Source organism: Paramisgurnus dabryanus, chromosome 5, assembly GCF_030506205.2.
Source record: "Paramisgurnus dabryanus chromosome 5, PD_genome_1.1, whole genome shotgun sequence".
NCBI lineage: Eukaryota > Metazoa > Chordata > Actinopteri > Cypriniformes > Cobitidae > Paramisgurnus > Paramisgurnus dabryanus.
The window spans coordinates 39,538,102-39,610,190 of NC_133341.1; the positions used below are offsets into that span (position 1 = coordinate 39,538,102).

At 36.4% G+C, this 72,089-nt stretch overlaps 2 protein-coding genes across 2 annotated transcripts; one reads left to right on the plus strand and one right to left on the minus strand.

The window, feature by feature from the left end:
* The first annotated feature begins 24,505 nt into the window (after nt 1–24,505).
* On the plus strand, nt 24,506–32,544 carry LOC135774175 (uncharacterized). The gene is made up of 18 exons (XM_065284094.2): nt 24,506–24,573; nt 24,802–24,903; nt 25,630–25,753; nt 25,960–25,989; nt 26,250–26,312; nt 26,403–26,813; nt 27,247–27,347; nt 27,441–27,674; nt 27,838–28,016; nt 28,099–28,192; nt 28,428–28,784; nt 28,867–28,984; nt 29,102–29,193; nt 29,317–29,434; nt 29,513–29,617; nt 30,211–30,387; nt 30,495–30,662; nt 31,523–32,544. The coding sequence occupies exons 2-18, from the start codon at nt 24,835–24,837 to the stop codon at nt 31,738–31,740; spliced, it is 2,658 nt and encodes an 885-aa protein (XP_065140166.1). The 5' UTR covers nt 24,506–24,573; nt 24,802–24,834; the 3' UTR covers nt 31,741–32,544.
* A 2,841-nt stretch (nt 32,545–35,385) lies between these two features.
* On the minus strand, nt 35,386–43,870 carry LOC135774519 (uncharacterized). Its single transcript, XM_065284648.1, has 8 exons — nt 43,745–43,870; nt 42,370–42,576; nt 40,855–41,020; nt 39,867–40,769; nt 39,689–39,754; nt 39,020–39,090; nt 38,103–38,146; nt 35,386–35,683 (listed from the first exon to the last, which is right to left on the minus strand). The coding sequence occupies exons 1-8, from the start codon at nt 43,745–43,747 to the stop codon at nt 35,629–35,631; spliced, it is 1,515 nt and encodes a 504-aa protein (XP_065140720.1). The 5' UTR covers nt 43,748–43,870; the 3' UTR covers nt 35,386–35,628.
* Nucleotides 43,871–72,089: the final 28,219 nt, after the last annotated feature.

The following is a 72,089-nucleotide window of genomic DNA, read 5'->3' on the forward strand; positions in this document are numbered from 1 at the left end:
TCCACATCTTTAAAATTCATACGATTGCGAGGAACAGATCCAAATTCAGCCCTTTCTTAATCCCTGTTCTCGACAACCATAAACGTCAAATCTTGAATTCGTAATGAATTTGAATTTGTTATATTGCGCCTCAAGAAACTTTACGACAATTTGCTTTACGGCAGTAATATCAAAGGCTTATTGGCTTTTGTGTGCTACGTCACAGATTTGCAACTTTGTCGTCTTTCAGTCGATGAACTTTTGAAATTTGAAATGTGCGCCTTGACAGAGAGAAGCTGGATTAACCTTCTCCTGGATTATCAACTTCATAAACTTGAGAGAGGACCACGGCCGCAGCACATCTGTATGTGTTAGGTCACACTGTAAAAAAAATCCGTAGAAACTGCAGCTGGGTTGCCGGTAACTTACCGTAGATTTAAATTTATGTTATTACTGGTAACATTTTGTTCAAAGTTAAATGAACATTTAACATTTACAAGTCTTTGTCTATACAGAATAAAACTAGAAAAACAGCATCAAGCAAAACATTCTGGGAAACAAAATCTGAAGCAAAAAACAGAAAAAGTTTGATGATGATTTCTGCTTCCCAGAATGCTTTGCATGAGGCTGTTATTGTATAGTTTTATTCTGTAAAGATAAAGACTTGTTAATATTTAAAATGTATTCAACTTTGAACAAACTCTTGCCAGTAAATAACATAAGTGTTAATCTACGGTAATTTACCGGCAACCCAGCTGCAATACCATTGTAATTTCTACGGATTTTTTTACAGTGCACTCAATAACCTCCAGATTGATCAGTACTGTAACACATCGAACCAGAAACACAACGCGTTATAAGAAAAAAATTACAGGTTAAGGAATTTACTTTTTCTTCATGTTTGAAAATAGCTTTCTGGACCTGCACGTGCAAAACGGTGACAAAATAACGCGATATTTGTCAGCTCTGTCAAGGGCTGGGTGCTAAAGAGACTGTCACCGTTTGGAATGCAAATATTATCAGGGATCAGAGAAAATCACTTAAATACTTTCGTCCCATGTTACTTTCGTCCGGGACTTCCTTACCATTAGGTATAGACCAAAGGTGCACTTTTTGAAAGGATCAGTCCAAGTGACAGCCTTTAGATTGATACCTTAAAAAGAAAGTTGCCCCTTTTAAAAGCAGTAATCTAATATTGAACTAATTCAGCACACGAACCATTAAGTTATATTGGGATCCAGGATTTGGGTTTATGAGAAACCTTTAGTCCATGATTCCCACGCATTTTTCTGATCATTCGTAGCAATGAGTGGGGTTGTTCTTGAGTAAATTTAATTCACACAGTAGTTAAACGAGTCATTCTTCTGTCTTAATGCACCATGTGTTGCTGCTCCAGGGAACGCATTCCAGCCTGGGATTGGTATAAGATGCCATTGTTTAAGTACATTAAGCCTAAAGCAAAAAGGACACTTTTTACTCAAAGAACATGTCATACAGCCATATTAGCCCAATTTATTCAAACCACAGACACTTGCTCGAGTAAACATGTAATTACATATGAACTTCCCTTTGTTGGGTTCTCCTGAAAAGTGGAGGTTCAAGTGGAGTTCATAGGTCAGAGGGTCAAAGCATTTGGGTGTCTGGTAAGCTTGGGTGGGGGTGTCTATGAGTAGGCAATAACAGACGGGGTGAACGAGAGAGAGAGAGAGAGAGAGAGAGAGTGAGAGAGATTACATGCAGAAGCCAATGATAACAGTAGATGAAAACTCAAGTTGGCTGTTGCCAGGATCTGGTTGTAAAACTTAAATAAAGATGTGAAATAGACGCTAAAATATGTCTGGAATGGAACACTTATACTACACAGTAAACTGTGCTGAATATATAGCTACAATGACAACATTTTCAAAAGCCCCAAAGCTCAAAATTTATCACATGACTAGACAGAGCGGACATTCCCATTTACAAAGATACCTGGATTGTACAAATCAGTTGAGGATTGAGAAAGTTATGATATTTTTAATTTTAGAAATCAGATGAAAAGTTATATGTCTATGGAAGCTGTTTGACTGAAAATGCTGCTTGATCACATGCTTTTGCTTGTAACTTTGTCATTTTATCAGATATTCAAATGAAATTTAACTGAAGGTAGAATTTTGTTAGCTCTTTCAATTTAAATCATGAATATTTACTGTTTTAGTTCAAATGGGTATCAGACTTTAGTTGGAATGGGCATCAGACCCATGCAACCATGGTTTGTAGAACGATGCAGTTCTGATGTTCTGACATGACGTTCGCTAATCAACCACCACAAACGTGACTACCAAATTTCCGCGATGTATTTAAATACCTTCTCCTACATAGGTTTTGATGAAATATCATCAGTACCAAGATAAAAGATATATATATATATATGAAGAGTTTGGTTCCAAAACGCAATAAATCTATTTTGACAAATTTCGGTAAAAACGTGTTTTCTATACCAAGAAAGTGTCAAGATGAAAACCACTATTTTCTGTAACAAACTTTCACATAGCATCTTTAGGTTATAAAAACATAAAAAATTCAAATCCATAACTTGATTTTCAAAGATTTATTATAAAAACGGATAATTTTTTCCACAAAATGCCATAAAAAAAAAGTTTTTATTCAAAATGCTATAAATCTATTGAATCAATAGCCTATATAAATGTGCATTCATCTTCGCCATGTTATATTCATTTAGTTGACTAGTGTTATACACTAATTAAAAATATAAACATTAATGGCATTAATCAAAACACTTACTTTGTGATATTAAGAACACTGTCATTGCTGCGGTTATACTTGACGTCGTTTTTCACAGCGATCAGCTGTAAAATGTTTTGGTCCTGCTCGATTTTCGTTGACTTTTGAGTAAAATTATGGAAAGTTTTTCATAAGATCCCCTGGGGTCAATGTGTTATCGTGACAGAAACTTGATGCTGTTGGCCCAGGCAAACAAGCACCCGTCTCCCGAGTGCCTCTTGCGTAAATTATTAGATGTTGAAGACATCATACGTTTCTTTCCCGTCACAGAAAACCATCACAGGTTTATCAATGCTATTAAAGTATTATTTTGTTTTTGTTTGTTTGTTGATCACGAAGTACAAAGTAGATGAGGAAAACTAGGACTCCGTGTACTCCATGGTGTGCTGTAATTTCTTGAATGGATTTATTGCGTTCTGTAAAAAGGAGGAGTGGCGTTTATTGCGTTTTGGGAAAAAAGAGAGAAAAGATGACAGAATAACATGGCGGAGATTGGATTTTGCGTAAAATTAAGAATTTACTTTTTAATACTGACCTGATATAATACTGATTCTGGCAGTAACTCATTTTTTTTCAAAAATGGCGTTTATTGCGTTTTGGAACCAAACTCTTCATATATTGGTCCACCTACCTTTCATTAGAATCCAAAGTTTAGTAGAAGCACACCGACTGGTTGAAAGTGACACAAATTTTCAAACAGTTGCACTAAAAACACCTCCAGGTTGAACATTTAAAATATCAAATGCTTCCGGTGGTCGGACTTGACATATTTACTGTCGTATTTAGTAAAACATACAACCATGCGGCGAGGAGTGGATATTGCATGACACACATTGTAAAACTACGTCGGGGGTGGAAACAGATTTTATGCCCCAGAATTTCGACATGCATGCCCGCGATGTCAGCATTGCTGATATATACTTCCTACATTTTAAAAATGGCAACAAAGCCATTATTCACATACTTACTATGTTACATTTGATTTTAGGACATAAATGTATCAAATAAATATGGCTATTATTAATTTCTAATCCAAAAAAATCTAATCCAAAGAAAATCAAACAGCAAAAGTGTCTTTTTTGCTACCAGTTAATTTGTCACATTGCATTGCAACCCTGTATCACGAAATTATGTACCTATAGTCTTTTCCATGACATGTCACGCATTTCTGTTTGCTTGTCATTGTCACGTATTTGTTACTCAACTGTTTTGTCCTATTTTCAAACCACTGACGCTTCAGTTTAGGGTTAGATTTGGTGTTTACAATAGGATTTTACTTTAAGTATTGGTTTATACCTTTTTTATGATTTTTTTTTATATTTTATGATTTTTAAACCATTGTCGCCTGGCATTAGGGTTAGAGTTGGTTTTGGGTAAGGATGTCATTTTACCTAAATCTAACTCTAAACCAAAGCAACAATGTAAAGTAGGACAAAAGAGTTAAGCAACAAATACGTGACAGTGACACGTAAACAGAAATACGTGACATGCTCACGCAAAAGGCGGAAAAACGTGTCAGTGTCACGGAAAAGACTAGGAAATTTACATGACTATAGGTACATAATTTCGTGATACTGGGTTGTGCATGGCATTCAATATGTAGTGCACTGTGATCCACTTATACAGTTTACCACACGTGTTTTTGTTGCATTTCCAGTGGTGGGTTCAATCCCACACTGTAAAAAAAACAAAAAAACAGAAAAAGGTTGATGATGATTTCTGGTTTCCAGAATGCTTTGCATGAGGCTGTTATTGTATGGTTTTATTCTGTAAAGATAAAGACTTGTTAATATTTAACATTTATTTAACTTTGAACAAACTCTTGACAGTAAATAACATAAATTTAAATCTACGGTAAATTACCGGCAACCCAGCTGCAATAACATAGTAATTTCTGCGGATTTTTTTTTACAGTGCAGGGAACACACATAATGATCAAATGTATACCTTTTAATGCACTGTAAGTCAATTTGGATAAAAGCATCTCAAAATGCATAAATTTAAATGTTTTAGCCGCAAAAGTGATATTATTAAACCTTCTAGTAAAGTTAGTATTTTACTACAGTTTTACCATTTTGGAATATAGTTTTCTTGTTATTAGTTTATTGGTTGCAGGAAATGTTTACAGAACATTTCTTTGTTATGATATAGGCAAAATATGCATCCATATAAGGCATGAAATGCACCAAGGAGAAGTTATGTGCCATTTACAGTATAAATCCTATTTCAAATGACCAAAACCAATACAGCATGCATACAAGAAGCGTTCGTGGTCGCCAAGTAGAAGGTTAAGAGAGGACAGAGTTGGAATTGTGTTCAAATGCTCACTTCGATTTAGCTTTCACAAGTGTTGGTTTTGCAATCGTTGCATCTGTTTTCAGACACATTTGACATTGCCCAAGATAAATGCTGGAGGATCTTTTTCACAACAACACAATGTAAGGCAAAGTTTAACAAGATCTATCTGGGACTTGTTCAACAAGCAAACATCCTTCACAATAAATACAAGCAGGTTTCAAATGCAAAGGTCAGAACGAATGAATCTGGTGGGTATAAAGTTAGCTCACATCGGGAACATTTCATAACTCCACAACACAGGAAGGATATAAAACCAGTTACAATCAGAATCAGCCTGATGATGATTATTAATAGAGAGGAGGGAATTTGCCACACATAGATCGTGTTGCCATCTGACTCATTCACACAACACATGCTTTTCATAAGCAACTCGAGTCAGCATTCAACATCATTCGCAAAACGCTCGACTTCCGCAACGTGACATATTTTGGAATTAAACAGGATATTCAACGAAAAGGTTGTGGGCAGGATGTGATTTTATTTTTCAGTAACCGATGGAAAATAGAAAAATTAAAGGTTTTCGTATTAGCTTAAAAAAGTTTTGATGTGAGGCAAAGTACAATGTTTAGATGAAAGGGTTCAGATTATTTTAGTCCTGTTTTACATTTTCACCTGTGCTTGTTTGTGTGCGCAGAAGAAGTAATATTACATCCATGAGAAGTAAATCTCAGAGAGATGACACTCATTTCCTCTATGGAAGAGGTTGAAAGGGGGATAAGGGACAGAAAAAATTGACAGTGCCAAGCAGCGGAGTTCGTGAGAGTTTGAACTTTCGGCTCTCGGTCGCCCCTCTGATTGCTTTCTCACCAATCACTGCTGATAGATTTGCTTAAAGCCTCCGCTGCCTAAACTGAAGCTAATCGGTCCCATCCGGTGACTCCTCATTTAATAAAAGTCGCTGTTTGAAAAACCTGCATGTGACTGTGATTGAGAGATAAAACAGCAGCATGAATGTGTAATAAGGCCGGTTATGTCTTTAGTGCATGTTATTTTGTTTCTGGACTGTGAGAGAGTGTCTAAAGCTGTTGGATGAAAGGAAACAGAAAATCCACTCGCAGGCTTTATGGACAGCATCTCCCTCAGTTTGTAAAATGAAAGAAAAATACAGTAATGCAACTGCAATGCAAGTCACGTGGGGCATCTGGATAATAGGGCTTAACAGCAGAAATGTGAAATGTACAAAGCATTTTTATAACACATGTTTAGTTTTCATATAGTGAACTGTAGCTCAAGTCGTCATGGGTTTTACTAATGCAAAATGTGTTGATGAAAAGAATGCCATGTAAGTCAATTTGGATAAAAGTATCTGCCAAATAATAGAAAATCCCTTTTTTTGACTATGGCACATACTGTGTCTAGAACCGTGAATGCCATTTGACCTGTACATGATAATAATTTCTGTCCAGTCTACTCGTTTAATTTATAAACCACTACTATTGATGGTTTTTGCCTGCCAGTTCCAGCAGGTACATGATAAAATTTAAAATTGAAGCCCGTACTAATACAACAACATGACATTTACGTTCCTTTGGTAGCAGACTCTATGCTGATTTGTATTGTCTGCCTACAGTTTTCCCTTTGTTTTGTCTCCAGCCTGCTCCGGATGTAATTGTGACGTAAGCGGGTGATTCTCACGAAATCCAGATTTAGAAGGTGTCCAGCATCAGATTTTTTTTATAAAGCCATTGAAGCCTTTTTTTTTGCACATATAAAATTAAGATCTGAACTTACTATAACCATTACTTTTAGAGGATTTAAAAAATATTTCCTATAGAATTATTAACATTTTTTAGATTATCATTATCAAAAATGATCATTACCACAACATGATATTACATTAAATATATGCATTTACAAACTCATGTTTCGGTAATGAGAACTAAAAAGTTGTCTAGGTTCTATGACAAACACAATTAAACTTTTATCTGGAGAGAAAAAATAAGAACTGCTTACCTGGTAGCCATCTTGAGTGTCACAGTCAATTATGTCCCTTACAACAAAGTTTTTTTAAATGTTAGATCCTTGAGGGCTTAAACAATGATTGAAAATTGTTGCGGAGGATGAGAAAATTGGTCTTGGACACATTTATATTCCTTATTATTGTCTCTACATTTATCATTGATCATCAAATACCACGTGTTTCTTTACTGTAAATGTTTATAGTATAACATGCACTGAAGCTTTTAATTTTTTAGATTTTTTAATTATGAATATTTCCATGTCAAAGAACCAAAATCCTGTCATGGACACGTTACGGTAATGAACGTTTCCCCCTTAAATGCGGAAAATACAACAAAATTGGATTGTATGATGTCATTTGAAATCATGTGCAAAATAGTACATGAATAGTACAAGATGTTTGTAACTGTATGCTTCTTATTTTCAAAATGTTTCATGACACCTCATAAGTCTAATTTCACGAGAATCTGCGCTAAAAGGGTCTATATTACGAAGTGGCTAATTCATATGTTTTTCTACGGTCTGCTTTTACCCCTGTAACATTGGGGTTTGGGGTAGTGTTTCATCATTGTTTTATTTCTAATAATTGTACGTTTTGGTACAATTTACTTTGTACAAATTAGCCACCTCATAAAAAGGCACAAATTCTTGTTGAGATCAGGCTGGATTTACATTGCAATGTTTTTTCACATGCATAGATTCGAAAACCTAATCTCAGAGCAGTCTAATACAAGCACAATCTGTATATGGGTAACACTTTTATAATCATGACTTGACACGTGCCATAAACATGAAGAGATTTTATGCACATTTATTACAATGGTCATTAAGTGTCATTTGATCAATGATGTCATTTTTTTAATGTTATAAAGTGTTAATACTCTTTCATATAGTTTTATAGCACAGTCATGAATATTTTTCTTGACCTCAACTACATTGGCACAAATATAAGTTGTCATTATAATGTCATTAAGTGTTACTACGCTATGAAATAATTTTATAACAACGTCATGAATATTCTTCAGTTCATAATGTTTTTTTTAAAGTTTCCTCCGTGATATAATCAATAATTCAATAATAATAATAATAATAATAATAATAATTATAATAATAATAATTATAATAATAATAATTAAAATTCATAAACATATATTTTATTGCATTTGGAGATCGATTCACCTAAAATTAAATGAAATCAGTACAATAATGGGTTAAGCCATGCAGCGTTGGGTCCATATCACTGAAAAACAGTTAGTTACACTAAATTAAATTAATTAAATGTTTTGTTAGTTTTTTCTTCTATGTCAGAAAATTTCAGAACCCTCTGTATGTCTTGTGCACATACATAACGTTAAGTTTAATCTTTTTACATGCCTGTTGCATTTTGTTAAGGTATTTAAAATGATTTGATATAGTATTTAATGACATTTAATGGCAGTTTAATGTAATGTTAGCCCATAAAGGTAGGTAGTTTCTAAAGTTTGATCATTATTCTGCTATGTCATGTTTATGACAGATTTATGACAAGTTATGATGTATTGGTTTATGTCAAGTTGTCATAACAAAGACATCTCAGGTAATGTCATCTTTGCATTAAAAATGACATAACTGAACAAATGACACTTAATGACATTTGTCATAAACGTGCATAAAATCTCCTTCATGTTCATGTCATGATTATGAAGGTGTCATAACACCCCTTCAAGTAAAGTGTTACTAAGTCATGTTTAAGTGTTAGGGTTGTGACATGTTTTAAATGTGTATTCACTATCCCGCACACTTGTTGATATAAATACACAACTGTATGCATGTTTTCCTTTCCAGACCTGTCAGGGCAAAAGTATTTTCTTTGGAAATCACTTAATGTCCTCTGTCTGATCCAATTGAATTATTTACCTCTCTGCAATGTAATGTGTTTAAAGTGTTTAATCCTTATAAACAAGAGTGATAGTGATGTTGGTGTGTGAGTTGGTTTGTGTGAGGGATGCAAAGACGCAAGTTGTGGTGTCTGAATATAAAGGACACGCAGAACCTCCTGAGATGGTGCATCATGGCAGATTACTCACACTTTGTGCACATGAGCTCCTGTGAGAGGACGAAATGTCTACTCAACGCACTGCTGTAGGCACTTTGTGTGTGTGTGTGTGTGTGTGTGTGTGTGTGTGTGTGTGTGTGTGTGTGTCTGTGTGTGTGTGTGTGTGTGTGTGTGTGTGTGTGTGTTAGCACATGTGAAAGGAGTTCATGAGAGTAAAAGAGTACGAGTGTGTGCATGTGACACTTCGAGCTGAGATGAAGGCACTGTTAGTTTAAAACAGACGTTTCCAACACTTTATGTCAGCTGAACTCCAATGACCTAAATTATTTACTTCATGAACCCTCTGAGATTTTAAATAATGGTAACTTTTCAATAAATATAATGATTTTACAACGTATTCACTGTTAGAAATGTAATGTTTCATGCTGAGACAAGCATCAACGTTTGCTCAAATTTTGGCGTATACCTTGTCCTCCAAAATTTATACTATAAACTCGAATGATACTTAGCTGTGTACTATTACATTTCCAAACAATACTTTTCAAGTGCTAGACAATAAATTGTGAAAGTGTCCCTTGATCATTGAAGGAGGAACCAGAGCAAACACCTACCAACTATAGGAACATGCTTTATATATGAATAACTGATAATATGTCTTTCATATGACTGCTGATCTGTATGTTTATATTGATAAGTGACATCAATTACTATACAACCTTAAAGGGACAATCCACTTTTTTTGAAAATATGCTAATTTTCCAGCTCCCCTAGAGTTAAACATTTGATTTTTACTGTTTCGTACCATGGCTGCAAGAGGCGCAATGAAATTAACCAGTGCCTGAAAATAATCCCCTTGGTTACTTTCAATAGCAGGGGACTATTTTGGGGCACTGCGTAATATCATTGTGCCTCCTCCAGCCATGTTACGGCAGCAATTTCCTTGATTATTACGTCAGAATGAGAGTATAGTTCATAGACATATCGGCCTAGAAAATCAAAACCTTTCATTTTCTGTCGGTCTTAGTAAACAATGTAAGTACAGAAGAGTCAAGTTTTAAATAAGAATAATATTTTTAGCACGATGCTAATGGTCTAATTAGATTCAATGGATTATGCTAAGCTATGCTAAAAGTGCTAGCGCCAGACCCGGAGATCAGCTGAATGGATTCCAAAACGGTAAAAATCAAATGTTTAACTCTAAAGAGCTAAAAAATGAGCATATTTTCAAAAAAGTGTGGTGTCCCTTTAAAGTTCATTATATGGAGAAAAATCATTTGACTATAATGGTTCTTATGGCATTGCTGTGAAGAAGCTTTCAAGCACATTTATTTTTAAAGAGTAAAGTCAAAATTAAAATAGTTTTAAATATCTCAGCCGCAATATAAAAAATATTTTTGTGCAATGTAATAAGCAAATCTTGACACATTAATAACCATGTTTTTGCAAATTCATCTTTAATTCTCAGGTAGCAGCTTTTCCAAGGACCAGTTCATTTCTTAATCTAAAGAATGGTGGACAGAAAAAGTATGGTGTGGCTTTGTCTCTCTCATAGTATTAGCTCAATCTGTGCTCCTCCTCCTGAAATACTGGATGGGGACACCTCGTCCCTCCGCTGTCTATCCACTTGACAGCTTCAGTGGCAGATGCAACTTATCAATGTGCCAGAGAAGAGCAACAGGGAGCTTCTGTCCTGGTCTTCTGTCCTGTTGCATAAGACTAACTCTGACAGTTGTTCAATACAAATTAGCAAGGAGAATAATGCATACAAAAAAGGGGTGTCCTTGGAACTAAGTGTGCAGGTGAATGATACAAATGATTGGGGTTCATATAGAGCTCATGGCAGGCAGTCCCTATCACAAAGGTGAGTAGCAGTGCAACAGACGGAAGTTAGCACACATTGTCGTAAGTGCTCCATTTTTAACATAAGTGCCTTGAGAAATTGTGTGATCGCTTGCTGGCGTAGTACAGTATGTTGAGCAAGGCTTGGCGCCTTCCAGTCCTTAAGAGTCGAGGAGAGGTCGAGAGGGTCAAGTTCAGAGGCACAGAGGTCCTGGTTCTATTTTTGTTGCATTGGGAACTGACAGTAACATATATGGAAAAATTGCACAGGAGAATTTGAATGATTGCATGTAAACAGAACAAGCATGATCAACTATACCTTAATGCATTAGTAAACATGTAGCTGGTGGGAGATTGAGAAGCTATGAAGAGCTCAGATGCAAAACCCTCTAGTACGTCTGACATGTTTTCTTATAAATGCATTTATTATGGTGCATTTACACCAGATGCGGAAGAGGGGGCAAGTGCGAGTGATAAACATGTTAAGTCAATGCAAAGGCATCATGTGGGGCATAAAGCAAAAATGGCACGGCGCAGAATGCGTGGAAGGCGCGGCTGGCGTGTTTTGCCCTAACTGAACGTTGCAGTGGGAAACATGCGATCTGAACTTTGGCGGATATATTATGCACAGCGTAAACCAATCAGGAGCTTGCTCTAGCAGTGACATGATTACAGGAAGCGATTGAAGTCGCAGAAGCCCCTCCCAGAGTCCTGCAACGGGTCGGGTACCCGCGGATACCCGCATAAAAGTGTCTAAAACGGATGGATTGTGACATTCCTAAAATTCATGGGCAGGAATGCGGGTGGTAATTAACTCTGTGTGGGCGGGTATACGCGCGAATGAAAATATGTGCAATATTTGTAGGTCTGAATTACCATTACACGCGCAACATATGACATTTGACCCATCACGTCACCACCACTGCGACAGTGCGCAACCTTTGTTCATGATAATTGTAGCCTAGTTGGAGGGAGCGTTGCAGGAGTTGCATAAAGTTTTGCCGTTGATAGCTGGAAGTTGGGAACGTCTTCTCTTAGAAAACATTTTGAGACTAGACTTGTAGGAGCACAGCAGGGGTTGTGTAGGTAGGTTGTATTTTTTATTCTTCTTTATAAGTCTATTTGTGAATCGTTATCTGGTTCCATAGCCTATTTACAGTAGGTGCGGACGGTAGGCTACTTGAATAGCGCAAAACAAATCACACTTTAACCTGTTTCATTAGCCCATTCATGACGCTGTTGTGATGTTGAGAGAGGTACGAGATTAAAAACAAAGCACTTTAATTGGAATTATTTTAGCGTTTGTGATTTATGCATGTGCGGGTACAGGTTGGGTAACGGGCCAAATATTAACGGGTCTGGGCGGGTGCGGATTTAATTTTGATATTATCACGGGTGACGGGTCGGGTCTGGTGCTGAACTTTGCTGGTCTCCAAAAATGGACCCTTGCAGGACTCTGATTCACGTAACCCTGCTGCGTTCATCAGAAGGTTTTTATGAAGGCAGACGAAGGTGAGTGGTCGCGCAATTGACGTCTCTCCTTTTGAACCGCGTTCTGGAGCGATGTGCAATCACACTGGGCGTTCCGTGCTTGAGCCCACCTCTACAAGTTGGCCAGGGTACCATTAACCAAACCATGCACGGGTACGGTATAGAGCGATCACACTAGTCAAACAAACCAGGCTTTGGGAGTCAAACGCACCCGGGCACGGTTCGGTTTGGATAGTGTGAGTGCGCACTAACCTGACAACATCAGAAGGGTTTTAACAGGGCTTTAATGGCCAGACTGCAGAGCTCCTCAGAGGCTTCTGAGTAACTGTGAACTTCACCTCTTTCTGATGGGAGATGACATGCCCTCCTTTTCTCTTTCACACTAACAGCAATCCACAGACACTCCCACTGCATGTGCTCACATTCTGTCACACTCGTATACGAGATGGTCGGGACTTGATTGTGGCGTGAGGATGAACTGACCTGAGTGCTGTGCCACGGGGACGATGACTTTTTCTCTGGCGGTCACACTGGCTGCTTGTGGGCGTGCTCATTAGCAGGATGAGACATTAGGTTAGCTTCATGTGGGACACACATACATTGCTTCATCCTGAGGGCCTAGAGAGCCCAGAGCCTTAGAAGACTTGTATGTGGTGACTCTCTGCTTCTATTGTGCAGATAAGAAAAAGAGAAAAGAAACTAGGTAAAAATGTGCTCGCTTAAATCCCTTGATTGCCACCAAGTTGAACATGTCATGTGCAGTTGTTCCTTTAAAGGAATCGTTCAATGAATAGTCCAAATACACGGGTCTTCAACCAGGGGTCCAAAGCCCACAGGGGGTCCGCCAAATGATGTTTAATCACAAAAAATTTGGGAAATAAAACATATGTACAAAACGTTACAACCTTTGTTCTCTTTAAGTTACTTTTGTGCATGGCTTATCGTAGGCTTATCTGAAGATTAAGATTCCACTCAGGAAGCAGCAGTAGCGACAGAAAAAGTACCATAAAACAGTTAAATCATATAGGCACGTTTGTCTTTCTTTCAAAATGTTATTTTAGAATCAGTTCAATCTGTGTTCACATCGCGTCTGCATTATAAACTTTGATTATAAACTCGCATTTAAAATTATTGAAACGCACGCTGTGGTGGTGCTTGGTGGAAGATTCATAGTCGGATAGAAATCCGGACTAATAGCTCCTGTGAAAAAATTTGCCCCAAATATATGCTTGCTATTTGTTCTCCTAAATGTGATATGATGCTCTGCAGAAAAAAAACTCAAACTCTTGACAATGATGATCCATGAGAAAGGCAACAGACCTCAGAATTATAAAGTAGCATACAGTACTGTATGTTTGTTCTTCACCCGCAGCAACACACAGAAAATCAAAAAGATGCGTTTGCAAAGCACTATACTTAATAAAATGATGACCAGAATCAATTACGTCAATCAATTAGACAGTCTTTGTGCCATACACCATGATCAGTCATCTTCATAAACTGAAAGCTCAGATTCAGGTAAATCTGAAATTGTCCATCTCACAGTAAAATGAAAATATTACACCGCAATTACCTTAAAATAATAATTAAACTCAATCTACTTTAACAACAAAAAAATATGCAGAAAATTATGCATGCACAACAACAGCATAATAGGGCTAACGTACTGCAAGTATTGCTGTGTGACAATACGGTTTGTGTTCTATTTATAAAAATGTAAAGTTTCAGTCCTGGATTCTGATTGGTCAATAGTTACTCCACTTTGCGTTGTGCCTAAAGCCTGGGATACACTGCACGATTATTGGCTGTCCCAGACAAAAGATTGGCATCGTGAAACAATCGTCGCAATTTCTGTGATCGTGGCTCTTCATCGGTGATCCTATGTCGTACAGTGAGAGAGGTTCAAAGACGGCCGTTTTTCCGGTCTTACGTCCAAAGATAGCCTACGATAGTTTTCTGACAGTGTCATAAATTCGGCAAGATCACCGCACAGTGTGTTTGCTGCTACTACCTGCGTACTGGTATTTGTTTACCACGAGCGCATGCTGGTGACTTCTGTTTCATCATCCTACAGTCTACATGCCTGTCGTACACGAGTTTAAACGATCAATGTCGCACAATGTGATAAGTTAATGATCTTATAAGAGGGCAAAAATCCTGGGCTTTATACAATAAAGCAGCCTTTCATACTACTGTATACTGCTTACATAAATATCTTTGTTTTACACATAGGGGGTCCCATGCCTTTCTCATCTAAGGGGCCCTTAAAGGCAGAGGCGTCATGCCCATTCAAACTGAGGGGGCACATGCCCCCTTGGTTTTTTTGAGCCAATGGATTTTGCATCCAACCTCAAAATAAGCGTCCATTAACCTGTTATTTGACTTTTAATCTTAATATGCACAATATTATACATTCTGTGCTGCATCCTTGTCACTTTTCGGAGATTTTCGCCGTTTTGATAGTGTTTTGATTATGTTACATTACTTTTATTCTGGCGGCAGCTGGCGCTGCAGTCAGAGCGCAGACGTCATCAGTGTCTGGGCGCGCTCACGAGCTCTCTGCTGTTGCTGGCTTGCTGCTGCATTTGGCTATCTGAGGAATTAAAACGTGTTAGAAACGCTCACAACATTTCCAAACCCCAGTACGGTAATGTGCAGTTAACCTCCTCTGTGTAGAAAATGTATGGTTTTAAATGTGACCGTCTCAACGTTATATTAGTAGAGATTCATCTTCTTGGCACAACGCCAAAGTTCGCCAGAGTTCACGCGGGCGCGGAATCTCACATGCTCACATGAGGTAAAATTTAATGCAAAAATCCGTTCCTCTAATAATTTTATCTAAACATATTTTTTAAAATCATTATTGAACATTAAAATCAATCACGTGGCTACAGCTTATGTCATTTTCGTTGTTTATATACTTTATGGATTTAAAATTACATAAATTTTATATGATAATGTAGTTGTTGTGCAAAATGCATTAATGACACAATTAAACAAGCCATTAAGACTTAAATAAAACATGCCGTTTCAGATGTAAATATGATGCGAATGTGTCATTATTCCGATTGAATAGTATTTGATATTAAAGTTAGTCATAACTCTTATTTTGGAGGTTTTTGCATGAAAGCAGGAATGTTCAGATTGTTAGAAATGTAAGTGCCATGGAAAAGACTGAAAGCTCTAAAATATTTCGTTTGATGTCTGTGTATGCACAAATTTCTGTGAACTGTGCACACTGTGCCCCCTTAAAAAAAATTGGTGCATGACGCCCCTGCTTAAAGGTAATGCGTTACATATGTAAAACGTAGGCTTGCAGACCATTTAAACAATAAACTGACGCAAAGACATTAATTAGTATCATTCCACAATACAACAACATCTGACCGCTCCTCTTTCTCTACACTTGGAATGGTACTTTCCCATACGTCATGATCAACCTTTTACTTTAACTGCTATAATTTGGTCACCAGTGTTTGTATCAATCTAGAAAATGTAAAAAAGATCAATCCAGTAACTTAGTTTTGGTAAAGCATTCTCTGCAAGCATGTGGAAAAAATAGCTCATTGAAATTTGGCTCCCCTTGTGATGTCAGAATGGGATAGTACCACCCCTTAATCTGCACTATCCAACCACAGCACTGCCATTTAGTGCAGAGATCACGGCCCGGTTCCCCAAAACGTTCTTATCGCTAAGTAGTTCTTAACCTATTCCTTAACCTCTCTCTTAACTCTATGGCACGATTCCCAAAAGGTTCGTACGCTAAGTATATCTTCTGTAAGTCACACTTTCGTACGGTTGGTCTGGACCATTTGTAAGCTCTCTCTTAGCGTTGTTTGAGTGCAAAACGCTATCGTCGCAGTCTTTAGAAATCAGCGCAGCACAGTACAAGTCAAACTATGGTATGCTGACAATGATTTTATGTTATGGACATTTTTAAGACTTATAATAAAATATGTTTGCAATGGATACAGGACTATTTATGCAGTTGACTTTATTTGGTATCAGAACTAATGAATCAAAGACGGCATCGGTGTTTGTTCCTCATTGAAGTCTGTATGTTTATTGCGTTTTCATCACGTTACATTTATAATTTATTTAGAAAGATTAAAGATTTCAATTGGTTATACTAAAAAGCAATAATATCATGTATTCTATTATACAATTTATTAAATATTTCATATTTGACAGTTTTATGTCTTTTAACATATAGCCTGTCTTTTTCTTTTCTTTTTTTCTCTACTGTTTGTTTTAAAACTGTTATGTTTCCAAACATAATAAATATATATTATACATATAATATGATTCATACTGTAAAAATAATTGACTTACAATCAAGAAGATTCAAGATACATTACATAAATGCACACATATACATCTCAGTAGCCATTAAAACTTTCAATGTATATAAAGAATAAACGTATAATGTGATAAAAATGCTATAAAAACACTACACTAAAGGGAAACATAGGGGGAACCGACTTCCACACAACACCGGCCGCGTAACTGTTAGGTCCATGCCAATTTTTTTATTCGTCAACCCTTAAACCTTTTGACATTTTGCCTGACGTGGCTAAATAAAAAAATCACCTTCCAAGACAACTCATTATGGAGCTGCTAGATCTTCTCAGACCATATTCTCTATCTAACTAGGTTGCTTTTTATTGAAAACATTAATGGTAAGCAATACCGCATCAAACAGAAATACTGCAATCAATTCTGATTGTTAAGTACCTTAACAGTCGTATAAAAGTGTATTACATATTTTTTTAAAGTCAAAACCCATGTCAAGAAGCGGCACAAGTGGCACAACGAGATAAGGAGGGTGGATAAATAGCGAGGGATACCCAGTTCGTCTACCCGTATTTCTGACAATTTGATCATTTAATTAATAGTCTATATTTTACGGATAACTTAAACTATGTTAAAATAAATGTGACTGGAATAATTTGAGTAATGTTCCATTTGTATAGAATTTGTATAGTCCCTGAGTGATCGATCGCAAATAATTCAGCACCTTCACTTGGGACAGCGCCATTGTACGTCGAACTTAGAGGCAGCGTGTTAAGAAGCTTCCTAAGAGACACTTCGGGAAACACACTTAGGAACATCAACAACTTTGGTAAGATATATTTTTTTGAGTCTTCTTAGCACGCTAAGAATGAACAATATCGGGAACCGGGCTCAGCTCATTTACACCCAAAAACTGCACATTTTTGCTCACACCTACAAAGTGTCAATTTTAACATGTTATAATAAATTATCTATATGATATTTTGAGCTAAAACTTCATGTACGTACTCTGAGGACACCAAAGATTTATTTGACATCTTAACAAGTCTTGTGTAATGTCCCCTTTAATACATTTTTATAATCTGAAGAACCCTTTAGACAGAAAAGGTTATTTGGCATTGAAAAACATCTTTTTTAAGAGTCTACAATAAAAAATACAAAAACACTAAAAGAGGAATGTAAACCTTATGGCTGCATATGGCTGAGTTGTAAATGAATCAATGAAATATTGAGGTTTGTACAATACATATTACATGGCACCATTAGCAGATTCATTTATTTATAAGTTCTAGTAGAGAGCAGTGGCAGCGAAAGATCATAACCAGACATGTGTACACTAGTGTTAAGAATCAGTCGCAATTTATTTATGACAGTAACAAATGGCTATTTTTTATTTAGATCTGTATCTTTGCTCATGAGGCGGATGTAAACGTTCTGTAGCAATAACCGGTAATTGTGATGTTTTAGTCAGTAATACAGTGGTAATAAGATAAACAAACATGATACTGAATGATAACATGTGATATTCACTCAATTGATAAAAACATAGTACAAAGTATATGTTACAAACTCTTTTGGTTGCTGTTGTTTATGGTGTCACCATCCAGACTAAATAATGCTAAAACCCAAAAACATTTGTTTTTGTATGGCAAAGTATGCTAAATAGTCTAACTTGCTAAGTGTGTAAAATGAAAATAACTGCTAAAGAAAAAAAAATATCTGAATTCACAACAATACTGTTATTGAGAATATAGTTTCGTTTTTTTACATATTTCGTGCATTATTATTATTATACAGTACGCAGTCTTTGTGACAACTAGCCCGGGTCTTCCCCATTGGTACGTTTCTGTACTTTTTGACCCATTTTCTTGTGGAAGTGTATCCAGGTTCATTGGGAAAACCAGACGGGAGATGGAGAGACAGAAGAGGGTTGTTTCTTCGGCTTATACGAGGTGATGAGTTTTTCCAGTGAGAACACAACGTCACATGTCAGGCAGGGCAGCACAGGCGCACAGTCACTGAAATATTCAACACAATACTGGCATATCATGCATCTAATGCCCCTGAAACAAGCCTGGAAGGAAAATTTTAAAGTGCGCAAAACCACATGATTTTAAAACAAATGGCTTCTGCTCCTAAAGCAATGCATTCTGTCTTCAACTGTGAACAAAAAGGGTGTTTTCATGGTGGAAACTAAAATAAAGCTTTTGGTAAAGCATGCTATCTTGGGAAATTTACAATCAATGAAAGTAATGTATATTAAAACATTATATTTGTTTTAATATTATAAATGTATCTTTATTTTAATTATTACCCCAACATTATTTACCCAGCATTGCAAAATCAGAGCAAATTCTGATGGTATTACCAACAAAACAAACATGGTAATATAATGGGACTTTCTGGAACTACATAGCATGCTCTTCCTGTAAAATATCTACTAATGTATGTATATAGATATATATCTATCATGTCCAATGGTTTACATTAACAATACCCCTCCATAAGGTTTCCATACCATAGACACTCAATCATTTCCATGTTCTTAATATCTGAAGTTAATGCAAGTGTTTACTATATACCCTGCTGTGCTAATATCACTCTTGGAATAAAAAACATACACGATACACTATACATTATACATGCACACTATGCATACACATACAATTAGTTTTAGCAATACACTTTCTCTACAGGGATCCCTAAAGGAAGCATTAAGTTGTTTATCAGTGCTAATAATTCCTTTCACATACACAGTAAAAGACGGAGACATCAGTAAGAACACAAACAGTACAGTACTGTGACTATGAAGACATTGGGTCTCAGTCACTAAGCATGCGTATGCACAAATTTGTTTGTAAAATGTGCGTACAGACATTTTAACGTACAAATCATGATTCAACAAAAACTTTCATACAAAAATTTATTTTAATGTATGCAAAAACGTAAGAACAACTTAGACCACAAGTACGCAATAATCATGAACACATGTTTCCTATAAAGAAATGCTGAAAAAAGGCTGATTTATTTGGAAAGTAATTAGGTATTTCACAAATCATATTGCTTATGTATATGATATACATTTTTATAAAACCTACCTGACAGAGCAAAAATGACTTCTCACACTGCAAAAAATGACTTTCTTACTCAGTTTTTTGTCTTGTTTTCAGTAGAAATATCAAAACATTCTTAAATCAAGATGTTTAAAACATTAAATAAAACAATTTGTGCTTAAAACAAGCAAAATTATCTGCCAATGGGGTGAGAACATTTTGCATAAATTAAGTGCTTGTTTTAAGCACAAATTCACTTAAATTGTGTATTTTTTGTCTAAAAACTAGACTTATTTTCTTAGGGAATTTTGCTCATCAAGAAAAAGCATCTTAATTTAAGAATGTTTAGATATTTCTACTGAAAACAAGACAAAAATACTAAGTAAGAAAGTAATTTTGTGTTATTAAGGTGGGACAACATGTTTGTCCAACCAGGAAAGACGGGACGTTAAAAAAAAAACTTCACAAGCTTTCCTTGCTCATTTCAATCCATTCGTGTGAATAACTCTTAAACATCATGCTCTTGAATTTCACTGAAATATTTGAAATAGCAGAGCACTAATTTAGCATCGTGAACCCTTTGCAAATAGCCAATAAAACTACCGAGCAAGGCGCACGCCGTCTCTACTGCACACCGTCTCTACTGCACACCGTCCTCAATATCAGTCTTATTCATGCTTTGGCCAGACGAGCAAACGAGTGAGATCCTTTAAAGTGCTTTCCTGGCAGACCTCAAAGCTCTCCACAATGCACTTAGGAGTCAAATATTTGGATTAAGAGCTCCCATCACTCTCTATCAGTTTAATATATCCAGTGTGGCGTTTACACTCTTACGAGCTGTCTGTCTTTATTTGTGGAGATGCTGGTGCTGTGGCTGGCTCCTTTAAGTTCTTCTGGTTCTGGTCGGGTTGACTGTGCACAAATAAACAAGTGTGTGTTGTTTAGGAAAAGAGAGAGAGGAAATAAAAGGCAGAAAGTGGGAGGAGGGTTCCGGAGAGGCAGTAAACACAGAGAGGTTTGGCTCCAGGGCAGACTTCTGCTCCTCAGGGCTGAGTGAGTGCACGGCGGCCCAAATCTAAGAGCGGTAACCTCTCAGCCCCGCTGTCTGGAGCCTGCAGCTCATTCACATGGCATTTAAAGCAGCACTTTCCATCAGTCCTGTCACTTATTACTGAGGCAATACACATTTAAGATAGGAATGAGAACAACAATTTGTGGTGCTTGCTGGGGCACTATTGTCTATACTTAAGAGTTAGGGATTTTATCACAATTTTTCACTTTTCAAATTGTCTCACACTATTTGTTCTTCGGACATGAACGGCACTCCAAACTGTGAGACTTAATGAAAATTAATCAATTTTACATATTTTTCTAATGGATGATTAAAAAGGGATTAAATAGACCTTTCTCACAGTAACCGGAAATACGTAATCGTCGTGTAAGCGGAGTTCCTGTCAAACGTCAACACACTAGAAAAACATAAACCCGGGCAAGTTTAAAATGGATCAAAGAGTCTACACAACTTCGTTAACGGATTTGCGAAATATTACATTTGCTGATGTGACACGACTAATGGAGGAAAACTTTTTCCATGAAGAATTGTCCATAGATTTCAAGTAGAGAGCGAGTCTAACTGTTACTGAACTGTTAACTAAAACGACACATTATAAGTCTTGCCGGATAGCCTGAATCCACTTCTGTCTAACTTCACCATCAACAGGGAATTGATTGAACAGATACGGCTTTTTACATTGCCTTGACTGCGGAGGAAGTAGATTTCCGCGACGATTGCGTATTTCCGGTCATAAATACGGAAGTTGTGAGAAAGGTCTATTAAAGGACCAACATATACAACGTGATCTCAAGAGAGTATGTGTGTATTTTTATGTAAAGTGTAGCACACTTACATTTACTTATATATATATATAATATTTAGGTGTTGAAAGGACTAATACATTCATTATTTATTTTAATTATTACCAGCTTTACAGATTTGTACCAGGGCTGTAACGATTAATCGTGTGTCCCATTAAAAATGCCTGTCTAAAATCGATTCTGAATCGCAGGGCTCCGATTCTGTGTTTCATGCACAGCTTGTGTGTGTACTACGGCATTTGGTCAGTAGGAAGTTCTTATCAATCTAAAATCATTATGAGTCGGAGTCGTTTATAACGTGCATTTAAAAAAGCAACACTCGTTAAATAAAAATCATTCAAAATATTCTTTATTATCATGAAAAAACCTGAAACAATTTGAAGAACAGTGATATAAATATTCCTGTAGACATTTCCTGGAATAGTGTTCGTAATACTACTTCTTCTGTGGCACAAAGGGATTTTCTGCACGAGAGCGCCCCCTGGCTTTGGGATGTGCCGGGATTTCACCGTAATTCATTAAAATTAATTCATTGAGAAAATGCGCATTTGCACAAGAAATCGTTACAGCCCTAATTTGTACTTATTGCTATTTATAAATATTAAAATCACGGACACTGGCATTTCATTGTCATATTAATGACATGTTTCAGTCGTATTAACTGACTTTAATTCAATCAGTTTACTCATTTACCCTATGAAATGTTCATGACTTTTAGAGAATTATATAATATTAAACAAGACTACAATTTGAACATGATCTCACAAAGTTCCGTGGTATAGTCACGGAATACTTGCTAAATTATCTCTGTCAATGTCACAGATCTCCGCATTTTTCCACGGCCGTACCACCGACTTTCTTTTCCGTGTCATTGTCACGGATTGGTTACTCAACTGCTTTTTCTTATTTTCAAACCATTGTCGCTTCGGTTTAGGGTTAGATTTGGTGTTTTTTAGGATGTCACTTTAAGTATTGGTTTATACTCATTTTTCTGATTTATTTTTTTATATTTTCAGATTTTTAAACCATTGTCGCCTGCCGTTAGGGTTAGAGTTGGGTTTGGATAAGGATGTCATTTGATGTAAATCTAACCCTGAACCGAAGCGACAATGGTAAGAAAATAGGACAAAACCAGTCCATGACAATGACATGGAAAAGAAAGTCCGTGGTACGGCCACGGAAAAATTCGTAGATCCGTGACAATGACTCGGATAAATTAGCAAAATATTCCGTGACTATACCACGGAAAGTGAGATCAGGTTCAATTTGAAACTTTAACATTTTTGTAATCATTTATCCATTTTGTAATATTGAGTTTGTTTCCCATGACACACAAAATGCTTTTTCTCCTATAAAACGATAATTACATCTAAACAGAACATAAATTCACAAAATATGTTACTTTTATTTATCCAGCGATCTTGAACCCAGATCTCATCAGTGACCGTAAACGTCAAATCTCGAATTCGTTATTTGAATTCAAATATTGCATCTTAAGAAGCTTTAAGACATATTGCTTTATGGCAGTGATATCAAACGCTCATTGGCTCTTGCGTGTTATGTCACAGATTTGTGACATTGTCGTCTTTCGGTCGATGTACTTTGAAATTTGAAATGCGCACCTTGAAAGAGAGAAACTGAATTAATAAGCTTAATTCTGGCGGATTAATATCTTTAAAGAGCACCTATTTCATTGTTAAAAACAACGTTATTTTGTGTATTTGGTATAATACAATGTGTTCGCGTGGTTTATGGTTAAAAACACATTATTTTCCACATACCGTACATTTTTGTAGCTCCAGATTTCACTCTCTTCCTGAAACGTACGAATTTGAAAAGCTCTGTGTCCCTGATTGGCCAGCTAATCTGTACATTGAGATTGGCCTGAATACCTCTGACGTCAGCAGGAAATGTGACGCTCCTTACCATGTTTGAAAGATTCGCTCACAATGCAATGCTAACAGGAGTTAACTTACAGGCTGTGAGTCTGAAGCGGGAGAAATAACAACCCATTCTCACTCCCAGGGCGTCAAAAACTGAAGCATGGTCAAATGCCTTCAGCGTCAATATAAGTACGCGAACAGTGCCCCTAGGCGTCACTATTTAGACGAAATGGTAACTCCATTGGTTTCAATTGCTCGCTTTATGCGTCCGTTAAAGACGCTTATGGGAATGAGCATGTTAGGCAACGTCATCTCAATATGGCGAGATTAAATATTAAATCTTTTTTTTAGCCTAATCTTTTCTCTAAAAACGTGAAATATTATACCTGGATTCCCTTTCTAAAGCACATTATTATTATTGATATTAAAGCAATTGTTTTGTGTAAATTCATTACACAGTGTGTCTTGTATATCTTGGTGTGATATTTCTTTATTTGAATAATCGTGTACTGTACATACCTCTGACCTGTTTCTACGAATGAAATATTAAAACACACGTATTAAAACCATAGACTATTAAAAAAAAAAGATTAAAACAGATATTTATATTTGTAGACTGAGATGCCTCATGGTCCTTTTATACACATATATTTAATATATTTGTGTTTTGTAGAAAGAAATCGGCGCTATATTTTTATGTTTGATCCGATGGACATAAATACATTCATTTAATAGGTCCGCGCTATTGGCTGATCAAAACCAACGGAAACTCCTGTAAACAATCATTAGGACAATTTCTACAAATTTTTTATTTAAAAAAATTCTTATACATTTGATAGCTTATTTTTGCGCATAGGAGTATATACCGACATATTTTAATAAATTTAAAAAATATATATTTCCTTATTGAATCTTTTGTGTAACCAATAAAGTTTTCTATTCAAATAGCGTGGCCGGAAGCTGTGACGTTGTTGTTTGTTGCCGTATGCTACAAAACAGTAATTTGATCATTCGGGAATTTAAGGTGGTGTATTATTCAAATGATTGTTTAAGTTACCATTGCTGCTTACTCTTAATTGCTTTGTCGAGAATAAACGCTACATGCCAGTGCCACAACAACAGGTGCTAATAGTAACGTTTAGACCAGTATATGTCGAGTGAGAGAGAGAGGAGGTTTGGGCTAACGTTACTTTATTTGGGGCTATAAGTTACTTATATGTCCATTTATCTTTTACATATATATTAAACACAGTGGCGTATACTGTAAATTACATCGCTGGACAAGATGGACTTTGAGTTTGAGGAAGAGCTGAGGAGTGCTGATGAGCTTCTTGAAAGCTTAAGAGCTCGAGAGGTAAAGTTTAATACTTTAAGTTAACAAGCATTAAAATTGGTACGTGAGTTTTCTTAGGATGGCCACCAGTAATGTCTTTTTATAAGGGATGTTTATAAAAGATGCTTAAACATTTAAGGGGTGGTTTCCAGACAGGGTTTATCCTAGTCCCAGATTACAATGCATGTTTGAGCTGCTTTAATTTAAAAACCTCCTGCATTGACATATCTTAAAGTGCCATTGTTTGTCTTGTTATTTTGTAAGGTTTGTTTGTAAAAGCTACTTAAAATTCTAACTAATAATTAAGACCTAGTCCTGGATTATACCTAATCCCTCTCCAGGAAACTGCCCCTAAATGTAACTATGCCTAGTCCTGGCTTTAGGTAAGCCTTGTCTGTAAAGCCTCATTCAGACCACCAGCGCCCGTGCTGCGTGTCACCCGTCACTTTCAATGAGGCGTTTCTAAATCTGGTTGTCATAAACAAATGAGAACCATCCACTCCAGTAACTGAAGAGAAAAGTGTGAGGTGAACGCCACTGCTTAGCTCCCAAAAATCTCTCATAATTCGCATAAAGTTAAACTTTTCTTGCCTTTTTGCATCACTAGTCAGTCACCAATGGTCACTTTCGGAAGTTTCCATTGAAATGAATGAGATTGCGTCGATCTGGTACTGCTTGTCATTGGTGGTCTGAATGAAGCTTAAGTGTTATTTCTTTAACTTAGCTATTTATTTGTTATGCTTTTAGGAGACACTGGTTCAACCAAATGTGCTGCCTCTGCCTTCAGCCCCAACTGTTGAGTGGAGAGAAAGAGACAGCCAGGGGGACATCATTTACAAATGTCCTAGAGCCAAAAGGGCAACTGTAAAAAGTAAGTATAATGTACTTACTGTGTATGCAGATAAGAATAAAACATAGAATTTTCCGTATTCAGCAACCCAAATTAATTTAGATGCATATTCCATTCGTTAAAATGTATGCAGTACTCATACATTTTTCTTTCAATTTATTCTTAATTGTTAGCCATGCAGTGTTGTGGTATTGAAAAGTAAAACTGTTTCTTAATTTTGTTAATAGGAATAAGAGGTGACCACAACAAAAACTCTGGTAATGTTTCTAAATCTAAATTATGTTGTGCGTTTATATATTGTTTTAGGTCAGGGGTCACCAGTCCTGCTCCTGGAGGGCCGGTGTCTCTGCAGAGTTTAGCTCCAACCCTTATCAAACACACCTGAATCAGCTAATTAAAGTGCTTCAGGTGTGTTTGATTAGGGTTGGAGCTAAACTCTACAGAGACCTCCAGGATTGGTGACCCCTAATTTAGGTACTTTATTAATTAATTGTTTTCTCTCTCACAAATGTTTTAGCTGGTCCACTTGTTACAGAAAATGACTTGAGTGTTGGCCATGCAGAAGTCTCTGAAACAGCTGGTGTACTGAATTAGAATAATATGTTGTGATTACATTTACATAGTTTTTAAAATAAATTATTTACATGTATTTTTTATGAATTTAACTTAGATGCTAATTTTGAAGAGCTGAGGAGACTTTTGGACACTCAGGAAGGTGATGCTGATGATGTTACTCCCATTCAAGATAATGTCCCTCGGTCTGCATCCAATGACTGGACCATTAGATCTGCAATAAGGGAAGAGAGATGGAAAGAAGCTAGAGCTTTTCTTGTGGAGAACATTTTGAGAGGAGAGGATGCAAGTTCCTCAATCTGCCAACATTGCAGGTCTAATGCAGCTGTTGTACGCTGTAGGGACTGCCTTCCTTACCCTTTTCTTTGTGGAGACTGTGACGAGCAAAGGCATGGCAGTTTCTTTGTACTACACAATAGGGATTCCCTGGTCTCAGGCTTTCTACAGCCTTTACCTCCTTCCACAGGATTCATGCAGGCAGCTGTTCAAATTTCTATTAAACAGCTTGGTAAAAATGTCCTATCTATCTATCCATCCATCCATCCATCCATCCATCCATCCATCCATCCATCCATCCATCCATCCATCCATCCATCCATCCATCCATCCATCCATCCATCCATCCATCCATCCATCCATCCATCTATCTATCCATCTATCCATCTATCCATCTATCCATCTATCCATCTATCCATCTATCCATCTATCCATCTATCCATCTATCCATCCATCCATCCATCCATCCATCCATCCATCCATCCATCCATCCATCCATCCATCCATCCATCCATCCATCCATCCATCCATCCATCCATCCATCCATCCATCCATCCATCCATCCATCCATCCATCCATCCATCCATCCATCCATCCATCCATCCATCCATCCATCCATCCATCTATCCATCTATCTACATAATGTGAACTTTTTGGTTGCACAGTTCGACTGCTGCCTGTAGAAATACCAGCCCATATTTGTGGTTGCAGTGACGGAGCAGTCCTTGTTTCTTCAGGAAGGCCCATTACCCTCATTACTATGAATGGAAAGGAAGCTGTTTACATAATTTTGAATTTTTTGCAAATATGTATTGTTTTTTAAACCTTTTAATGTCATACAGTTTATTTTCCTTCTTTAGGTCGATATAACCTTAGCATGCCTCACTTGTCCTGTGCTGTGTGTGAATATTCACGTGAGCCATCCTTGACAGAACTTCAGAGGAGTCTCTACTGGCCCGGCAACATTCCTGCAAGTGTGTTATTTACCACAGATGTGCTCGTCTCATTTCATGAGATGAAAATTGCATCACCAGGGATATCTTTTCAAGCCTTCGTTAAAATGCTTGATGAGAAAACGATATTCTTTGGTCGAGTAAGTATTTTGTTTGCATTTTTGTTTATCATTGTCAAATAAAAAGTTTTTTTCTGATAGAAGGATAAATGTATGTCTATCTAGATTTTATTTAAGATATTTAATGTAACAAAAATTTATGAGTCCCAACTTAAAAAAAATACATATTTTTTGCATATTTCAGAGTGGAAAAATATCAGCCAATGTATTTAGCTGCAGTTTCAATGAATGGGTTGCAGCAAGATATGAAGTGGAAAAGTTGTGCCAGGAGGATTTTTTCACTTGTCCAGCATGCACTCCAGACATGCTTGCCATTTCTGTTGATGGTAATCGCAAACACTATCGTTTTAAAAACACAGCAAGGTACTTTTCTGTTTTTCTTCATTAATTTGACTTTCATGTTGAATGATGTATAAATATAAGCTTTGAATGTTTTCCTCAATAGCACAGACAAAAGGGGATTATTTGGCAATCTTTTCTTACAGAGTGATGTGGAGGTGTCTGACTTTGTGGACTACATTCACAAAAACAATAATCATGCAAGTATTATTACTCATGTTGACAGATTTTACTTTATTTGGTTGCTTACAGCTTTTCTTAAAAAAAAAAACATTTCTCAGTATGTTGTTAAAAAACATAAACATATCCAGTAGAAATTACATCAGAGTTATTGTTGTCTTAATGAATCATTAATGTGAATTTTGTCGTACATTTACTGTGGCAATAAAGTCTTTATTTCTCTTGTTTTAAAAAATATATATGTCTGTGGTGTAGGTTTCAGGGAGAGGATTGTGTGGAGCATCACAATGGTCAGCAGCAAAGGAATCCTCCAAAAAATCAAGCAGCAAATTGGATGAGGAGGGATTGGAAATTGCTGTCTGTCGCCATGGGATACTCCTTATGGCCCTAAATATGTTTCGAGGAGAAATTTTTGCATATCCCCTTTTTCTACAGAAAAAACTTGCTGAAAGGTCTCAAGGGACCATCAAATTCTTCTGTTCGGATGTGGCCTGCAAGTTTTTTCCATACTTACATAGAGTATCTAAGAACTGTCTTGAGCTACAGCCTTTACTGGATATGCGTCCTTTTCTGTCAGTAATGCATGCCAAAGCACACGCTTGGAAATGTGAGGTATATAACCATGTTTCCAAGTATGTAAAATTAAGAAGAAATACACAACCTCTAAGTGCTTTTTGTTGGATTTAAAACACAGGTCAAGTATGGTGGTGCCTATCAAGAAGGAGCTGGGTCAACAATTGGTGAAGAGGTGGAGCAGGTGAATAGTTTTCTATCTAGGCTTGCTATTACCACCAAGTACATGTCAAAATCAGGTATGTTTAATATGGGTATGATTAATATATACTGACTTATTTATACACATACTGATATAATATATATATTTAATGTGTGTGCGCGTATGTGTACATAATTCTTATAATTTGTTACAGGCCGTGGGGACATGATTACAATGCAAGCCATGTCCTGGAATAAGAGAAAGCTTCTTAATTTGGGACAGGCTTTAGTTGCTAGATTTTTAAAGGTATAACTTTCTTCTCAGTTTAATGTTGGCGTAAGGATTTTTTTAGGTTTTACAGATTTCTAATTCATAACTAAATTAAATGCTGGTTTTGTAATATTAGACTTTAATTTTTGTTTCTTATAGACTCAGAAAGCTTTGCAAGAGCAACAACGCATCTTGGAGGCACTGAAGACAGAGCTAGCACTGTATGATGATTGTGTAGTTGAGCAGTGGATTTCAGATGTACAGCAATGGGCAGAAGGTATTATTTTGAATTGCTTTGTTAGTATCATTTTAATCATTGGCAGGTAATGTATATTTTGTGCATTTTCTTGTGTAGAAAGTGACCATTATGGAAGTGGTGATCTGAAAAAGTTACAAGAGGAAATAGAGGGGCTGACGGTGAGCATCAAAAGGCGAACACAACGTCTGTACAGTCAAACAGGTAAACACAATCATTGGTTATTTATGTTATTTTTAAAACTATTACAGTGTTTCCCATTCATTACATAGACTTTTGCTAAAATTTGTTCCATCTCTAACATTGATTTGAGTTTTTCTAAGATGGCAAAGCATGCATCTATCACTCCCAATCACCCAAACCCCTGCGTCACACACCCAGGCACAGTGTTTAATGACTTTCCTTACGAGAAAGTGCATAGCATTAGTGTCATATTGAATAAACCTTAGTTTTTATTCTGTAAATACTTTCCCATGAGTGTGAGGTCTTAGTTTTCCTGGAACAGGTAAGTGAGCAAAAAGCAGAATATTTAGTAAAGCAGCAGTAATGTATTATTTTCCTTTATGTCTGACAACAGAAATTGTGTAAATGAAAACCAACTTTCATGACAACAAAATTGTCTCTTCACATAGCACAATGTGATAACGTCATGAATTTGACTGTTAGGACGTGATGTCATTCAGTGCCATAGCCATTGTCTTACAAAATCCTGTGGGGGGTATTACATTTATTTTTGTAGCTATGAGAGAAAAGAAAGAAACTTGTTTAACTGAATTATAAACTTGAAATCCATTCAGACAGCAACAAGCGGCGCCACTCTTTGCGTCTTCGAAGGAATGAGGAAAAGAAGAAGCTGGCTGCTGCAGTGGAGGAATACAATAGCATAGCGGATTCTTCCCAGCAGCTTGGTCCAGTTGAAGACTTCTTCATAGCTGAGACTGTTGCCTGGCCTTGGCAAATCCCCAGCAATACTGGTATGCTATAACAGCTCTCTATATGTGCCTGTTTTTATGTACACGAAGTAGAACAGCATATGTTACATATTTTGTTAACTTTATACATAATATTTAATGTATTTCAGAATCCGTTCCTTTTCCTACCAAGAGGAAGGTGTTTGATAGAGTGATGGCAATGAGACGCCTTCAGGAAGAGAAAAGTCTTCTTTGTAAGGAGATGCAACAGCACTGGATGGTCCTGACACACAAGACATCCAAGCTTGAAGCATTGATTAATGAAATAAGTTCTAAATGTGAGAGTCTTTTAATATTAATTTAATAATATTTTGACCAATTTGCATGCAAAAAGCACAGTGTTTCAGTTTGTAAGTTGTTATTTTTAATTTCATATTTCACATACAATTCTTTGGTGGTGCTTTAACATGAAGATATTTTGAGGAATGTTTGTAAAACAAACCGATCAGAAGCCCCATTAACATTCATAGTAGGAAAAAGGATACTATTGAAGTCAAATGGTGTTTCTGACCAGTTTGTTTACAAACATTCCTCAAAATATCTTCATGTGTTCATCAGAACAAAGAAATTTAACTGATTTGAAACAACATGAGAGTAAATAATTACAGAATTTTTATTCCTGGGTGAACTATCACTTTAACGGGCACAGTTTTAATACCCATGTATTAATTTAGTATAAATATGCATAATTGATAACATTTGAGATTTCTTTATATTAAACTGAATATTGTTCTTGTTCAGATTTTGAACTTGTTTTAACGCGTCTTGACTGACTTAAAACAATTAGGAAACAGGTTTCACTAGCAGAAGGTTTGCATTTCTTCAAAATGACCTAATACAAGATATCAAATCAAAATTGTGTGTAATAAGTGGAATAATGTACAGCCAGCCGTGTTATCACAAATAAATCTCTTCAGGGTAATACAAGATCGCTTCACAGTCCCTATCAACCTGTCAGGTTTTATTCTGCGTCAACCGGCTGTCTGATCATTACCCCTTACTTAACATTTGCTAACAATTGTGTAGTGTTATACGGTAAAACTGAACAGGAAGCGCTTTTGGACTAGTGTTATTTATGTCTTGTTAAAGGCTCTATAGTGTTTTATCTGTTGTTTATACGTATATTCTTCTGTTTCAGCTGTTTTTTCTACCCTGTCCGACTCTGCATGCAAGGGGCTCCTGTGCATTGTTCGAAAGAAACAACATGAACTGAAACATTTAATGCATTTGGTAAGGGTGGGATATATGAAAATTTTCAGTGAAGATGATATGGTGCCTGAAGAATCTGAGCTTGAACATGATGAGGAAGCACAAGAGGAGCTCTCAGAAAGCAACAGCAGCTCAGATGATGAGTAAAATGTGAGTTTAAAGTGATAGTTCATCCAAAAATCATTTACTCACTCTCATGTTGTAAACCTGTATGAGTTGCTTTATTCTGTTGAACACAAAAGAAGATATTTTGATAAAAGATGGTAAGCACACAGCTGATTGTAACAGTGGACTTCCATAGTAGGAAAAACAAATAATATCTTCATCACAATATTTCCATAATTTGATAAATGATGGATAGCACACAGTTGATGGTACCCATTGAATTCCATCTTATTTGTTTTTCCTACTATGGAAGTCAATAGTTACAATCAGCTGTGTGCTTACCATCATTTATCAAAATATCTTCTTTTGTGTTTATTAGAATAAATGAATTCATGCAAAATTAAGAAAAACAAGAATATGATGACGACAATTTTCATTTTTGGGTGAACTATCCCTTTAAGGCACATTTCACTTTTTTCTTTTTTTTGTGAACAAGACTTTGTTGAAACTTAAATGTAATTTGATTATTTGGTCGCTTCAAGCCCAAGATTAAGTTTCTGACTTTGATTGCTTATGATATTACAGTTTTATTGTGTACTTAGTATAATCAATTAATTTGAGATTATTGAGATGTAACAAAGTAATGTATATAAAGAGAATTTTGTCTGAGCATTTTGTTTCAGCAGAAGTAATGTTTTTAACCTTGTTGGGAACTTCGTTATACACTAAGTATTTGTTTATCCCCTGTATGTGTACATTTGTGCACATTTAAAGCCCGATATGATGATAAGTGTCTAATATTTACATGTATTCTCTTCATATGGTGTTGTAAAGTCTGAAAATAAACAGTGCTTTGTTCTCTTCTTAGTGTCAATGACCAACCTTTCCTTTCCAATGGCATGTGCTTGGCCTATTTATCAGCTTTCTCAGAAAACATTGCCTATCCTTCTAGCTCTAGAATATTTACCAAACGTTAAACATGAGTAACTTAAATGTACACTTAAATAAACATTATGCAAGATATTAAGACAAATTTTGCAATACATTATAACATAAGTAGAAAACCAGGGTGTGTTACAACAGGTAGTACATTGTTTTAATTTTATTATATTTGTATGTTAAATACGGTTTAAAACAATGTAAATTCTATATTGAAAATGATAACTGTAAACACACTAGAAGGGGAAATACATTACAACTATGATGTATTGTCTATTGTGAGGGCCATTCAAAAAAGTGGTCGGGTGATTAAAGTCTTGTTACACGAAGGTCGCCGATATGAATCCCATGACTGGTAGGTTGCGACTGCGGTGCCCTGGAGCAATGGATCCAGATGGTTTCCAGATCGGCTCCCTGCATTGATAACTGCCCACTGCTCTGTGTGTGTGTGTGTGTGTGTGTGTGTGTGTGTGTGTGTGTGTGTGTGCGCCACGTAAGGTTTAGGTTTTTAACATTTGCACTTCTGTCACTTAAATTGTATGAGAACAGTACCCAGACAGCAGGTTGGTTGGAGCCGCCTTTGGCCCGGATTGAGTGCGTATCCCCGGAGTCAACTGCAGTGTGGGTATCTCGCGGAACCCCGCTACACGCCAAACACTCTGCAAAGCACTGAAAGCACACCTCCTGCCCGCGGTCAAGCACGGGGCGCGGTGCTGGTGGTCTGACTTACTGCGGGTATCCCTGCTGGAAAAAACAGCATACCAGCAGATGTTGTGTTTTGGTGATGGTAGTGAACACCAGCACCAAACCAGCACCAGTTAAACCAGCACCAAACCAGCACTAGCACCAGTTTCCCATGCTGGTCATACCAGCAAGACCAGCATATAGTGTTTTGGTGCTGGTATGCTGGTGACCACCAGCTAAACCAGGAGTGGGGAACCCTGGGTCCTGTCCTGCAAAGTTTAGTTCCAACCCTAATCAAACACACCTGAATTTCATTTCCAAGTAATCCTGAAGACTTTAATTTTAGGGTTAGGGTTGAAACTAAATTCTGCAGGACAGTGGCCCTCCAGGACCAGGGTTCCCCACCCCTGAGCTAAACCAACATCAAACCATCACAGACTAGCATAATTCCAATGCTGGTTTGATGCTGTTTTTTTTCAGCAGGGATGAAACACCCCACTATTAATAAAGTGTAGCTTAATGCGTTAATTTGGTTTGATTCATGAATTAATCGCATGTTTAAACACTGACACCCCTACCATATAGTATCGTGTCTCTAATTCTAGTCCAACACTTCCTGGAAGTTTTTGTAGTCACAAGCATTAAGAGCTATAGTATGCTTAATGGGTTCTTAGTCAGGGGTGCTCTGTTTGTAAAGAGTGTCTTTTACTTTGGTTATGATAAAATTTTGAGTTACCCCTAATCATTTCATTGGGCTGTTGTAACATTAATGTTCAAAATACACATATATACCTACTCACAAGATTGTTTTTCACAAATGTTATTCAGATTACTAACCCATACTCCTTGTATGAGCAGCACTCAACAAAGAGGCATCTAAATCAACTAAATTGTCATACTTTTGTAAATTACACAAATAATGTTATACACCAAGAAACTTCTCAGAAAGGGGTTTCAGGTGCCAACTTCATTGCTCCAACAACAAAGCTGAGATGCCCACAAACACACATCTCGATATTTGAATCCCTTCTTTATACACTTCAACCCATGATTTCATTGTCATTTGACTAGACTCCTTTTTTGGCATTTCATCAGGTCTGCCGCCATTATTATCTTCCCATTTACAACTTCGAAATGTGTAAATATTATGTATCCAAAATTGAAATGCATAATGATTGATCAGTGAATATGTTTTTACCTTACGTCATATGAAAACATACAATAATAACAATGTATCATTTTTAATAACATATAACTTCATTTAGAATAGTGGTGTTCAGATTTGTCCAGAAGCACCATATGGTTTAAATTACCTCTACAAAACAGACTTTAAGCTTCCATGTGTCTCATTCAGACAACAGGTGTACATGAGACCCAACATTTTCTATATACTGTAAGTGTGAGCATTTGAATGTGTGTCTGTTGCCTGTGAAACACTATAGCCTCATTAAGTTATTTGTACTTACTACTTCTATTTAAGTCAAATGATCATGGCACATGTTAGATATTAAACTCATGTTGTAAAGTTTCCAAAACGTTCAAGTACTTGTGAGTTGAAATAAAATATATCTTCAAGTTTATTTAACTCACATAACACTGCCTGTTGAGGGTATCTCCATGCTCCTACCAAAGCGCTGCACTAGTTTGAGATGTCCAGTGCAACCCTCAAATGTAAAGCGTAATAGAATATTAATAAATATAATGTGGTTCCCATGCTGATGTGCAGTCTGAAGACAGTCAATATATATTTTTGTGTGTTTTTGCAGCGTTGAGTGATGTTAAGGTATTTAGGTTAGTCAGTGTCTGAGCAAAATGGAATTAACAATTTCAGTTTTAGTGTGCACTGAAACATGGATGTCACTCATTAAACTTTGCAGTATATACTTAGAAGCATACAAATGCTGCAAGGTACTAAAACATACATTCTATCTTACATATAACATTTACCAAATCATCATGTAAAGTTTTAATAATTTTGAGATTAAATAAAAAAACACCCAGTGCTCTAATGTTTGATCATTTATTCACCGGAAATAAAACATTTCTGCAGCAGAAAGACATCTGAATATATTTTTAGACAATAAAATTGTAAACAATTTTTAGATAATAAATTTTCTGAAAAAAATAAAAACAGTCAAACCGTTTTTAGTGCTAAAAGCAGATTAACAAAACAAAACAAAAAAATGAAAAAAGATACAAAAAATCAAACCAATGAACAATAAACTGACATTTTTTTAATTTAACCATGGGTTTTAAGGACAGGCAACAGGTCCTTAATGCAACCCCATAAACATGGAACATGGATCCTTACTCTGCGAATGTATGGCTGTATGGCTCCCAGGTGTCCGCCCATTTCATACCACTGCAAATCAGTAAAAGAAACAAATATAATTTAAATTGATCATATACTGTACTGGTTACAGAACATGTAACAGTTTTCAAATAAATTGTATTATTATAATAAATGTTAAGTATTACAAATCAAATGAACGATTTATGCCCTAAGTTAAAAAAAAAACATTTGTGAAGACATAAAAATGTAAGCACGCAAAAGTAATATTTAGTACTTGAAAAGCAATAAGAATATCTTTATTGTAATGCATGCAACACAAATAACTGTGAAAAACGACTTATCTTACTTGTGTCTGTATTTGTAATGTATACTTGTATTTGTACTGCAAAATTCACATTTTAGCTTCATACTGTGTCTCACAAAACTTATGGATAAACCAATGCTCTTTGCACATCTTGCACCAATGTTCAGTGAATGTCCTTTCTCTTCTTGATATTTTATACTTTTGTAAAATGTTAAATTTGCATTGAGTATTTTAATATTTTCTAACAACCAAATTTCCAAAAAAAGTTGGGACATGTTGTAAAATGCAAATAAAATGTAAATGCATAAGGGTACATATTTATTGAGATTTATGTATCATCTGAAAGTGGAAAAAATACGCTTTCCATTGATGTATGAATTGTTAGGATCGGACAATATTTGATACAATATCGTATGTTGTTGTTCAAATAGTTGTATAAAGAAAATCTGGAATCTGAGGGTGCAAAAAAATTTTAATTATAAGAAAATCACCTTTAAAGTTGTCCAAATGTCCTTAGCAACTACATCCACTCACAAAAATAAAGTTTTTATATATCTATGGTAGAAAATTTACAAAATATCTTCATGGAATGTTATATCCTAAGGATTTTTAACGATACTTTTATGTTTTCTATATTCTATTGTGAATAACATATATCAAATGTTTAAACTGAGACCATGACATGTACAAAAAGAGAGTAAAGTTCTGCTTACATCAGATGAAACCGTCTACCGGTATATAAGCAGGGCCTCTCAGAAGTTAAGATTTGCAGGGGTTGTCTATACTAACAGGGGTTGTTTATATTTAAGAGTAATATTTCTAATTGCTAAATTGTAAAAACTTTCAATATCAACTACAGAACTTATCAAAAGATTCAAAGTATCTAAAGAAATCTCTTTAGAAATCATTATTGGGTGCAATATCCATTTTGGTCTCTCAGGTGGAAATGGCATTATTCTGTTATGAAGAGCACTGCATAGCCTCAGAAACACATGAGCTCATTTAAAATGAAGTAAGGCAAAGTGAAAAACTGTTCTGTGGTCAAATGAATCAAAATTTTTAATTCTTTGGAAACCGTGAGGTACCATCCAGATTGTGTTTATAGCGCTCAGTTCAAAGATCTGCATCTCTGATGGTATTGGGGTGCATTAGTGCATCTATAAAGGCATCATCAATGCTGAAAGATACAGGTTTTAGAGCAACATATGCTTCCAATCAGATGGTGTCTTTTTCTTGCATATTTAACAAGACAATGCTAAATCATACTGCATTTATTACAGCATGCCTTTAGCAGAAGAATCTACAGTCAAGACCTTTTACAAATTGAAAACATTTTGTGCAATATGAAAATATCAGCATGACTAGAAAGACACAGGACTGTTAAAGGGATAGTTCACCCCAAAAGGAAAATTCTGTCATCATTTTCTCATCTTCATGTTGTTCCAAACCTGTATGAGTGTTTTTATTTTAATAAAGATATTTTGATAATTGATGGTAAGCACACAGCTGCAATAACCATTGACTTCCATAGTAGGAAAACAAATGTTATGAAAGCATTGTGATAAATAAATAAGATATTTTGATAAATGATGGTAAGCACACAGCTGACGGTACCCATTGAATTACATCGTATTTGTTTTTCCAACCATGGAAGTCAATAGTTACAAACAACTGTGTGCTTACCATCATCACTTTTGTGTTCATCTGAAAAAAGAAATTCATACAGGTTTAGAACAACATGAAGATGAGAAAATGATGACAGAAATTAAATTTGTGGTTGAACTATCCCTTTAAGAAGCAAGAATCCTGTATCAGACACAAACTGATCTTCCAAAATTCCAGAAAATGCTCCAACTCAATTTCCAGATTTATGCAAACTGTTGAAAAAAAAAGAATGTTGCTGCAATTAAATTCAAAATTAGCTTATTTTATTTCTTAAATGGTATATTTCCTCGGTTTAGATTTGATGTGTTTTCTATGTTCTATGTTACATTTTACAAAGTGTCCCAACTTTTTTGAAAATGCAATTGTATTTGTTGCATTGTATTTACTTCCTAATGCACCAATACACCAAAAAAAATTGCTTAACCAGGCAAATCCTACTTGGCAATAAAGGTGACTCTAATTTCAGTCATTATTGTAGTGTGATAAAATTACATAGTCTATATGCAATCTTGTACATACCATCCTGAGCAAGGCTTCCATTTAACTTTGACTTCCTCAACACCCTTTAAGAAAAAGAAGCAACATCAACTGTTAGTTTTAAATGCACACACACACACACACACACACACACACACACACACACACACGCACCCACGCAAGCACGCACACACACACACGCACACACACACACACACACACACACACACAAACAAAAACACACGCACGCGAACGCGCACGCGCACGCACACACAGGTTTCCATGTTTTGTGGGGACATTCCATAGACAATGTTTTTTATACTGTTCAAACTGTATATTCTATTCTCCTAACCCAAACCTTAACCCCAACCAGAACAGAAAACCTTCTGCTAACTCAGATTTTCAAAAACCGCATTCTGTTTGATTTATAAGCTTGTTTCCTCATAGGGTCCTCAAAATGCTCACGCACACACACGCGCACACACACACACGCACGCACACACAGTTAAGTGTATGGTTAACAAGGACGCTCCATATAATTAATGTTTTTTATAATGTGCAAACTTTACATTCAATCCCCTTCCCCCAACGCAAACGCTGAACATTCACAAAAACGTTTGCCACCTATTATTTAAAAATAAAACACTACTTAGTATGTTTGCAAGCCATTTGGTTTATAAGGACACATTTATATTCTTGTAAACCACATATACATGCCCTCACACATACACATACACATGCTCTCTCCTACACTGCTTCGCTAGTGTGTGTGTGTTCACAACTTGCTGTGCATGTGTTCACTATTCACTAGATAGTTAAATGCAGCGGTCACATTTCAAGTAAAGATTACCATACATTGGCGAATACACTTTCACAATTTTTAATATTTATCTTGTCAAGGAATACATTATTTCAGACAAATATTCAACTAACAAAATACTGTAAAAGTTTAATCTTACGTCTTTTGTTGTCCTCCTCCTTAAAATCTTGTCGTATGGAAAAGTTTGGAGACTGGGGTGTACTTGGCATTCTAAAACAGAAAATAAAACTTAACATTTCTAAACTCAAAACACATTAGGAGTTGAGAACGAATTTCTTAAATAGAAAATAAACAATTTCAATAATAGAAGTCCATAATAAACTGGGTGTACATTCAATAGGCTGGCTCCCTCTACCCTAAAAGTGAACTAAAATTAGACCATGTGAAGTATGTTTTATTTTAAGTTACAACAAACATGGCTGATATCTAATTCAAGTTTTACCTGAACTTTTAATCTGGACTCTACTGTATGTAAAAACTTTATTCATTAACTTTACTGAAAAGGATTTATACACACTACAGGTAAATATTTGGCCTGATAACAAGCATTTATAAATCTGCATACTGTACATTAGCACCCATGAACTAGGAATTATCAGCACATGAATATTTCCATATACATGATCACCATCTTCCCTCGTCTTTAGGAAAACAAAACATTTGTTATTTTTGATGAGGTATTTGTTCCAGAGTTCAGTTTAGCCACTAGTCAGACCATTAAACAAACAGAGACCATCCAGACAACACATGCGCGTCCCAAAAAAACTTGTTGTAGTAAGCTCTTATTTTAAATCAAAATTGTCAATACCTATTTGTTTATACATCCATTTTCGTTGTTTGCCTTTTGTTTGTGGATTTTCTGTGGAAGAATTGTCTGTAAATACACACATTAAATGTTAAGTAAAAATTATCAGAACAAAATCTAGATCAAATCTACAGCAATGCATTGATTTTACTAAAATGAGCAAAAGTTTTTTAAAAATCACCTGAATCTTTGGTAGTAAATGTGGTAGCTGTAGTTACAGTAGAAAGTGGGGAGGTAGCAGGCATGCTCGGAGAGGTAAGAGAAAAGATGGGTAAAGATGTGGTAGGAGGAGTGGCAAAAGGTGGTGAAGAAGGAAGAGTGAAGGAGGAGGAGGTAGGAGGAAGAAGGGTGATGTAAGAGGAGGTAGAAGGAGGAATGTTGGAAGAAGAAGAAGTAAAAGGAAGAGTGCAGAAGGTGGAGGCAGGAGGAGGGTAGTTGGGAAAAGAGAATGGATGAGGATAAAGGTTGGGAGAAGATGTAGGGGTGAGAAGAGGGATAAAAGATGACGTAGGAGGAATAAGGGTGGAGGATGAAGATGGAGGAGAAGGAGTGTATAAAGTAGAGGTAGGAGAAAAAGTGGATAAAGAAGTTGGTGGTTGAGGAAAACTGCAGGAAGAAGTGTCGGAAGAAAGAAGTGCCATATAAGAAGAGGTACAAGGAGGAATGCTGGAAGAAGAAGATGGAGAAGTAAGGGTGCAGAAAGAGGAAGTAAGTGGAAGAGTGCTTAAAGAAGGTGGTGGAGGAAAAAGAGTGCAGGAAGAAGAGGCAGGAGGAAGGCGGCTAATGTAAGACGGGGTAGGAGGAGGAAGGTCAAACGAAGGTGCAGCAGGAATGGTGTAGAAAGAAGAAGTAGGAGGAGAAGAAATGTTGGAGGAAGATGAAGTAAGAGTGTGGAAAGAGGAGGTAAGAGGAGCACCACTGGAGGAAGAAGATGGAGAAGGGACAGTGAATAAAGAGGAGGTATGAGTAGAAAGGCTAGAGGAAGGAGGAGGAGGAGGAGGAGGAGGAGGAGGAGAGGAAGTCTGGGGCTGGCAAACATCAGGATCCGATTCAGCAGCAGTGTGGATCTGAAGCCTTTGATAATCTAAAAATGTTCAGATAAGAGTTCTAAATGTTTGACTTTTTTAATAAATCAAAGAATATAGAAATAATGCAAACAGTAAACTTACTTTTAATGAAATATTCATAGAGGCCAGTCATTTTGTCCATTATGTTTCGAAGTGGCCCCTCAGCACAGGGACCCACTGAAGTAATCACTTCGGCTGTAAATCCCTTTTTTTGCTCTCTTGAGTAGAACAAAATCGGCTTATAGCCTAGTACCTCCAATTTCTTAACCTGTAGATTAGACACAAAAATATATTAGCATGAATATCATAGTTAAGTAAATAGATGCTATATTTGGAAGTTTCAGACACATAACAGCTGGCTACTGCAAGTCCAGTTTCACACAATGCATACGAAAACTGCATGCTTGCAGGACTATGATTACATTTTGATAATCTGATGTTAGAGTAAGGTTAGAGCATTCACACAGCAAGTGTGAGCACCACAGAAGTAAAGCTGAAGCAGCGGTGCAGCGCTCGTTTCAGCACTGAGTCTATGTGGCTTCTATATATAATATTAGGATGGGATTGTCATCAAACTAAGCAGTATTCCATTTATTATCACGGACAAATAACCTGCAATAGTGAATGGGCAGATGATGGTGATTTGCTAGCTTTACTGATGAGATGCGCATTACAATCTCATCCGATATATAGCCCAGCCCTATATTACATATAGGACTCAAACTACTGATTCACTCGTTCGTTCAACTGTGATTATGTGGTTGGTTACATGTTTGTTAAATAGGAAACCAAGGCGATTTCAAACTGTGTGAATGAGACTCTAAAGAAAACTGAAAATGTTATGTAAAAATTCTCTGATAGTTTGTCAAATTTAAAGCATATTAAAAACACCACATAGACGTATAAACAACAAAAACTTGATTTACACCACATGGGGACATTTTGAAGTAACAGTTTACAATTTATTTATTAACAAGTATATACTGTATGTCCTGTCTCGTCCTCAACCCCGAGGACAACGAGACAAACAGACCCAGTCCCGGTAGATGTGAAAGTCGGCACACCTCTGATCTACTGGCCGTCATTCAACCTGATGCCCAGCTGATGCCTGACCAACGATCACCGGCAGAACCCGCTTAATCTCCGCTAAATCTCCTTATCCGTTCTCCCAAGGGTTTTTCCCTCCTAGGACTTATTTTTCCTCGGATAAAAGCCCGGGTTTTTTTTTCTCCTAGGGGGTTTTTCACCCCGGGGAGGCAGCCTTTTTGGGCTTTACTTAGCTTCCTCTTCTAGACGTTACTTTAGTAATACGTTCGCTTATAATATTGAGTCATAGCCGCAGCAAATTTAACTGATTATGCTATCATGTATTTTGTTGTGTTATCTGTCGTTTTTCTGTGCTTTTCACTGCTTCTATTTATGTAAAGCTGCTTTGAAACAATTGACTTTTGTGAAAAGCGCTATATAAATAAAATTGAATTGAATTGAAATTGAATGTTCATATATTATCCTATGAATTATAAATAATCAAATAGCTGGATATGCACTATACACTAAACAGAATATGATTTAATATTATATAAGTATACTAATACTACATTAGCAAAATTTACTCACAGCAATGCGGGCAGAATCCACCACACGAGCAGCATTGCGGTGTTTTTGGGTGGTGGACCTCCATGAACTGTCTTCTATATTTTTTTGTTTTGCCTTAATTTTTTTTTTGAGAATTAAACTAGCAAAACATTTTTTGCAGGTTTTGCAGCTGGCGTTGTTTTTGGATTGGCAGTGAGGACATGGCTTTTCCTTTGGTTTTGTCATTATCTGAAAAGAAAACAAAACCATACAACTTTTAATGAAATTTTCTTTTCAAACACAATAGGTCTTTTCACAATGTGCTTAACCCTGGGTTGTTTTCATTCTAAAACCCCACTTTTAACCCTAAGCTTTTCACACTTGTAATTTAGAAGCAGTGTTATCCTTGAAATTAACCCAGGATTATGAAACCTGCTCGGAAGCAGGGTTAGCCCTGCTTTTGTGCGGTTAACCCTGCATTGCAGAGCCAAACGCATGCAGTGTGAAATGAAGTGGTGTTATGTTATGACCCCAATGAAACACCTGAAGCAGCTCATCAGGGTATTCAGGGTTGCTTGATAATTACACACAGGTGTTTAGTAGCAGGGTTGGAGACACATGACCTAGGTTAAGTGTGAACCGTGTAAAATATGAAACAGATAACCCAGGATTTTGTTATCCCAGGGTTTAGAATAACCCAAGGTTAACTATTTCCAGTGTGAAAAGCCCTAATGTAAACAAAACAACTGCTGGACAATTAATATGTGAATATTGTGTAGTGGGCAATACATTTAGGAATGTATGCACAATAAGATGTATGGACTGTACATTTGCTGGTATGACTATATAAATAAATATACCCCAAATTAAATAAAAATCCTGTATTTCCTCAAATGTAAAACTCCTCAAATTGTCCTCAGGACAGTAGATCTCCTGGTGTACAGGTAGGATTGGGTACACCACAGTAATATGATATTTATTTACATTAGTTAACATTAGCTGGCATGTACTAACAATAAACAATATAGTTTTACAGACTGTTTAATGTTTGTTATTGTTAGCTATTGTCAATGCAATTGTTTATGTTAGTTCAATGTGATGGGCTTTAACTACTTCAAATTCTGCCATGTTTGGTTCAAAGCCCAAACTACAAATTATCTATAACCCAATCTATAAATTATTAACTAACATGCTAACACTTTATCTTGACATGATTTGGTTTGCAGATCAGGTAACGTTACCATTAGCATCTCATAATTGGTTATAGCGTTTTTCTCAAAATTTAAAACAACCCACAAATACGTGTTTACATAACGCACGAATGTTAAAAATGGCCAACATGATAAAAAAATACAGTTGTTTTAAATCTGATTTTTAAAATCTTAATGATCCAATTAATTACTGTACCACTACCTACCATGCACGGGAAGCGATTGCAAAAACGTCACGGTTTCCTGTGAGACAAAGCATATTTGAATTCAAAACTTTATTTATAAAATTGCTGGTTTCACAGTACAAAATGATTATTAATCAAATATTAAAATATTTTACAATTCTAAAACTTTTTTGGTTTATATTCTTAAAACCTAAGGATTTCGGGTGTATAAAGAAGTTATATAAACCTACCCCGTAAATAGTCTAATTTCGTGTAGAGTTTCGGTGAGTTTTGATCGGTCAACACATTAAGACAAATAAATGTACGCCATATAATATTTGCATTCTGTTTACTAATAGAAACAGGCACAATACACAATTATCTAATAAAAAATCCGCTGAAACATGATATAATACAGTAGTATACAATTATTTTTGATAAACGTTTTAGAGTGGAGATATCAGGGGTATCCAGATATGTGAAGTTTTTACAGAAAAAGAAAATGATTTAATATTTAATCTCGCCATATTGAGATGACGTTGCCTAACATGCTCATTTCCATAAGCGTCTTGAACGGACGCATAAAGCGAGCAATTGAAACCAATGGAGTTACCATTTCGTCTAAATAGTGACGCCTAGGGGCACTGTTCGCGTACTTATATTGACGCCGAAGGCATTTGACCATGCTTCAGTTTTTGACGCCCTGGGAGTGAGAATGGGTTGGAAATAATGATAATGTCGGATAATGCTTACACTTGTCTGTCTGTTAAGGTTTTTATTTCTAACAGTACATGATTTTAATAAATTGTTTTTGGTAGGTTCAGAGTTAGGACTGTATGGTTAAAACATATTTGTATTTTATTTGTAAATTCATAAAAATGCATGTTGTATTTTAGATGCTGGTGCCCCCTAAAGACTTCCTTACTAGACTTACTTAGTCGACTACTTTCACCTAAAGATCCTCTGGGTTATAGAAACAGACCGCAGAACTTGAGTCTGTTAAAAACTAAGATTGTTTAGATTTTATTTACATTAGGTTGTGATGATATATTTACATCACATGCACAGGAAAGTGATGAAGACATTAAGGCTACGTTTACGCGGAAACGATCTAAAGAGAAAACGCAAACGTGGCGTTGCATTATCACTTTTTATTCCGCGTTTGTACAAGCATTTTGGTGGGGGGATCTGGTGACGCCTTCTCTGATCAGTAATACTAGCTGTGAATATTTCGTACAACTGCTGGAAAGACTCTTGTATATTTATCAGAGCTGGTATGGCAACTTGAAGGTCCGACGTATGGAAATAATCTAACATGTTTGTTGGCATTTTACTGAACTGGCGCATGCCTGTGACGTTAACGCGTACGCGACGAAAACCACCGTGAGCAGACTTTTGCGCTTTTACCCTTCAGACGGGTACGCGACGGTAGAGTGTTTTTAAAATTTCCACTCTGGAGAGTGGTTTCCCTTTTTTGCGTTTTAAATCTCAAAAAACGCCGTCGCCTTTTATGAGCATATATATGTAACTAATCACAAATCCATTTTATCGCCGCTATCATACGAAGTTAATTTTATCAGACACTCTTGACATTTTACCGGTGATACGTTTGCGCATCGTGGTCCAGCGGGGGAATGCAGTCCCTCCCTCTCCTCCAATACGAGGTCATGACCCTGGGCTACAAAGGTGAGGGCAAGGCCTGAGGGCTGCTGGTTAGGCAGTGTTGTATTACCTCATTTGTTCCTTTTCCTGCCGTGATTAAGCCAATTACATTACATGACAGTCAATAACAGACACAACAAATGCTCTCAGAAGGTCGAGAACTTCTACCGAAAGCTACGCGTATAGAAAAGCCTGCGGCTTTATACTTTATAATCGTGCATATGTGGATCGCTTCCAAGCCAAGATTTCCACAATGGGGCATTATACAGGAAACTCTCCACTTTTATCAGATTTACCATAGTGCCACTGACTTCTAGTGTTTACATCTGCGTTTCACATATTAAACACAATCGCATAATACACAAGCGTAACTATGCCTGGCATGAGCAAACATACAGTCATTTCAAACCGAGCAGAATTTAATGGAGCATACTTCAAATTTGATTTGCCGACATTTCAGTGTGGAAACTTCAATTCCCTGTATAACTAAATTCAAGCCAGTGTCTGTCATGAAATGAAACCAAAAACTGACACTGTGTTAAAGAAAGTGAAGTGCTTTCTAACCACTGAGGTAAAGCATGAGAAACTTAGTAACTTGAGCAAAGAGAGTCAGTGTGTTTTAGAAAATCCTTATATATCACTATTAGCACAGGCTTTTGTAATCGCCGAGCCATAAGGGGTCTATTGGCATGCTTGTCTTGAATCAAGTTCAGCATTGCCGTTCTGACCTCTCGTAATACATCACTGCCAGAATCTCACATATCAGAATCCCCCAAAATCAAGCTTTGGGTAACAGAAGCTCTGCATTAATGGACTCAAAAATCAAAAATACTGTATGGTCAAACTATTAAAGGGGTTCAATCTCATGCATTTCTTTATATAAAAGTATTACATTTCACATTTAAAAGTAATATGCGAAACTGAATGATGTATTGCCATGGGCGTAGATCACACAGTGGACACGGGGGAGATGTCCCCTCTGGTTTTCAACTCGTCATCACCATTCCACCAATGTATTTTTGTTTGTTGCTTAGATTTGAGTGAAGTAACATAAACCTAATCACAAGTGTGCAAGTATCTTTCATGCAATTGCGTCTGTTTAAACTTGTTAGCAACTTAGAACCTGTTAGCAACTTAGTTGGTTGGCAATTGGGAAATTACATTGCAACCAACAAAGTTGCTAACTTAGTTAGCTACGATGCTATTGGGAAACGCACCCCAAGTCAGTCATTTGTCATTACAAACAATTATTTCACATGCATTTAGGCATTGCTAGTTTAAACATTTAAGCACAAGAAGACACGAAACTTATGTGCCGTTTGAAAATGTTGCATGTACGGGCACTCGAAGCATGTGCCTGTGAATTACATCTTGCAAATGCTAGGTTCATGTTATCTTGCGCCTAAACGCACATATTTACGCAAAACGATCTAAAAATGCTGTAATATCCACAGAAACACATAAGTTTAATGTAAGCATCTAAGTGCGTAGGCTAACCTATTGGATCCGTGCACTTCCTTTCAAAGTGAAAGTTTACTGTTTCTAATGTTAATCAAACAACGCACAAAGAAAAAATCATTCATTTGTCTTGACTGATTCACTTTTTTAACTGCAAAAAGGATTAATCTATAGTAAATTTAGGCTATATAAGCAGTATTATTTTACATTTGATTACGTTTCTACAGACCAACCTGAAAAACATAAAAGGCCCAGTTTATTTTGTATGCTTGTTATATTACAATTACGTGGGCTATTTCTCATAATTTGTTACATTATTTCTTCTATTATTTATTTATTATTGTAACGCGTCTAAATAATGTTTTTGCCAATTTTCCTGGTAGATCTCAGATTCTGGCGGTATGATAACCTTTAGCAAAAATACCACGGGCATGGTGTTGCAGTATTGCCATTGCAACATTAAAATGTGTTATTTTCAAATGGCAGGTAAAAATAAAGCCTTTAAATTATAATATGCTTTCAAAAAATATATGATATTTTCGTAATGTAAATTAAATGTAAACATCAAATCAATCACATGACTTAATGATTGAATGAATTTTGTATAAACACTGCTCATTCCTTGGAGACGGTATCACAAAACATTTTAGTGGTTTTGAAACCTTGACTGTTCAAAACCTTGGTATACCTTGGAACCGGTAACCGGCCCATGCCTACAGTTTACTTAATTTTGCTTTACTATATACATTCAGTATAAAGATGCCAGCCATACCACTTATATTAGTTTTAAGGAGAAATGCTTAAGCTAATATTACGACCTGTGAGACAGTTTCAGACTCTTTTGAAGATTCATTTTGAAACTCCAGTTAACATTTGTGAGATTGTAAGACACTGGGGTCTTGTACTTGCTTGCTACATGATGCCTTAACTACAGTATTTTTGGCTGTATGGTTCAATCAAGAACCTTTAAAGTCACCATGAAACGGAAGTAGTGATTGTCTTATTTTCCACGTGGAGATGTATATCCAGGGCTGGATTTGAATTTGTCCATCGAGAACAGATTGGATCATTTGAAGTTGGGTCGTGTAGCTAATTGCAAATCGCAGTGATCTTCTCCCGGACACCGCCCACATGCCATACCATATGACCGGAAGTAAAGAGAGATTGTTTTGGGGAGGGGAGGAGATTAGCATTTTTGATTTAAGATTATGAGAGCACATAAATTTTTTTAAAATATAGAAGCTCAAGTCAAAAATACCACAATATTCCAAAACAAATGACAGTTTTTCGTTTTATTTTCATGACGACTTTAACATCCGAAGATCCTTTCAGTTCTTTGCAAAGAAACAAAAATGGTTTCTTTATGGGATCGTTGTGAAGAACCTTTTGAAGCACCTTTATATTTATATTTTATTCTAAGTGTAGTTTGAGAATATTAAAGAGATCTCATTTAAGATTTCTCTTTCCTTTGGGAAACCCTGCAACAGCGTTCACTTTGTCTGTCATTCTTCCTCTCTCATTTAATAACTGGAGCAGTCCGACCCTGTTTGCATCTCTCAGCCATCATGGCTAATAGGAAACGGAAGTAAGAGTACTGCCGTTAGCACTGATGCTAAACATCTCCACCTGGAGAAAATCTAGTGAGCCTGAGGGCCGGCACCCATCCCCACCCACCTGCAGCAGGACAATCTATGTACTATGGTGAAATAGTTGTATTTAGAGACAGAGGCAGGGGTGTTTGGTGGCAGTGAAAGGGCGGAGGGGATGGTCCTCTAACAGCTGCTGACCCCAAAACCCTTCCTTACTGACAAAACACACTCGTACGTACACACGGGTCTGGTTTCCATTTCAGCGTTTTGGTGAGGAGGTTGGAAAGAAGTTGACCCTGTCCCGCGTTACGCCGCTCTCCTTGACAGCTCTACGTGTTAAAGCTGTGATATGGCACACGCACAGCCTCCCAATTTAGCCCAAATGGGTCTTGACTGCTACCAGACGTCACCGTTATATCTAAGCAATCACTCCTGCGCCCAGCCAGCGCTCTGAACATCATCAATCTCCATAAAGGTTTCAATGGTAAAGCTATGCTCATTATTATTGTTGTGTTATGTTTCAGAAAGCTAACAGTGTTACCAAAGCCACTTGATGAGTTAAATGTTACAGTCCTAAAGCTGTATATAATAGACCTAGTGTTATTTTGCAATAAGTCCTCTGAATAAATGTTTGTAAGCGTTCAAGGCAATTTAAACACCGCACAACATCAAAACTGGACTTTAATTGCTTTCAGTTCATGTACATTAGCTTTAAAGTAATCTGTGTGCCAGTGCACCCCTAGAAGTTAACAACATTAACTTTTAGCAGATGAATCCTTTCAAAATTACGGTGTTGCTCCGCTGAGGAAATACCAAAAGCATAATGACTTATTTTGATGTAAACTGAAGACTGTAAACTAAGGCTATTGCTCACTCAAATTTGGTAGGTGACATATGGGCAGATTGGGTTGGTAAAGCTGTCAAATTATTTTCAGAGACAAAGCTTCTTTGACTACAATATCAGCCATGACCATAAAACTTCTCTCTAACAGTCAATACTGTAAACAGTTCCGGTTGCTGTAATTTTTATAAGTACTGTATTTATTTTTTAGCAAGTCATGTGAGAGTCTCAGTGGCCATACGAACATGCTTCTTTAGTTGATAATTTTTCATTGTAGGGACCATATCGGAAACACAAGGTCTGTCCCACATCAACTCTTTGTGGAAACACGTGGTTTTTCAACTATTCTTACATTCACAGGCGTGTACTACAAACCTTGGGGTATTAGTGCACGCTTACATGAACACATGCATGCTTAGAAGTCACGATCATGTTTATTCCTGCAGTTTACTGGTCAAAACACAATCTCATGACAATTTGTATGTCCTTTACGAGCTGCTTAGTTCGAACAATCACATTTGCTGATTTACTTTTGCCCCATGATGTTGGGGTTGGAGGTGGAGTTTCATTATTGTTTTTATAATAATCATGTGTATTTGTACGGTTCACTTTGTACAAATTAGCCATCTTGTAAAATACGTACAGGTATGAATTCTCGTTAGATCAGGCTGTGTGCAGTGTTTATTAAAGGTTCAGTTTTTTGTGATCCCATTTTTCAAACTTTAGTGTAATGTTGCTGTTAGAGAATAAATAATACCTGCAAAATTGGCGTAACCTTGTTGCACTTCCACCGAGAAGAAAAAAAGTAGCGTTCGCACAGTGTTTTTGTCGTCATGCCATTGAGACGCTGTTATTTTCATCCCGTAGTCAAATCGTTTTTGTTTGGCCTTTGCTGAGAACAGCTTTCTCAATCTGGCGTGACCTTTCCGGACAACGTTCGCTAAGCTGCTGTCTTCGAACCACAACACACCGGACCAGCTACACAGTCAGAATTCGTTACGTATTTCTGAATTAGGGACTTTATAAAACAAGGAAGACATCAGCCCGTTTTTTGGACAATGGTATAGAGCAATGTAAATTGTGTGAAAAATACTTCATTTACTTCAGTACAACCCCAAATCAGAAAAAGTTGGGACACTGTAGAAATTGTGAGTGAAAAAGGAATGGAATATTTTACAAATCTCATAAATGTATATTTTATTCACAATAGAATATAGATAACATGTCAAATGTTGAAAGTGAGACATTTTGAAATGTCATGCCAAATATTGGCATTCTAAAAAAGTTGGGACAGGTACCAATAAGAGGCCGGAAAAGTTAAATGTACATATAAGGAACAGCTGGAAGAGGACCAATGTTTAGGAATAGGAATGTTGTCCCATTCTTATCTAATACCGGCTTCTAGTTGCTCAACTGTCTTAGGTCTTTTTTGTTGCATCTTCCTTTTTATTAAGGACCAAATGTTTTCTACGGGTGAAAGATCTGTACTGCAGGCTGGCCATTTCAGTACACAAATCCTTCTTCTATGCAGCCATGATGTTTTAATTGATGCAGTATGTGGTCTGGCATTGTCATGTTGGAAAATGCAAGGTCTTCCCTGAAAGCTACGACGTCTGAATGGGATCATATTTTGTTCTAGAACTTGTATAAACCTTTCAGCATTGATGGTGCCTTTCCAGATGTGTAAGCTGCCCATCCACACGCACTTATGCAACCCCAAACCATCAGAGATGCAGGTTTCTGAAATGAGCGCTAATAACAACTTGGGATGTCCTTGTCCTTTTTAATCTGGATGAAATGGCTTCCCAGTTTTCCAAAAAGAACTTCAAATTTTGATTCGTCTGACCACAGAACAGTTTTCCATTTTGGCAAAGATGAGCCTTGGCCCAGAGAAAACGCCTGCGCTTCTGGGTCATGTTTAGATATGGCTTCTTGTTTGACCTATAGAGTTTTAGCCGGCAACAGCGAATGACACGGTGGATTGTGTTCAGTGACAATGTTTTCAGGAAGTATTCTTAAGCCCATGTTGTGATTTCCATTACAGTAGCATTCCTGTATGTGATGCAGTGCCATCTAAGCGCCCAAAGATCACGGGCATCCAATATGGTTTTCCGGCCTCGACCCTTACGCACAAAGATTGTTCCAGATTCTCTGAATCTTTGGATGATATTATGCACTGTAGATGATGATAACTCCAAACACTTTGCAATTTTTCCTCTGAGAAACAAATTTTTTTTCGCTGCAGCGTTGGGGGAATTGGTGATTCTCTGCCCATCTTGACTTCTGAGAGACACTTCAACTCTAAGAATGTTGCCAATTGACCTAATAAATTGCAAATTGGTCCTTCAGCTGTTGCTTATAAATTTTATGGCCTCTTATTGCTACCTGTCCCAACTTTATTAGAATGTGTGAAATGAAATCCAAAATGAGCAAATATTTGGCATGACATTTTAAAATGTCTCACTTTCAACATTTGATATGTTATCTATATTCTATTGTGAATAAAATATACATTTATGAGATTTGTAATTAATTCCATTCCTTTTTTACGCACAATTTATTCAGTGTCCCAAACTTTTTCTGATTTGGAGTTGTATTTTGTGGAAGGTATAAGTCACAAAAGTCATACATTTTAATATTTCTCTAAAGAAATAAAATAAATTGTATTTTTAAATTTGACAAGAGTGAAGGAAGACAACAACATTATCTGTGTGACCTGGCTTTAACAGTCATGACTGGAGCCAAATCCCAGCTCACCGAGTCAGCGGTAAAACGTCCCTTTGCATCAGGGATGAAGAATTCTTGGCAAATATTTTTAATATCCTCATGACAGTAATCTGCCGGACGGCCAGAGTGATTCTGGCCACATAGTGGCTTAGGGGTGAAATAAGCTCACACAATATGTGTCCCACACTTTATCCCTCTGATGGATTGTCACTCTCACGTCTGCTGTGTGATTTCCTTGAAGATTTACCTGGGCACGGTGCCACTAATGCGCCTGAGTCAAGTTGTGTGTAGTCCAAGAGTACATCAATTAAGATTACAAATTTAAACAATCTAATGCTAAGAGATGGTCACGGGTCACATTATGGTGTAGGTGTCTATATTAAAAAACACAAATATAAAACACATAGCTGACTTATACATATATTTATGAATTATATATGCACTGTATGGGTGTGAGTGTGCTGGTTTGACCTACATTATGAAGACTCAATGTCCAGATACAGTGTATTCAGGTTTCAGGTCAGTACCCCTTTATTATAGGGCATCCCAGCTGTCTCTATAATTCAAATGGATAAATAAAAAAACTTTACATGTTTTCATTAAAAATGTAAATGCAGAAAGCTTTCTGTGGAGGTTAGGTTTAGGAGTGGGGTTAGGGAATAGACATATCATTAGCGCAGTATAAAACCACTTGATTTTGCTGTAAATCTGGCTCACCAAATCAAAAGGGAAAAATAATTAAAATTTTGCATTTAAGAAAACAAAACATATGATCTTTTAAAAATGTAAATAAATAAAAAATGTAAAGGATAAATCAGGATGTACACATGCCGTTCTTTTTCCCACTATACATTAACAGCACATGTACATTTAAATGATGAATGATACCCTCCTTTCAGTTCCCATCTCAGTGTAACCCCCCCAAAAATGCTAAATTATATTGTATTCTATAAGTCCATGCCAGGACTGCCTCCATCTATTTCACAATGACACCCCAGTCTGGCAGACGTCTCACTCAGAGGTGACAGCTGGAGATAGAGATGTGTTTAGCACTAATTCATCCTGACAGATTTTAAAGATTGGGGATGCAGGCACATTTGCATAATGAATTGCACCACCCCCTGAATTTTTCTGGAAAGTATTTTCCAGATTTAAATTAGGCAACATTGTAAAGGCACAATATGTAAGATAATGAAAGATTTTTGCATTAAACATATATATAAAGTATTTTTCACGTGTATGTGTTATGTGAATGTTTTCAATGTCTGGGGCTTTTCATCTCTGTCTGACACACCCACCGCTAGTCTATCTTAGCACAAAAACTGGATGTTAATGGCTCCAGCTAGCATACTGCTCCCAATAAGTGACAAAATAATGTCAAAATTTTCCTATTTATGTGTCGTGATTTGTATAGTCACAGTGTGTACAAATAACAAGGTGATATGAGACACAGTCATCTTTTAACAGTATACGAACTATATTCTCAGAAGGCGAAGCACTAACATCATCAAGCTGCGGCGAAATTTACATAATGTGCCTTTAAAGGTCAGATCTGGTCTTTTATGAACTCTTTCCCGGTCTCTGTCTCACAGACCCCTTCCAGGACTCTTTGATAGAGGACATGGAGGCTTTCACAGACTGGTATTATTAAAAACACACATAAGAAAGGCTGGGAACCTCAGTTTTATTGTAGTCAGAGCCAAAGTCACTCTACGTGCAATGCAGGCACAATACCGAGCAGCCCTGCCTTGATTATAAAGACAAGCACCAGGCTCCTTCTGTAATGAGCTACAAGGTCCTTGCGTCACTGGCCGCCTCTGTCAAAACCCAAAACTAGACAAGATGTTTGCAGTCAACCCTGTTGCCTTTTACCCCCTGTTTGGGATCTGTAAACGCACAAAGCATCAAATGAAAAACATATCCCGCTCCTACAGTATATGCAAGCCGGTAGCCTGAGGCCGCGAGCACACTGAGTGAAATGTCAAGTCATGAAGGAACAACTTAATGTGCATTAGAGACTGGAAGCCGATCTAGTTGCCCTGCGCAGCAGGCGACACTGTAGGGGGTGTTTAGTGCTCATAAAAAACATGGACGCATTCAGAGATACCGCCGCCAAAACATGGAACTGGTTTCTAGTCCCAGGCACAAACACATTCACACACACACACATATAAATACACAACAGCCCATATCGTCTCTCTGCTGCCCTACATCCAGGGACCATGAGAGGGGTTGTAGCCTAAATAAAAGATGACTCCCTGTTAGTGCAAATGCTGTTTAGTCATGTGTGAGAAGAACTCTGACCCAGTAATTATACAATTCTGGCAACTTACCAAATGAATGCTTTCTTTGAATGTTTAAGGTTACACTACAGCTGTCAAACAAAAGCAACAATGGGGATTAGGGACTCTCAGAGGATTGACGACGGTCAACATAAACAGGATTATGATTCTCATGGAGTTGGATCGCCAGACTAAACTTCTGTTATTTTATGAGAACATTTTCAAATTATAAGGAACATAACTGATAGTAAACCTTACAAAATATTGTCAACATTTTTTATGTAATACATTTTTATATATAAAAAAATATAGTTATGTTCTACTTTTTTAGACAAAAAAAATGATATTTTTATTTTCTAAAATATTAAATAAAATAAAATACTTGGTCTTAACCTGTAATCATTCCATTAATGTCTTAATGTATTTAAGGTGCTTAAAGGGGACTTTTTTAGGATTTAAAACAAATCTTTGGTGTCTCCAGAGCACGTATGTGAAGTACTATCAAGATAATTTATTTTAACATGGGTAAAATTGCCACTATGTAGGTGTGAGCAAAAATGTGCCACTTTTGGGTGTGTCCTTTATAATGCAAATGAGCTGATCTCTGCACTGAATGGCTGTGCCGTGGTTGGATAGTCAGATTAAGGGGCATTACTATCCCCTTCTGACATCACAAGGGGAGCCAAATTTCAATGACCTATTTTTTTACATGCTTGCAGAGAAGGTTTAGCAAAACTAAGTTACTTGATTGATCTTTATCACATTGTCTAGGTTGATAAAAGCATTGGGGACCCAATTATAGCACTTAAACATGGAAAAAGACATTTTCATGATATGTCCCCTTTAAATGAATACATGCAATATTGAAAAAAGCGATATGTAGATAAATTGAACTGAACATTCAGCTTTGATAGCAGCACAATTCTCCTCTCTCTACCCTGTATTTTTTTTGTCCTCTCCTTATATGCTGTCTGTCAATTTAAAGCGAAATTCCTTGATCATTTCAGCTTGAAGTTCAAGGTTGAGTAAAAGACAGTAGTAAAAAACAGTGGCGACCGTTTTTTCGTCACATCATGTATGTAGCGCGTCATGTGTGTGGTTCTTTTTTTCAAAATGTGTGTCCTGCGCGTCGAGTGAACCTGTGTGCATCACATGTCTTGTTAAAATAAGTGCTGCAGACGCATCTAAAGGGTTTATGATAAAAGAGACACTCGCGTTTGCCAGATACTCTCATAATCTCATGCGTAATTACAGTTTGGTGTTAAGGGAGTGTCTTGCGTGTATTTTGTAAACATGAGCTTCTCTTTTATCAAAAACGGTTTTGACGCATGTGCAGCAGGCACTTATTTTGACAAAACACGTGATGCACATGGTTTACATGACGCAACAAACATATATTTTTTGAAAACGCAAGCAAAACACGACACTCCAAACACTTACAGTATTTTGAATTAGCGCCTCTCGGATGAGCAGTCACGAGCCGCCACTGTTAAAAAATACATTTTAATTTACAGATAATTAAAAAATTACCTTGCAAAACAAAATTATTTTTAGTGTGAGAAATCAAATATTATTTGCCAACATTAATAAAACAAAACAAACCAGTTTGCATAAGCACTAAGCATAACAATTTATCCAAAATATAAGTAGTAACATGTATGTATTAATAATGTTTATTACAATAAGTAATAATTAATAAACTTTGATTTGCTGTTTTTAAAGATAGAATAAACAAAACCAGTTGGGCAAACTGGCAAATCAGACGTTTATTCATGTCTGGCATTAATAACTGAACAGAAAGATTAATGACAAAATGACAAGCTTTTATTTTAAATAATACACGCTGGGTCAAAAATGGTACAGTGTTAACAAACTTAACAAGTATACATTTGTGACATAAAAGTTTTGAAAACAAAAAGTACAAGTACACACCATAGTAAAATTGTTTGCTCAGTTTAAGTGTGTGTGTGTGTGTGTGTGTGCGTGTGTGCGTGCGTGTGTGTGTGTCTAGCATGACAAAGTGAGGGCAGGCCCTCTCCAGTCAAAATTAATGAACTGAGAACGACCTTGATCAATGATTCAAAGCAAGAAAGAGCAAAAATCTCCCTCCTCCGTCTAGTCATTCATCAAGTGGTCTCTTTTGATCTGTGGACTGGATCGCGTGTGCCTGGCCAATCACAGCGCAGTCTTGCCCAATCCCACCATCCTTGTTCTCATAAAGATATTAACAGCACTAATTGAATCCACCCAGGGTCCCATTTGAGGCACGAATGTTGTAAATATGTTGTTCAGCATTTTGATGAATTGTCAATTACATTTGCAGTACAAGCTAAATTTGCAAAGTTGTTAATTATTTTTATTTTTGTCTTGAGTTGAGTTAATCTCATAAACTATTAAAAGCTGCCATGTTACTTTTGTGTCTTGTAGAGTTTTAAAAGAAAACAACAGTAGCACCCAGTACCAGTCCACAAATTGGGGATAGGAAATATGCAAACTTCATTCAGAATTCCATTCAGAATATTGTTCTTTCCTCCTTTCTTTCTTTCTTTCTTTCTTTCTTTCTTTCTTTCTTTTATTCTAGCTTTTATTTTTTATTTTATTCTTTCTTTCTTTCAATCCTTCTTTCATTCTTTTGTCATTCTATCTTTTATTCTTTCTTTCATTCTTTAAGATTGTTTATGTCTTTCTTTAATTCTCATTCATTCTTTCGGTCATTGTTTGTTTGTTTTCTTTTATTCATTCTTTCTTTCTTTTATTCTTTCTTTCTTTTATTTTTTTCTTTCTTTCTTTCTTTCTTTCTTTCTTTCTTTCTTTCTTTCTTTCTTTCTCTTTCATTCTATCTATCCTTTCTTTCTTTCTTACTTTCATTCATTCATTCATTCTTTCATTCTTTCATTCTTTCTTTTATTCTATCTTTCATTGATTATTTCATTCTTTTGTTCTAGCTTTTATTCTAGCTATTATCCTTTTTTCAATCCTTCTTTCATTCTTTTGTCATTCTATCTTTTATTCTTTCTTTTATTCATTGTTTGTTTCTTTCTTTAATTCTCAGTCATTCTTTCAGGCAATCTTTCAGTCATTCTTTGAGTCATTGTTTCATTCTTTCTTTCTATTATTCTTTCATTCTCTTCTTCATTCTTTCTTTCTTTCTCAGTCATTCTTTCAGGCAATCTTTCAGTCATTCTTTGTTTGTTTGTTTTCTTTTATTCATTCTTTCTTTCTTTTATTATTTCGTTCTTTTCTTCATTCTTTCTTTCTTTCTTTCATTCTCAATCATTCTTTCAGCCAATCTCTCAGTCATTATTTCGGTCTTTTCATTTCTTTTCATTGTTTGTTTGTTTGTTTTCTTCATTTATTCTTTCTTTCTTTCTTCTGTTCTTTTATTCATTCTTTCTTTCGTTCTTTCATTCTTTATTTTTTTCGTTCTTTTCTTCATTCTTTCATTCGTTCTTTTATTCTTTCTTTCAATCTTTCTTTTCTTTCTTTCTATCATTTATGCGTTCTTTTATACTTTCTATTTCTTTCACTCTATCATTTATGCGTTCTTTTATACTTTTTCGTTCTTTCACTCTATCATTTATGCTTTCTTTTATACTTTTTTTCATTCTATCATTCATTAATTGTTCACTGTTTCTTTCATTCTTTTAATGTTTCGGTCATTCTTTTTCTTTCATTCTTTCATTCTTTCATTCTTTCTTTCTTTCTTATTATTTTTTTATTGTTACTCTTTTCCTTTCATATCCTGAGATGTACAGTTACCATACAGTTCAAACCCTAAATATATTCCCAGTGCTCCACTATTATAGGTTGTGTACTGTGCCTTGTATAGCTGACCATGGGAAAAGAGGTCATTAGTTGCACTTACATCTGAAAAGTGATTTCACATTTCCTCTGCAGGCTACAGATTACTGGATTATATTCCAATACATCTGCTTCAATATTGAGGGTCACAGCATCAAGATTTTTCGTTCTAAATCTCTCAGACTGGGCCGTGGAATCTGAGAGAGATTTCATTTCATTTCCCGGCTTGAAAAACAACACATTATGCTCTCTGGCCGCAGTAAGCATATTAACAGATATTGGTTTGACCTAACTGTATTGTATGTTATTTTTAAGACACACTGGTCAAATATCATTTCTTCCATTGTACAGTGGACTTTGAAAACTATTGAACGAAATTTTGTTTACATGTATTAAACATTTCAACGAGTATCAATTATGTAGTAGTGGCTTTCTCAAATCCTTTGCTTTGCTGTGGTTGTGCACGCAATGTTTTTTCACAGTCCATAAAGTATTCCTGCTCCAACCCACAACCATTACGGGTTTTTCCAGCACAAAATCAGAAAGTTGTTAATCAAAGTCCATGAAAACGCAAGGCATTAATTACACCAACGGAGGCGGTGCAGCACTTTAGGGTCCACAAGAGGGTCACAATCACTTTCAAATGACCCTCGACACACAGCTGGCTGTTCATCTAAGCGGGGGCCATCACAATGTCAGTATAAGGTCTTCATCAAAGACTTTCAAGCGAACAGACTTTAGGAAAACACTGCTTCAGGTCTATAATGGATGACTATACTTACTCTAAATGGAGCATTTGGCCCCGCAAGCCTCTCAATCACTGATCTTCATCAGTCGCAGGATTACATAATCCTCCTACATGTCTATAATGTATTGATCACTCATGCATGCTATTGAATTGCGATTGATTACTGTTTGATATACAGCTTGCGTCTGGCTTACTGAATCCTGTTATAGTGAGATTAAGCAGGTCACTACAAACGAAGAAGATAAAACTACTGAGAAAGTGCAACACAGTTTTGCAAGACAAAAATTTTATCTTCTGTGCAACAACAGGGACGGACAGCTATTTTTTTTTTCTGAGAATGAGTGCTTTTAAAGGGTGCAGTGTAAAATAATGCAGAATCTCTATGCGCTTGACAGGACACATGCACTCAAAATATCTCAAAATACCACATTGGCAAGTTATCCCATAAAAACAGTTAGTTTTGTCTTAAAGTGAACACAAACAGTTCAGAAAGAAATCAGATGTGTGTCCGCATGGATCTGTGCCTATTGGTCTTAAAGGGGCAGTACCCTCAAGAAATCTCTGCTTATGTTTGGGTCATTATTTTAAAAAATCTCTTCTGTAGTTTAAAACAGATTACTCAGAATGAAGAAGACAGTGTTATTATTATTCATTTGATTATTTTTCTGTTCCTAAAACTACTGTTATACTTTATTTGTACCTTTGTTCTTTTCTACTTCCATATGCTTAACATTTCTTCATTTGTTTTTGTTTTTTATTTTCCTTTTTTCCATTTTTGCTGATCCGAAAATAATTCGATGCATGACTCAAAAAAGGCATTGAGGTCCACCCTATTTCACCCATGTCCACTCATTTAAAATGGTCTGGCCTTGCCCCTATTATATAACATGTTGTGAGTTAACTAGTCTATCTTTAAGACTAGTTCCTGTAGTCAACATATGTTGTTTTGCATGTTCCTAAACTTTTTAATAGTGCTTACAAAGTAAAAAAAAAAACTTTAACCCATAATGTTTTGTGAGTTATAGAAACGGTAATAAGTCAATAGTTTTTTTTTTATTTGTTTTGCTTTCTTGACATGTAAAAGCAGCTTAGTTAAAATTTGCCAAAAGGGGGTTTTCATAACCGTTTTAACCTTTTCCTTTCATCCTGTTTATAAGGCCACAAGCGAACAAAAGCAGAGGTGGAGACTGTCTACACCCCCATCCACCCTAAAGCGCTGGAGTACTAGAGCCTGAGTCATTGGGCTTGCTAATGGCCTTCAGTGTTTAAATGTCATTACTTCAGTTTAGTGTTTGTGAGGACGGGCCGACTCAGTGCCAAAGGGGGCATGTTGAACCATGGCAATGGGGCTGATAAACTCAAAAAATAAAAATGCTTCACGATGCCATAGAAGAACCTTTTCTGTCTAAATGGTTCTTTAAAGCAGCTTTACATCTGATTATAAAAACTATTATTTTTTGGAGGAACCAAAAAAGGTTCTTATATGGCATCCCTGTGAAGAACCTTTTAAGCACCTTTATTTTTAAAATTGTAAAGCAGTGACATACGGGTCTGGCCAGTCAGGCAGCGACACAGTAAATCAAGGTTTATGGACTTAAACACCCTGATAAGCGTGGAGAGAGAACGTGCTTGGGGCTAAAAGAAGGTGGAGGGACAATGGCTGGGAAGTCGGCTGGGTGGAGAAACTGGGAAATTAAAAGAGAAATTTAAATGAGGGTAAAACGTTCTCAACCCATTGTATGTCTCATAACTTCTAGATAAATATGCTGCACATAACATAAACTAACCATAAGCAACAACTTAATGTTAGCTTATACATTTTTTATTTGTGTTAGTTCAATATTAATGCTAACAGATACAACTTTTGATTTGAACTCAATTCTCGCCAGCATTTTTGTGATTTTTACAAAAGTTTCACAAAATGCCTTCCAGGAAAATATATAAAATATATCAAATGAAATAACAGACCCTCTGCTTTTAAACAAACAAACAAAACGGGAGGAAAAAACTGTTTCATCCTATCTATATTTTTTTCTGCTTATAAACTCTTAAATATGAGTATTTGTCTTTAAAAATATTTTTTAGCAAAAAGCTGAAATAATTGCGTGTTTGTGAAGGAATTTTGTTAGAGATCAGATTCAAAACGATTATCTAAACATAGGCAGAGTTTAAAATTAGTAAATAACGTTTTGGCTTTAGTTTTTTCATAAATTCCGTAATTCTAGCGGATAATCGCAGTATTTCAAATTAACATAAAAATTCACCAGAAACACATTTTTTATGCAATTGTTTTCTCTTAATTGGCGAGATAACTCGTCAATGGCGCGGAAAGAGTTAAAAATAGTGGCGGCCGGTGACTTTTTTTTTGAGGGCGCACAATGCAAAGCTCATAACAACATGTATTTATCCTGTCGTGTGTGGCTCGTCATGTCAAAATATCGGCTTGTTGCGTCATGTGAACCACGTGCATGACACATATGTATTGAAAGGGTTTATGATAAAAGTGACACTCCAGATCCTCGCTTAATCTCATGTGTACTCAGAGTTTAGTGTTAAGTTAAGTCTTGTGAGTATTTTGTGTACGTGAGCGTATCTTTTATCATTAACACTTTCGACGCGTGTGCAGCAGGCATGTATTTTAACATGACGCATGATGCACATTGGTTCACATGACTCAACAAACACATATTTTGACATGAGACACATTTTGAATTTGCGCCCCATGGAAGAGAAGTCACCAGCCGCCACTGTTTAAATATGATAAGTTAGATAATGTTGAAAATTAACATTAAGATCAGCTGTTACATTTTTGATAAATCGTAAATGTGTGATTGCAAATATCCTATGTTATGAAACACGGCACCTACACTGTAAAGTTTAATCAATTTGAAATGATAATTAAATTCAAATTTTCTTGAGGTCCTTTTCTAGTGAGGAGTTGTTATACATTTTCAAAATGAAATGAATTAAGTTATATTAACTTTATTTTGATAGTTATAGCAATCAAGAAAGTTCAAATTCATTGTAATTTCAAATTGATTAAACTTCAGTCCTTCAAGAAAAACGAAGAGTTTTTTCGTGATTGTTTGCAGACAAAAATCCTTGTCCTTGTGGTACATTTTTTTAAAAAATGCAATGGAAAATGCAGGATATTTATGCTATTTTATGCACTGAAATTGCGGGAACTTGACAAAATTGCAGGAACTTGCAAAAACTGCGTAAACTTGCAAAAACAGTTTGCAGCTTTTTGCAACTTTTCATTGATGTTCACGTCGCAAAATTACATCACTTCCTAATGTTCCCATGGCAACAGGGGACATGGCTGCGCTTGTGTTGAGTAAATGCAACATTTTCAACTTTTTGCTAAGATATACGGTATATAACTTTTTGCTACGTAAATGCAGGGATTATGAAATCATGCAAGCCCGCATATTTTGCGGGCAGAAATCTACCATTTATGCGGCGAAAGTGCGCGTATTTAAAAAATGCGGCCCCCGACTTATGCATTAATAATTATGCATTATGCGTTTTTCTGGAGGGACTAAAACTTAAAAACTTTAGTGTAACAAGAAATGTTTACAGTATAGGTGCAGTTAATATCAAAGAAACTTTTAAAAAAAAATGTAATACTGAAAGTTGGGCTTGCCTGTTTATCTCCAAAACCAAAAAATCTCACTACATATTTACATGTACATTTGTCCACCACAATGGTATATTCAAGTTATAATCAAAGTGTGATATCAGAAGCATGGATTCATTTAATCTCCTTCCAGCCATGCTTACATTATCCATTCGGATTTGAAAATAAGGGAAAGTTCCCGAACCCTGTTGTTGGAGTGATATGTTATCGATATATTGCCGCCTGCTTTACCGGAGGGGAATGTAGCAAACATCAAATACAGTACAGTCAGTGTTTTTTTATAGAAAGACTAAAAATATAGAAGAAGTACAGGAAATTGTTTAAACGTAATGATGGTGGGAAAGAAAGGTAAAATACGGGATAATCCCGGGCAAAACCGGAGGGTTGACAGGTATGACATCATGCATCATGTACAGTTAAACTCTATACAGATGGCAAGCCTTAAGTCTTCTTGCAGCTGCTAAAGCCTTAAAATCATCAGAATATGCAGAATAAAGACAAACATGTCAATATAAAAACAGAATGTTAGTCGTGGATATAACCACAGAGCTAGTTATGCTGCTTACTGGATACTGTGTAGTACTTTTATTTTTTGAAATAGCATATGAAGTAGTCATGCATTATGTAAGCAATTAGGCACAAGAGGCTGTGCTGTTTCTTGGAAAAAGTCTGAAGGGCATTGCTACGCACAATGCAACGTGCGGTGACTTATTCATGAATCAGCACTACCCTTTAGTACATTATTGCTTTAATAAAATGATTTCCACAAAATACAAATTAAAGCAAAAAATATGTATTAACGCAACTTTCATAAACTTTGTCTTTTTATTTATTGTAAATAAATTGACCAATCAGAATCAAGGACTGGAACTTATCATTTTATAAGAAACTATAAACGTTTCAAATAGAAACATGCTTTGTCATATTACTGCTTTTTACCTAAACTTTGGTAGTCCAGTCGAGACATTATACAATTTTTAAAATATATACTTTAACATTCATAGCTGCCATTGCTACATCTCTATTATAAAACAATACACCGCCTCTGTTCTGATTCTGAGTCATCATACTGGAAATGAAAGGTCAAGTGAAGCACATTGCACACATTTAATAGTGCACTTTGTATTTCATCCAGGTATTGCATGCATACAAACAACTCACATACTGTACTACTGCGCATAGTATGCATACTGTGAAAATAGCACACGTAGCAGATATGCCATTCCAAACATACCCAATGTCCAGACCATCTCTCTTCACATTCTGATCACATTTGCACGAGCGTTAGGGGAATTATAAAGAGAGAGTGGTGGTCAAGCCTAGATGTTGTTACAGAAAAGATGAATGGAAGAGGGGCATCCGGGGAATTGTTTGAAGAGAAACAGTGTCCATTTGTGGCCTTTGATAATACTTTCCATTCAGTTGGGCTCACAGTGCGCTGACTCCTCTGATTGCAGCCTGGCGCCCTGCTGGCGAGCCTCTGCGCTGAAATTAAATCCACTCTGTACAGTTATAAATTATAATGCTTTATAAACAACACCCCCACAGGGAACAGAGAGAGAGAGAGAGAGAGAAAACGTTCTCTTTAAGGTATAAATAGTTTTCCTTTAATATTTCGAAACCTTCATTTGAACTAATTTGATCATAAATACATAAATGCACATTGTTCATTCCTATTTTGATGTTTGTACAATTCATTTAGTACTAGACAACATGCTTTGAAAAATAAAAGTATTTATGAGGTGAAACAAGGTGGTGCTCCAACATGGTGAGATATCCTCCTCCACTTTAACTGGATGCCAAAGTTTAAGATTGTTTAACTGAGCCGATGAACCGAAACACTGTGGCTGTACGTGATCAAGTCACCTCATTTAGAAATGTCGGAGAACACAATAAAGATGTTTGTCCTTTCAAAAATGCACTTTGTATGTTTTTAAATGAGCTTTCTTTTTATCTTAATTTACCAGAACAACATGATCTCATGGAAAGTTGTGCTGTACACTGAAAAATTATTCATTCAATTTACTAAATTTTTTTTAGATACGTTACAAAAGTTGCAATCAATTTATTTAAGTTAAATTTAAACAAAAGTTTTTATTTTATTTTACTTTTTTTTTAAATGTATCTTAAATAAATTGATTGCAACCACTTACCTTAAAATAACTGAGTAAATTGAATGAATAATTGTTTTCAGTGTTGTCACAAAAAAATTTGATTGATTTATTTGCGTCCATGGCACGAAATTCAGCTTTTTTCGTGGCTTTAGCATAAATGTCTTTTTCGTGCCACTATTTTTATAAATAGTTTTTCGTGTCCGTGGCACGACTTTCTTTTTTGTCTCATTTTATGTGTTGTTTTCTCTTTTTTTTCCAATAAATCATTGTTGCTTGGGGTAATGGCACATGACTTTATGCTTTAAAATGGCTTAAAATCATTTTACTTTCGAAAATTACCGATAACTGTAAAAAAATTTAATATCAGCGCCGATAATCAGTCGACCACTAATTTGGGGTATAATATAATCTATGGCCCTGTTTACATGAGAACGCTCGAGGGTGAAAACATTAAAAAAATCAGATGTGTCTTTCGTTTACACCGTGTTTTTGGGGCTTAAAAACGCAAAAAAGTGAAACCCCCCTCCAGAGTGGAAATCTTAAAAACGCTCTACTGTCGCTTGCCCGTCTAAAGGGTAAAAGCACAAAAGTCTGCTCATGGTGGCTCTCGATGTGTACGCGTTTACGTCATGCGCCAGTTCAGGAAAATAACAACAAACATGACGGATTATTTCCAGCAGTTGTACGAAATATTCACAGCTAGTATTACTGATCTGAGAAGGTGCATTAATAATTACCTCTATCAAATTGTTGAAGCGCCAATTCGTCGGAGGCAAACCAGACGGCTTTGGACGAGACCGGGGAGAACAAGGAAGAAGGTTGTACGCAGGCGTGCGGACTTGGTGTTGTTGTTTGTCAGTGCTTCACATTGCCACCTAGATGCCTGGAGTACATACTACATTGAATATCACACACTTTTGCATCAACATATGCACGCAGATTTCCCCCCAAAACGCTCAAATAAACGCGGAATAAAAAAGTGATAATGCAACGGCACTTTTGCGTTTTTTCTTGAGATCGTTTACGTATAGACGTAGCCTATGGATGGGTAAAGTGCCAAAGCTTAATACTCACAATTATCGGTTTGTCCAAAGTGTGATTGACAATAAAATGGATAATTAAGCAATATAATTATATAAATTATGGCCAATGCCAACTGCACAGCATTTGTTTGTTACCTTATGTCACCTGTACAGCAGTCTGCTTTACGCCGGGATAATGCCAAGATCAGACGGGTCTTATTCAGCAACGAGTGCACTGCTGAGCATTGTTGATAAAGTGAAATGCACAGTGCTGTGTAGTTTTGTGCCTGCAGCAATTAACAGAGCAAATGCTTTTTGGTTGAAGGTGTGTGGAGAGAGCAAAAGTGAGAGAGATTGTGGTAAGCATATGTTTTAATGGGTTCTGAGGTCTGTTCGCTCAGCTTGCCTGAGGATGAGAGCTGTCACTTCACATAGCCCGTGAAGCGATGATAAAGTGAGGATGAATAAAGAGAGAGAGAAGCAAAATTACACTAAGAGTGTTAGAATAAAGAAAAACAAAGTATGTAAAAAACAAGTTCTGTGTTGATCCGTGACGACAATTTACACACATGAATGTGATATGCTAACCCTGTAAGAGGAATGAATGTTAATTATAAGCTTCAGGAATAATGGCTGGTGAGAACAGTAAAGCTTTTATTCTTAGTTACTAACACCATTCAGTCACCTGTCCTGTATGTCATTCACCTGTTCGTGCAGGTGTGACGTGAAAGCACCGGTCCAAACAGAGAATCTTTGTGAAGAACAATGGACAAGAAGGTCAAAGTTTGACTCAGTAGTTCTGTTTGCCACCTGTCCTTCAGCTAAAACTGCCTATCCATGTCAGAAGTTACAAAAAAGCTCATTGTGACTAAACAGAAACACAGGCAAGGCAGAAATTCACAGTTACGACGTGTAAAATCCAAGTAAAATGGGCATTGTTGTGAAATAGGTATCAGCAACTGCAATATAATATATATTTTAGTTAACATTAAATGATAAGGTCAGGTGATTCATTTAAATGTAGACCATCTACCAAGGAAAACATTTGTCATAATCTGAGCATTTTCTTACAACTTTTATCTCAATATTACCATCTATTAATCTAGGATATACACTCACCTAAAGGATTATTAGGAACACCTAGGGCTGGGCGATAATTCGATAACGATAATTTTACCGATATAAACTTGTTCGATAAAACGATAAGGACCGTTCGATAAGTGATCGATAATGTTTAAGCACTGTGCGTAATGTTGCGCGAGCACTTCCGGATGCGGCACGCGCTCTTGGTTTACAATCACAGTGACAGTCAGACTTGAAGGAGTGGAAGATGAGGCAAGTTATTAATTTATTAGTAGAGACCTATGATTTTCGCGATGCGGATAACGCGGACGGAATCACGGAATCCAAATGCGCGGAAACATTTTCTTGTGTGTAATGTTGGACGCGCAAACAAACAGGGTTCGTCAAACACAGCAGACACAATAGGTGCAGTATACTGTACTTTCATTCAGCGTCCGCCTTGCGCACGCACACGTCTGCACAGCTTTAAAAGTATATTTACAGGACATTCACAAATTCAGGAAACTGAGGAAAAGCAGCAGATCCACCACTGCAGTGAATATAGTGTTTGCGTATGTGCGCTCCCACAGCAACGTGACACTCTAGACATCCATTTATCAGCGTGTATAGCTGGTATATGTATAACACACGCGTGATCACTGAACTAAGTTTTCTTTCTTGTTTAAGTAAACATAAACAGCTTTATTCAGTATATTGAAACTTAAAGCAGTCTGTCTTGGGTCTTAAAGTGACAGTAGTCTGCTGCTTTTGTGTCAGAAATGTGTTGATTTCATAAAAAATAGATTTACATTTAATACAGATGCATTAAAACAAGATTTTAGTTTTTGTATTTGTCATGGTCTGAATAAAAAGTAGTTTAAAACAATTATTAACTGTCTGGTTTTTACAATTTTCATTCAGGAGCAAAAATCTGCCTTTAAATTTGACAGGAGTAAAGATTTGTTATTTATCATGATAATTATCGATATCGACTGATATGGAAAACATTTTCTCGATAATTTTTTGGGTCATATCGCCCAGCCCTAGGAACACCTGTTCAATTTCTCATTAATAAAATTATCTAATCAACTAATCACATGGCAGTTGCTTCAATGCATTAAGGGGTGTGGTCCTGGTCAAGAAAAGCTCCTGAACTCCAAACTGAATGTCAGAATGGGAATGAAAGGTGATTTAAGCAATTTTGAGCGTGGCATGTTTGTTGGTGCCAGACAGGCCAGTCTGAGTATTTCACAATCTGCTCAGTTACTGGGATTTTCACGCACAACCATTTCTAGGGTTTACAAAGAATGGTGTGAAACGGGAAAAACATCCAGTATGCGACAGTCCTGTGGGTGAAAATGCCTTGTTAATGCTAGAAGTCAGAGGAGAATGGGCCGACTGATTCAAGCTGATAGAAGAGCAACTTTGACTGAAATAACCACTCGTTACAACCGAGGTATGCAGCAAAGCATTTGTGAAGCCACAACACGCACAACCTTGAGGCGGATGGGCTACAACAGCAGAAGACCCCATCGGGTGCAACTCATCTGCACTACAAATAAGAAAAAGAGGCTACAATTTGCACGAGCTCACCAAAATTGGACAGTTGAAGACTGGAAAAATGTTGTCTGGTCTGATGAGTCTCGATTTCTGTTGAGACATTCAGATGGTAAAGTCAGAATTTGGCGTAAACAGAATGAGAACATGGATCCATCATGCCTTCTTACCACTGTGCAGGCTGGTCGTGGCGGTGTAATGGTGTGGGGGATGTTTTCTTGGCACACTTTAGGCCCCTTAGTGCCAATTGGGCATCGTTTAAATGCCACAGCCTACCTGAGCATTGTTTCTGACCATGTCCATCCCTTTATGACCACCATGTACCCATCCTCTGATGACTACTTCCAGCAGGATAATGCATCAAGTCACAAAACTCGAATCATTTCAAATTGGTTTCTTGAACACCCCTATGTTTTTGTGTTGTGGATATTTTAAGTTTCTTTGGATAAAAGTGTTTGCTAAATGAATAAATGCATAATGTAGGATGCCTACAAAACATACGAAACAAAAACAAAAATTCAAGAGACATAAACAGTGGTATGTGTGTTGTCATTTTTATTTAGAGAAATGTTTTTTGTATACATTGAATACCCAGATGACTATATAGCGTTGTAGTACTCGAGATTGGTCTTGGATCAGTCCACTTTTTAAAGGTCTTGGTCTCGTCTCAGAATCAACCGCATTTTTACTCGGTCTCAGACGAAGAGGACTTTAAATTTTATTTCAAGACCGGTCAAGACTACAATCGATGGCATATCAAGAAATAATTTTTTATCATTAATTATTTTGGAGTTCTGAATAAAAGGTTGGCTTGATTTCAGCTCTTTAGGGTTTATTCACATTTATTTACTTATAGACAAAGATAAATTCCCAGATATGCATATTCCACATTCTATCATAAGTGTTTTAATGCAGTGACTTGCACTGGTCTTGGTCCCAACCCTTCAAAATCTTGGTATTTTTATAGGAGGAAAAAGTCCTATGAAGCAACAACCAACGCGTCCCTTCTATGCATATAGCAAGTGCTGTGATTGGTCCACTAGAACCCCTTCCGTCAGGTAAGAAATATCTGCATCGCATTACTTCAAAGGCATTTCTGCTTGCGTCGGTAAAAACAAAGATGAGCCAAGTCGAGGGGTGATTGCAACAAAAGTCGCTGTTTATTTACCTCCATCACTGCTGGTCTTCTCAAATCTGCTGCTGCTTCTTGTTTGGTTTAATGGCTTCTTTGGTGGTTGTTAAACGCGTGGATACTGCCAACCAGCGGTCTGCATGTGTGTGTTTGCACGTCGGCGACGCACAACTATAATGAGCCTTTTAGTTCACACATTTGTGATTGCTTTTACAATCAGATTTAGCTGTGAGTGATGCCTTGACATCTCTATTAGCTTTCCACACCTGTGACTTTCAAGAGGACATGGGTGCTGGAGAGGAGCAACATATGGAGCTGCCACTGGAGAGAAAGTTGCATCTAGAGGCAAATGTGCAACACATTCGGTTTAACACGCTGTTTCATCAGTGGCTGATGGCTCTTACTGTGTCTGATTGGTGTGGTGGTGATGAATGGCCGATGTTCCTGCTTCCACACACTCACAACAAGCCTCTGTTACAAACACTGACCCCGTGAACTCTCGAATGGGAAACAGTCCATGACCGTTGGCACCAAATCCCCCACAATCCCCTGCATCTCCAACTCTGTCTTCTCCCACTTTCATCATTTCAAAATCCCTCTGCTTTTATCTTCCAGACGTCGCTGTCTATGTGTAAATGAGACATTCTTTCAGTTTAACCACATAGAGGAACAGATTGAACTGAATTCAGTGAAACGATTAAATTAGCTGGCTTATGTCTGACAACCATATCAATGTCATTCAGTGAAAAGACAAGCATGCAGTCCTTCTGATCAAGGCTTATTCTGGTTAGTGAAAATTACAGAAGTTACAGTCTATATGAAAGACATGTGAATAAAAAATATGGATGTATAAGAAATACACACGCACTTGAATGCAGACACCTTCTCCAATCAGATTATGAGGAGGTGGCATGAGCTGGAGGTGACATGGTGTTATCAGAGAGTCAAAATGACGTCAGATTGTATGAGTGGGCACACATAGGCACACAATCACTGAATGTACTAAGTCGCCTTGGCAGAAGTTGATGTTATTGCTGTAGTTATACAACAGTGTCACCACCATGAGGTGGTAATGTTTGGAGTAGGATGTCATTTCCATCACAACTGCACTTGACGCACTGCTGGGTTTCACGCAATCAAAAAACACTAAGGCTGCGTTTAAAACGGCATACATACTATATACATGTAGTAAACGAAAAGCAGTAGGTGAGGCGAGTAGTATGTCTAAATTCATAGTATTCCCAAAAAAACAGAATGCAAAAAGTACCTGGATGTCCTACTACTTCCAGTAAGCTTCCGAGGTGTTCATTCGATGGACCCTTTACTTAGCCTGGCTAACACCAGACCAGTCTCATAGAGAATGAGACGTGGTCTGGGAACCCTATGCTCATTTTCTCGTATTTGAGGCGTGGTTTACGAATGTCCAGAACCATTTATTGGCGCTAAGAATCTCTATAAAATGCGTCTGTACGAAGCTCATAGCCAATCGTTTCAATTATACCAGAAGACGTATGTAGAGCGACATAAACTTCTGTTATCGGGTATGTGTGCGCACAGCTGAAAGCTAGGCAACTAAACCGGTATCTGTATATTGATATTAAAAAGCAACACAACTTAGTAGCACTGTGACAACCACAGTACAGGCATAATGACAATATGATATTAATAAATACCACTTACCATTTACTGTATAAGTTAAATGCCTAGCAGGTTGGTCCTATAAAACTGACTATCATGTCTTGCCATATCCAAACATACTTCTTGGAGATAAAATCCAAAAGCGGGAATGCGTCTCTAGTCAAATGCAAGTACATATATTACACTGCAAAAAATGACTTTCTTAGTTAGTATTTTTGTCTTATAAGCACAAATATCTAGAAATTCTCAAATCGATTTGCATTTTCTTGATGAGCAAAATAACCTAAGAAAATAAGTCTAGTTTTTAGACAAAAAATATCAAATTTAAGTGACTTGTGGATTAAACAAGCAAAAAAAAATCGGCCAAAAAAATCTTGAACTTTTTTCTTAAACACTTAATTCAAGAAAAATTCAAGAAAAATTTGCTTACCCCATTGGCCCCATTATTTTATCCACAAATTTACTTAAATTTGAAACATTTTGTCTAAAAAGTAGACGTATTTTCTTGTGAAGTTTTGCTCATCAAGAAAAAGCATCTTAATTTAAGAATTTTTAGATATTTTTACTGAAAACTAGACAAAAATACTAAAACAATGTGTTCTTGAAAATCATTTTTTTTTGCAGTGCACTAAATTCAAGAAAAATGTGCTTACCCCATTGGCAGATTTTTTGCTTGTTTTATGTACAAAATCACTTAAATTTGATATTTTTGGTCTAAAAACTAGACTTATTTCCTTGGGTCGTTTTGCTCATCAAGAAAAAGCTTCTTCATTTAAGAATTTTTAGATATTTTTACTGAAAACAAGAATTTTTTTCTTGAAAATGCAGTCCAATTACTGTTTCAGTTTATACACTGCAAAAAAAAATGATTTTCAAGAAAACATTTTTTAGTATTTTGTCTTGTTTTCAATAAAAAATATCAAAACATTCTTAAATTAAGATGAGCAAAACGACCCAAGAAAATGTCAAATTTAAGTGATTTTGTGCACAAAAGCACTTAAATTTGATATGTTTTCTTGAAAATCATTTTTTGCAGTGTAAGTTGCATTTCCAATAAATTAATTTGTCATTTTCTTTCATTTGCATAACTATTTATATTACAATTTATGTAGAT

Bases quoted from the DNA above. Each gene is read 5' to 3' on its own strand.
- LOC135774175 (XM_065284094.2), top strand. From the start codon at position 24,835: ATGGACTTTGAGTTTGAGGAAGAGCTGAGGAGTGCTGATGAGCTTCTT. The intron at 24,904-25,629 runs GTAAAGTTTAAT...TTATGCTTTTAG, and splicing joins AAAGCTTAAGAGCTCGAGAG to GAGACACTGGTTCAACCAAA. The intron at 29,618-30,210 runs GTAAACACAATC...AAATCCATTCAG, and splicing joins ACGTCTGTACAGTCAAACAG to ACAGCAACAAGCGGCGCCAC.
- LOC135774519 (XM_065284648.1), bottom strand. The intron at 41,021-42,369 runs GTGAGTAAATTT...TCTAATCTACAG, and splicing joins TGGATTCTGCCCGCATTGCT to GTTAAGAAATTGGAGGTACT. The intron at 39,091-39,688 runs GTATTGACAATT...TTTCTGTTTTAG, and splicing joins ATGGATGTATAAACAAATAG to AATGCCAAGTACACCCCAGT.